We start from the raw sequence: 72,089 nt of genomic DNA, 5'->3' as shown, positions 1-72,089 counted from the left end.
GACATCAACAAAATGATTATGACATCATCTAATGATTATGACATCAACAAAATGATTATGTCATCATCCAATGATTATGACATCAAATGATTATGACATCATCTAATGATTATGACATCAACAAAATGATTATGACATCATCCAATGATTATGACATCAAATGATTATGACATCATCAAATGATTATGACATCAACAAAATGAATATGACATCATCCAATGATTTTGACATCAAATGATTATGACATCATCTAATGATTATGACATCATCAAATGATTATGACATCAACAAAATGATTATGACATCAAATGATTATGACATGATCTAATGATTATGACATCATGAAATGATTATGACATCAACAAAATGAATATGACATCATCCAATGATTATGACATCATCAAATGATTATGACATCAACAAAATGATTATGACATCATCCAATGATTATGACATCAACAAAATGATTATGACATCATCCAATGATTATGACATCAAATGATTATGACATCATCAAATGATTATGACAACAACAAAGTGATGATGATGACATCATCTAATGGTTATGACATCAACAAAATGATTATGGCATCATCCAATGATTATGACATCAACAAAATGATTATGGCATCATCAAATGATTATGACATCAACAAAATGATTATGACATCATCAAATGATTATGACATCATCCAATGAATATCACATCAAATGATTATGACATCATCAAAATTATTATGACATCATCCAATGATTATGACATCATCTAATGATTATGACATCATCAAATGATTATGACATCAACAAAATGATTATGGCATCATCAAATGATTATGACATCAACAAAATCATTATGACATCATCAAATGATTATGACATCAACAAAATGATTATGACATCATCTAATGATTATGACATCATCAAATGATTATGACATCAACAAAATGATTATGGCATCATCAAATGATTATGACATCAACAAAATCATTATGACATCATCAAATGATTATGACATCAACAAAATGATTATAACATCATCCAATGATTATGACATCAAATGATTATGACATCATCAAATCATTATGACATCAACAAAATGATTATGACATCATAAAATGATTATGACACCAACAAAACGATTATGACATCATCCAATGATTATGACATCATCAAATCATTATGACATCAACAAAATGATTATGACATCAACAAAATGATTATGACATCATCAAATGATTATGACATCAAATGATTATGACATCATCAAATGATTATGACATCAACAAAATGATGATGACATCATCTAATGATTATGACATCATCAAATGATTATGACATCAACAAAATGATTATGACATCATCTAATGATTATGACATCATCAAATGATTATGACATCAACAAAATGATTATGACATCATCTAATGATTATGACATCATCAAATCATTATGACATCAACAAAATGATTATTACATCAACAAAATGATTATGACATCATCAAATGATTATGACATCAACAAAATGATTATTACATCAACAAAATGATTATGACATCATCAAATGATTATGACATCAACAAAATGATTATGACATAATCAAATGATTATGACATCAACAAAATGTTTATGACATCATCCAATGATTATGACATCAAATGATTATGACATCATCAAATGATTATGACATCAACAAAATGATTATGACATCATCTAATGATTATGACATCATCAAATGATTATGACATCAACAAAATGATTATGACATAATCTAATGATTATGACATCATCAAATGATTATGACATCAACAAAATGATTATGACATCATCTAATGATTATGACATCATCAAATCATTATGACATCAACAAAATGATTATTACATCAACAAAATGATTATGACATCATCAAATGATTATGACATTAACAAAATGATTATGACATCATCCAATGGTTATGACATCAAATGATTATGACATCATCAAATGATTATGACATCAACAAAATGATGATGACATCATCCATTGATGATGACATCATCCAATGATTATGACATCAACAAAATGATTATGACATCATCTAATGATTATGACATCATCAAATGATTATGACATCAACAAAATGATTATGACATCATCAAATGATTATGACATCATCAAATGATTATGACATCAACAAAATGATTATGACATCATATAATGATTATGACATCATCAAATGATTATGACATCAACAAAATGATTATGACATCATCTAATGATTATGACATCATCAAATCATTATGACATCAACAAAATGATTATTACATCAACAAAATGATTATGACATCATCAAATGATTATGACATTAACAAAATGATTATGACATCATCAAATCATTATGACATCAACAAAATGATTATGACATCAACAAAATGATTATGACATCATAAAATGATTATGACATCAACAAAACGATTATGACATCATCCAATGATTATGACATCATCAAATCATTATGACATCAACAAAATGATTATGACATCAACAAAATGATTATGACATCATCAAATGATTATGACATCAAATGATTATGACATCATTAAATGATTATGACATCAACAAAATGATGATGACATCATCTAATGATTATGACATCATCAAATGATTATGACATCAACAAAATGATTATGACATCATCTAATGATTATGACATCATCAAATGATTATGACATCAACAAAATGATTATGACATCATCTAATGATTATGACATCATCAAATCATTATGACATCAACAAAATGATTATTACATCAACAAAATGATTATGACATCATCAAATGATTATGACATCAACAAAATGATTATTACATCAACAAAATGATTATGACATCATCAAATGATTATGACATCAACAAAATGATTATGACATAATCAAATGATTATGACATCAACAAAATGTTTATGACATCATCCAATGATTATGACATCAAATGATTATGACATCATCAAATGATTATGACATCAACAAAATGATTATGACATCATCTAATGATTATGACATCATCAAATGATTATGACATCAACAAAATGATTATGACATCATCTAATGATTATGACATCATCAAATGATTATGTCATCAACAAAATGATTATGACATCATCTAATGATTATGACATCATCAAATCATTATGACATCAACAAAATGATTATTACATCAACAAAATGATTATGACATCATCAAATGATTATGACATTAACAAAATGATTATGACATCATCCAATGGTTATGACATCAAATGATTATGACATCATCAAATGATTATGACATCAACAAAATGATGATGACATCATCCATTGATGATGACATCATCCAATGATTATGACATCAACAAAATGATTATGACATCATCTAATGATTATGACATCATCAAATGATTATGACATCAACAAAATGATTATGACATCATCAAATGATTATGACATCATCAAATGATTATGACATCAACAAAATGATTATGACATCATATAATGATTATGACATCATCAAATGATTATGACATCAACAAAATGATTATGACATCATCTAATGATTATGACATCATCAAATCATTATGACATCAACAAAATGATTATTACATCAACAAAATGATTATGACATCATCAAATGATTATGACATTAACAAAATGATTATGACATCATCCAATGGTTATGACATCAAATGATTATGACATCATCAAATGATTATGACATCAACAAAATGATGATGACATCATCCATTGATGATGACATCATCCAATGATTATGACATCAACAAAATGATTATGACATCATCTAATGATTATGACATCATCAAATGATTATGACATCAACAAAATGATTATGACATCATCTAATGATTATGACATCATCAAATGATTATGACATCATCCAATGATTATGACATCAGCAAAATGATTATGACATCATCTAATGATTATGACATCAACAAAATGATTATGACATCATCTAATGATTATGACATCATCAAATGATTATGACATCAACAAAATGATTATGACATCATCTAATGATTATGACATCATCAAATGATTATGACATCAACAAAATGATTATGACATCATCTAATGATTATGACATCATCAAATGATTATGACTTCAACAAAATGATTATGACATCATCTAATGATTATGACATCATCAAATGATTATGACATCAACAAAATGATTATGACATCATCCAATGATTATGACATCAAATGATTATGACATCATCAAATGATTATGACATCACAAAATGATTATGACATCATCTAATGATTATGACATCATCAAATGATTATGACATCAACAAAATGATTATGACATCATCTAATGATTATGACATCATCAAATGATTATGACATCAACAAAATGATTATGACATCATCAAATGATTATGACATCAACAAAATGTTTATGACATCATCCAATGATTATGACATAAAATGATTATGACATCATCAAATGATTATGACATCAACAAAATGATTATGACATCAACAAAATGATTATGGCATCATCAAATGATTATGACATCAACAAAATGATTATGACATCATCAAATGATTATGACATCATCAAATGATTATGACATCAACAAAATGATTATGACATCATCAAATGATTATGACATCAACAAAATGATTATGACATCATCAAATGATTATGACATCAACAAAATGTTTATGACATCATCCAATGATTATGACATCAAATGATTATGACATCATCAAATGATTATGACATCAACAAAATGATTATGACATCATCTAATGATTATGACATCATCAAATGATTATGACATCAACAAAATGATTATGACATCATCTAATGATTATGACATCATCAAATGATTATGACATCAACAAAATGATTATGACATCATCTAATGATTATGACATCATCAAATGATTATGACATCAACAAAATGATTATGACATCATCTAATGATTATAACATCATCAAATGATTATGACATCAACAAAATGATTATGACATCATCCAATGATTATGACATCAAATGATTATGACATCATCAAATGATTATGACATCAACAAAGTGATGATGATGACATCATCTAATGGTTATGACATCAACAAAATGATTATGACATCATCCAATGATTATGACATCAAATGATTATGACATCCTCAAATGATTATGACAACAACAAAGTGATGATGATGACATCATCTAATGGTTATGACATCAACAAAATGATTATGGCATCATCCAATGATTATGACATCAACAAAATGATTATGGCATCATCAAATGATTATGACATCAACAAAATGATTATGACATCATCAAATGATTATGACATCATCCAATGAATATCACATCAAATGATTATGACATCAACAAAATTATTATGACATCATCCAATGATTATGACATCATCTAATGATTATGACATCATCAAATGATTACGACATCAACAAAATGATTATGGCATCATCAAATGATTATGACATCAACAAAATCATTATGACATCATCAAATGATTATGACATCAACAAAATGATTATGACATCATCTAATGATTATGACATCATCAAATGATTATGACATCAACAAAATGATTATGACATCATCCAATGATTATGACATCAAATGATTATGACATCAACAAAATGATTATGACATCATCCAATGACTATGACATCATCCAATGATTATAACATCATCAAATCATTATGACATCAACAAAATGATTATGACATCAACAAAATGATTATGGCATCATCAAATGATTATGACATCAACAAAATGATTATGACATCATCCAATGATTATGACATCATCCAATGATTATGACATCATCAAATCATTATGACATCAACAAAATGATTATGACATCAACAAAATGATTATGACATCATCAAATGATTATGACATCAACAAAATGATTATGACATCATCCAATGATTATGACATCAAATGATTATGACATCATCAAATCATTATGACATCAACAAAATGATTATGACATCAACAAAATGATTATGACATCATCAAATGATTATGACATCAAATGATTATGACATCATCAAATGATTATGACATCAACAAAATGATTATGACATCATCCAATGATTATGACATCAAATGATTATGACATCATCAAATGATTATGCCATCAACAAAATGATTATGGCATCATCAAATGATTATGACATCAACAAAATGATTATGACATCATCCAATGATTATGACATCAACAAAATGATTATGACATCATCAAATGATTATGACATCAACAAAATGATTGCGACATCATCTAATGATTATGACATCATCTAATGATTATGACATCAACAAAATGATTATGTCATCATCCAATGATTATGACATCAAATGATTATGACATCATCAAAAGATTATGACATCAACAAAATGATTATGACATCATCAAATGATTATGACATCAAATGATTATGACATCATCAAATGATTATGACATCAACAAAATGAATATGACATCATCCAATGATTTTGACATCAAATGATTATGACATCATCTAATGATTATGACATCATCAAATGATTATGACATCAACAAAATGATTATGGCATCATCAAATGATTATGACATCAACAAAATGATTATGACATCATCAAATGATTATGACATCATCCAATGAATATCACATCAAATGATTATGACATCAACAAAATTATTATGACATCATCCAATGATTATGACATCATCTAATGATTATGACATCATCAAATGATTACGACATCAACAAAATGATTATGGCATCATCAAATGATTATGACATCAACAAAATCATTATGACATCATCAAATGATTATGACATCAACAAAATGATTATGACATCATCTAATGATTATGACATCATCAAATGATTATGACATCAACAAAATGATTATGACATCATCCAATGATTATGACATCAAATGATTATGACATCAACAAAATGATTATGACATCATCCAATGACTATGACATCATCCAATGATTATAACATCATCAAATCATTATGACATCAACAAAATGATTATGACATCAACAAAATGATTATGGCATCATCAAATGATTATGACATCAACAAAATGATTATGACATCATCCAATGATTATGACATCATCCAATGATTATGACATCATCAAATCATTATGACATCAACAAAATGATTATGACATCAACAAAATGATTATGACATCATCAAATGATTATGACATCAACAAAATGATTATGACATCATCCAATGATTATGACATCAAATGATTATGACATCATCAAATCATTATGACATCAACAAAATGATTATGACATCAACAAAATGATTATGACATCATCAAATGATTATGACATCAAATGATTATGACATCATCAAATGATTATGACATCAACAAAATGATTATGACATCATCCAATGATTATGACATCAAATGATTATGACATCATCAAATGATTATGCCATCAACAAAATGATTATGGCATCATCAAATGATTATGACATCAACAAAATGATTATGACATCATCCAATGATTATGACATCAACAAAATGATTATGACATCATCAAATGATTATGACATCAACAAAATGATTGCGACATCATCTAATGATTATGACATCATCTAATGATTATGACATCAACAAAATGATTATGTCATCATCCAATGATTATGACATCAAATGATTATGACATCATCAAAAGATTATGACATCAACAAAATGATTATGACATCATCAAATGATTATGACATCAAATGATTATGACATCATCAAATGATTATGACATCAACAAAATGAATATGACATCATCCAATGATTTTGACATCAAATGATTATGACATCATCTAATGATTATGACATCATCAAATGATTATGACATCAACAAAATGATTATGACATCAAATGATTATGACATGATCTAATGATTATGACATCATGAAATGATTATGACATCAAAAAAATGAATATGACATCATCCAATGATTATGACATCATCAAATGATTATGACATCAACAAAATGATTATGGCATCATCAAATAATTATGACATCAACAAAATGATTATGGCATCATCAAATGATTATGACTACAACAAAATGATTATGACATCATCAAATGATTATGACATCATCCAATGATTATCACATCAAATGATTATGACATCATCAAATGATTATGACATCAACAAAATTATTATGACATCATCCAATGATTATGACATCATCCAATGATTATGACATCATCAAATCATTATGACATCAACAAAATGATTGACATCATCAAATGATTATGACATCAACAAAATGATTATGACATCATCCAAGGATTATGACATCAAATGATTATGACATCATCAAATCATTATGACATCAACAAAATGATTATGACATCAACAAAATGATTATGGCATCATCAAATGATTATGACATCAACAAAATCATTATGACATCATAAAATCATTATGACATCAACAAAATGATTATGACATCATCCAATGATTATGACATCAAATGATTATGACATCATCAAATCATTATGACATCAACAAAATGATTATGACATCAACAAAATGATTATGACATCATAAAATGATTATGACATCAACAAAATGATTATGGCATCATCAAATGATTATGACATCAACAAAATGATTATGACATCATCCAATGATTATGACATCATCAAATCATTATGACATCAACAAAATGATTATGACAGCAACAAAATGATTATGACATCATCAAATGATTATGACATCAAATGATTTTGACATCATCAAATGATTATGACATCAACAAAATGATGATGACATAATCCAATGATTATGACATCATCCAATGATTATGACATCATCAAATCATTATGACATCAACAAAATGATTATGACATCATCTAATGATTATGACATCATCAAATGATTATGACATCAACAAAATGATTATGACATCATCCAATGATTATGACATCAAATGATTATGACATCATCAAATGATTATGACATCAATAAAATGATTATGACATCATCAAATGATTATGACATCAAAAAAATGATTATGACATCAACAAAATGATTATGACATCATCTAATGATTATGACATTATCAAATGATTATGACATCAACAAAATGATTATGACATCATCCGATGATTATGACATCAAATGATTATGACATCATCAAATGATTATGACATCAACAAAATGATTATGACATCATCTAATGATTATGACATCATCAAATGATTATGACATAAACAAAATGATTATGACATAATCTAATGATTATGACATCATCAAATGATTATGACATTAACAAAATGATTATGACATCATCCAATGATTATGACATCAAATGATTATGACATCATCAAATGATTATGACATCAACAAAATGATTATGACATCATCTAATGATTATGACATCATCAAATGATTATGACATCAACAAAATGATTATGACATCATCCAATGATTATGACATCAAATGATTATGACATCAACAAAATGATTATGACATCATCCAATGACTATGACATCATCCAATGATTATAACATCATCAAATCATTATGACATCAACAAAATGATTATGACATCAACAAAATGATTATGGCATCATCAAATGATTATGACATCAACAAAATGATTATGACATCATCCAATGATTATGACATCATCCAATGATTATGACATCATCAAATCATTATGACATCAACAAAATGATTATGACATCAACAAAATGATTATGACATCATCAAATGATTATGACATCAACAAAATGATTATGACATCATCCAATGATTATGACATCAAATGATTATGACATCATCAAATGATTATGACATCAACAAAATGATTATGACATCATCCAATGATTATGACATCATCCAATGATTATGACATCATCAAATCATTATGACATCAACAAAATGATTATGACATCAACAAAATGATTATGACATCATCAAATGATTATGACATCAAATGATTATGACATCATCAAATGATTATGACATCAACAAAATGATTATGACATCATCCAATGATTATGACATCAAATGATTATGACATCATCAAATGATTATGCCATCAACAAAATGATTATGGCATCATCAAATGATTATGACATCAACAAAATGATTATGACATCATCCAATGATTATGACATCAACAAAATGATTATGACATCATCAAATGATTATGACATCAACAAAATGATTACGACATCATCTAATGATTATGACATCATCTAATGATTATGACATCAACAAAATGATTATGTCATCATCCAATGATTATGACATCAAATGATTATGACATCATCAAAAGATTATGACATCAACAAAATGATTATGACATCATCAAATGATTATGACATCAAATGATTATGACATCATCAAATGATTATGACATCAACAAAATGAATATGGCATCATCCAATGATTTTGACATCAAATGATTATGACATCATCTAATGATTATGACATCATCAAATGATTATGACATCAACAAAATGATTATGACATCAAATGATTATGACATGATCTAATGATTATGACATCATGAAATGATTATGACATCAAAAAAATGAATATGACATCATCCAATGATTATGACATCATCAAATGATTATGACATCAACAAAATGATTATGACATCATCCAATGATTATGACATCAACAAAATGATTATGGCATCATCAAATAATTATGACATCAACAAAATGATTATGGCATCATCAAATGATTATGACATCAACAAAATGATTATGACATCATCAAATGATTATGACATCATCCAATGATTATCACATCAAATGATTATGACATCATCAAATGATTATGACATCAACAAAATTATTATGACATCATCCAATGATTATGACATCATCCAATGATTATGACATCATCAAATCATTATGACATCAACAAAATGATTGACATCATCAAATGATTATGACATCAACAAAATGATTATGACATCATCCAAGGATTATGACATCAAATGATTATGACATCATCAAATCATTATGACATCAACAAAATGATTATGACATCAACAAAATGATTATGGCATCATCAAATGATTATGACATCAACAAAATCATTATGACATCATAAAATCATTATGACATCAACAAAATGATTATGACATCATCCAATGATTATGACATCAAATGATTATGACATCATCAAATCATTATGACATCAACAAAATGATTATGACATCAACAAAATGATTATGACATCATAAAATGATTATGACATCAACAAAATGATTATGGCATCATCAAATGATTATGACATCAACAAAATGATTATGACATCATCCAATGATTATGACATCATCAAATCATTATGACATCAACAAAATGATTATGACAGCAACAAAATGATTATGACATCATCAAATGATTATGACATCAAATGATTTTGACATCATCAAATGATTATGACATCAACAAAATGATGATGACATAATCCAATGATTATGACATCATCCAATGATTATGACATCATCAAATCATTATGACATCAACAAAATGATTATGACATCATCTAATGATTATGACATCATCAAATGATTATGACATCAACAAAATGATTATGACATCATCCAATGATTATGACATCAAATGATTATGACATCATCAAATGATTATGACATCAATAAAATGATTATGACATCATCAAATGATTATGACATCAAAAAAATGATTATGACATCAACAAAATGATTATGACATCAACAAAATGATTATGACATCATCCGATGATTATGACATCAAATGATTATGACATCATCAAATGATTATGACATCAACAAAATGATTATGACATCATCTAATGATTATGACATCATCAAATGATTATGACATAAACAAAATGATTATGACATAATCTAATGATTATGACATCATCAAATGATTATGACATTAACAAAATGATTATGACATCATCCAATGATTATGACATCAAATGATTATGACATCATCAAATGATTATGACATCAACAAAATGATTATGACATCATCTAATGATTATGACATCATCAAATGATTATGACATCAACAAAATGATTATGACATCATCCAATGATTATGACATCAAATGATTATGACATCAACAAAATGATTATGACATCATCCAATGACTATGACATCATCCAATGATTATAACATCATCAAATCATTATGACATCAACAAAATGATTATGACATCAACAAAATGATTATGGCATCATCAAATGATTATGACATCAACAAAATGATTATGACATCATCCAATGATTATGACATCATCCAATGATTATGACATCATCAAATCATTATGACATCAACAAAATGATTATGACATCAACAAAATGATTATGACATCATCAAATGATTATGACATCAACAAAATGATTATGACATCATCCAATGATTATGACATCAAATGATTATGACATCATCAAATGATTATGACATCAACAAAATGATTATGACATCATCCAATGATTATGACATCATCCAATGATTATGGCATCATCAAATCATTATGACATCAACAAAATGATTATGACATCAACAAAATGATTATGACATCATCCAATGATTATGACATCAAATGATTATGACATCAACAAAATGATTATGACATCATCCAATGACTATGACATCATCCAATGATTATAACATCATCAAATCATTATGACATCAACAAAATGATTATGACATCAACAAAATGATTATGGCATCATCAAATGATTATGACATCAACAAAATGATTATGACATCATCCAATGATTATGACATCATCCAATGATTATGACATCATCAAATCATTATGACATCAACAAAATGATTATGACATCACCAAAATGATTATGACATCATCAAATGATTATGACATCAACAAAATGATTATGACATCATCCAATGATTATGACATCAAATGATTATGACATCATCAAATGATTATGACATCAACAAAATGATTATGACATCATCCAATGATTATGACATCATCCAATGATTATGGCATCATCAAATCATTATGACATCAACAAAATGATTATGACATCATCCAATGATTATGACATCCTCAAATGATTATGACATCATCCAATGATTATGACATCAAATGATTATGACATCATCAAATGATTATGACATCAACAAAATGATTATGACATCATCCAATGATTATGACATCAAATGATTATGACATCATCAAATGATTATGCCATCAACAAAATGATTATGACATCATCAAATGATTATGACATCAACAAAATGATTATGACATCATCCAATGATTATGACATCAACAAAATGATTATGACATCATCAAATGATTATGACATCAACAAAATGATTATGACATCATCTAATGATTATGACATCAACAAAATGATTATGTCATCATCCAATGATTATGACATCAAATGATTATGACATCATCTAATGATTATGACATCAACAAAATGATTATGACATCATCCAATGATTATGACATCAAATGATTATGACATCATCAAATGATTATGACATCAACAAAATGAATATGACATCATCCAATGATTTTGACATCAAATGATTATGACATCATCTAATGATTATGACATCATCAAATGATTATGACATCAACAAAATGATTATGACATCAAATGATTATGACATGATCTAATGATTATGACATCATGAAATGATTATGACATCAACAAAATGAATATGACATCATCCAATGATTATGACATCATCAAATGATTATGACATCAACAAAATGATTATGACATCATCCAATGATTATGACATCAACAAAATGATTATGACATCATCCAATGATTATGACATCAAATGATTATGACATCTTCAAATGATTATGACAACAACAAAGTGATGATGATGACATCATCTAATGGTTATGACATCAACAAAATGATTATGGCATCATCCAATGATTATGACATCAACAAAATGATTATGGCATCATCAAATGATTATGACATCAACAAAATGATTATGACATCATCAAATGATTATGACATCATCCAATGAATATCACATCAAATGATTATGACATCAACAAAATTATTATGACATCATCCAATGATTATGACATCATCTAATGATTATGACATCATCAAATGATTATGACATCAACAAAATGATTATGGCATCATCAAATGATTATGACATCAACAAAATCATTATGACATCATCAAATGATTATGACATCAACAAAATGATTATGACATCATCTAATGATTATGACATCATCAAATGATTATGACATCAACAAAATGATTATGGCATCATCAAATGATTATGACATCAACAAAATCATTATGACATCATCAAATGATTATGACATCAACAAAATGATTATAACATCATCCAATGATTATGACATCAAATGATTATGACATCATCAAATCATTATGACATCAACAAAATGATTATGACATCAACAAAATGATTATGACATCATAAAATGATTATGACACCAACAAAACGATTATGACATCATCCAATGATTATGACATCATCAAATCATTATGACATCAACAAAATGATTATGACATCAACAAAATGATTATGACATCATCAAATGATTATGACATCAAATGATTATGACATCATCAAATGATTATGACATCAACAAAATGATGATGACATCATCTAATGATTATGACATCATCAAATGATTATGACATCAACAAAATGATTATGACATCATCTAATGATTATGACATCATCAAATGATTATGACATCAACAAAATGATTATGACATCATCTAATGATTATGACATCATCAAATCATTATGACATCAACAAAATGATTATTACATCAACAAAATGATTATGACATCATCAAATGATTATGACATCAACAAAATGATTATTACATCAACAAAATGATTATGACATCATCAAATGATTATGACATCAACAAAATGATTATGACATAATCAAATGATTATGACATCAACAAAATGTTTATGACATCATCCAATGATTATGACATCAAATGATTATGACATCATCAAATGATTATGACATCAACAAAATGATTATGACATCATCTAATGATTATGACATCATCAAATGATTATGACATCAACAAAATGATTATGACATAATCTAATGATTATGACATCATCAAATGATTATGACATCAACAAAATGATTATGACATCATCTAATGATTATGACATCATCAAATCATTATGACATCAACAAAATGATTATTACATCAACAAAATGATTATGACATCATCAAATGATTATGACATTAACAAAATGATTATGACATCATCCAATGGTTATGACATCAAATGATTATGACATCATCAAATGATTATGACATCAACAAAATGATGATGACATCATCCATTGATGATGACATCATCCAATGATTATGACATCAACAAAATGATTATGACATCATCTAATGATTATGACATCATCAAATGATTATGACATCAACAAAATGATTATGACATCATCAAATGATTATGACATCATCAAATGATTATGACATCAACAAAATGATTATGACATCATATAATGATTATGACATCATCAAATGATTATGACATCAACAAAATGATTATGACATCATCTAATGATTATGACATCATCAAATCATTATGACATCAACAAAATGATTATTACATCAACAAAATGATTATGACATCATCAAATGATTATGACATTAACAAAATGATTATGACATCATCAAATCATTATGACATCAACAAAATGATTATGACATCAACAAAATGATTATGACATCATAAAATGATTATGACATCAACAAAACGATTATGACATCATCCAATGATTATGACATCATCAAATCATTATGACATCAACAAAATGATTATGACATCAACAAAATGATTATGACATCATCAAATGATTATGACATCAAATGATTATGACATCATTAAATGATTATGACATCAACAAAATGATGATGACATCATCTAATGATTATGACATCATCAAATGATTATGACATCAACAAAATGATTATGACATCATCTAATGATTATGACATCATCAAATGATTATGACATCAACAAAATGATTATGACATCATCTAATGATTATGACATCATCAAATCATTATGACATCAACAAAATGATTATGACATCATCAAATGATTATGACATCAACAAAATGATTATTACATCAACAAAATGATTATGACATCATCAAATGATTATGACATCAACAAAATGATTATGACATAATCAAATGATTATGACATCAACAAAATGTTTATGACATCATCCAATGATTATGACATCAAATGATTATGACATCATCAAATGATTATGACATCAACAAAATGATTATGACATCATCTAATGATTATGACATCATCAAATGATTATGACATCAACAAAATGATTATGACATCATCTAATGATTATGACATCATCAAATGATTATGTCATCAACAAAATGATTATGACATCATCTAATGATTATGACATCATCAAATCATTATGACATCAACAAAATGATTATTACATCAACAAAATGATTATGACATCATCAAATGATTATGACATTAACAAAATGATTATGACATCATCCAATGGTTATGACATCAAATGATTATGACATCATCAAATGATTATGACATCAACAAAATGATGATGACATCATCCATTGATGATGACATCATCCAATGATTATGACATCAACAAAATGATTATGACATCATCTAATGATTATGACATCATCAAATGATTATGACATCAACAAAATGATTATGACATCATCAAATGATTATGACATCATCAAATGATTATGACATCAACAAAATGATTATGACATCATATAATGATTATGACATCATCAAATGATTATGACATCAACAAAATGATTATGACATCATCTAATGATTATGACATCATCAAATCATTATGACATCAACAAAATGATTATTACATCAACAAAATGATTATGACATCATCAAATGATTATGACATTAACAAAATGATTATGACATCATCCAATGGTTATGACATCAAATGATTATGACATCATCAAATGATTATGACATCAACAAAATGATGATGACATCATCCATTGATGATGACATCATCCAATGATTATGACATCAACAAAATGATTATGACATCATCTAATGATTATGACATCATCAAATGATTATGACATCAACAAAATGATTATGACATCATCTAATGATTATGACATCATCAAATGATTATGACATCATCCAATGATTATGACATCAGCAAAATGATTATGACATCATCTAATGATTATGACATCAACAAAATGATTATGACATCATCTAATGATTATGACATCATCAAATGATTATGACATCAACAAAATGATTATGACATCATCTAATGATTATGACATCATCAAATGATTATGACATCAACAAAATGATTATGACATCATCTAATGATTATGACATCATCAAATGATTATGACTTCAACAAAATGATTATGACATCATCTAATGATTATGACATCATCAAATGATTATGACATCAACAAAATGATTATGACATCATCCAATGATTATGACATCAAATGATTATGACATCATCAAATGATTATGACATCACAAAATGATTATGACATCATCTAATGATTATGACATCATCAAATGATTATGACATCAACAAAATGATTATGACATCATCTAATGATTATGACATCATCAAATGATTATGACATCAACAAAATGATTATGACATCATCAAATGATTATGACATCAACAAAATGTTTATGACATCATCCAATGATTATGACATCAAATGATTATGACATCATCAAATGATTATGACATCAACAAAATGATTATGACATCAACAAAATGATTATGGCATCATCAAATGATTATGACATCAACAAAATGATTATGACATCAACAAAATGATTATGACATCATCAAATGATTATGACATCAACAAAATGATTATGACATCATCAAATGATTATGACATCAACAAAATGATTATGACATCATCAAATGATTATGACATCAACAAAATGTTTATGACATCATCCAATGATTATGACATCAAATGATTATGACATCATCAAATGATTATGACATCAACAAAATGATTATGACATCATCTAATGATTATGACATCATCAAATGATTATGACATCAACAAAATGATTATGACATCATCTAATGATTATGACATCATCAAATGATTATGACATCAACAAAATGATTATGACATCATCTAATGATTATGACATCATCAAATGATTATGACATCAACAAAATGATTATGACATCATCTAATGATTATAACATCATCAAATGATTATGACATCAACAAAATGATTATGACATCATCCAATGATTATGACATCAAATGATTATGACATCATCAAATGATTATGACATCAACAAAGTGATGATGATGACATCATCTAATGGTTATGACATCAACAAAATGATTATGACATCATCCAATGATTATGACATCAAATGATTATGACATCCTCAAATGATTATGACAACAACAAAGTGATGATGATGACATCATCTAATGGTTATGACATCAACAAAATGATTATGGCATCATCCAATGATTATGACATCAACAAAATGATTATGGCATCATCAAATGATTATGACATCAACAAAATGATTATGACATCATCAAATGATTATGACATCATCCAATGAATATCACATCAAATGATTATGACATCAACAAAATTATTATGACATCATCCAATGATTATGACATCATCTAATGATTATGACATCATCAAATGATTATGACATCAACAAAATGATTATGGCATCATCAAATGATTATGACATCAACAAAATCATTATGACATCATCAAATGATTATGACATCAACAAAATGATTATGACATCATCTAATGATTATGACATCATCAAATGATTATGACATCAACAAAATGATTATGGCATCATCAAATGATTATGACATCAACAAAATCATTATGACATCATCAAATGATTATGACATCAACAAAATGATTATAACATCATCCAATGATTATGACATCAAATGATTATGACATCATCAAATCATTATGACATCAACAAAATGATTATGACATCAACAAAATGATTATGACATCATAAAATGATTATGACACCAACAAAACGATTATGACATCATCCAATGATTATGACATCATCAAATCATTATGACATCAACAAAATGATTATGACATCAACAAAATGATTATGACATCATCAAATGATTATGACATCAAATGATTATGACATCATCAAATGATTATGACATCAACAAAATGATGATGACATCATCTAATGATTATGACATCATCAAATGATGATGACATCAACAAAATGATTATGACATCATCTAATGATTATGACATCATCAAATGATTATGACATCAACAAAATGATTATGACATCATCTAATGATTATGACATCATCAAATCATTATGACATCAACAAAATGATTATTACATCAACAAAATGATTATGACATCATCAAATGATTATGACATCAACAAAATGATTATTACATCAACAAAATGATTATGACATCATCAAATGATTATGACATCAACAAAATGATTATGACATAATCAAATGATTATGACATCAACAAAATGTTTATGACATCATCCAATGATTATGACATCAAATGATTATGACATCATCAAATGATTATGACATCAACAAAATGATTATGACATCATCTAATGATTATGACATCATCAAATGATTATGACATCAACAAAATGATTATGACATAATCTAATGATTATGACATCATCAAATGATTATGACATCAACAAAATGATTATGACATCATCTAATGATTATGACATCATCAAATCATTATGACATCAACAAAATGATTATTACATCAACAAAATGATTATGACATCATCAAATGATTATGACATTAACAAAATGATTATGACATCATCCAATGGTTATGACATCAAATGATTATGACATCATCAAATGATTATGACATCAACAAAATGATGATGACATCATCCATTGATGATGACATCATCCAATGATTATGACATCAACAAAATGATTATGACATCATCTAATGATTATGACATCATCAAATGATTATGACATCAACAAAATGATTATGACATCATCAAATGATTATGACATCATCAAATGATTATGACATCAACAAAATGATTATGACATCATATAATGATTATGACATCATCAAATGATTATGACATCAACAAAATGATTATGACATCATCTAATGATTATGACATCATCAAATCATTATGACATCAACAAAATGATTATTACATCAACAAAATGATTATGACATCATCAAATGATTATGACATTAACAAAATGATTATGACATCATCAAATCATTATGACATCAACAAAATGATTATGACATCAACAAAATGATTATGACATCATAAAATGATTATGACATCAACAAAACGATTATGACATCATCCAATGATTATGACATCATCAAATCATTATGACATCAACAAAATGATTATGACATCAACAAAATGATTATGACATCATCAAATGATTATGACATCAAATGATTATGACATCATCAAATGATTATGACATCAACAAAATGATGATGACATCATCTAATGATTATGACATCATCAAATGATTATGACATCAACAAAATGATTATGACATCATCTAATGATTATGACATCATCAAATGATTATGACATCAACAAAATGATTATGACATCATCTAATGATTATGACATCATCAAATCATTATGACATCAACAAAATGATTATTACATCAACAAAATGATTATGACATCATCAAATGATTATGACATCAACAAAATGATTATTACATCAACAAAATGATTATGACATCATCAAATGATTATGACATCAACAAAATGATTATGACATAATCAAATGATTATGACATCAACAAAATGTTTATGACATCATCCAATGATTATGACATCAAATGATTATGACATCATCAAATGATTATGACATCAACAAAATGATTATGACATCATCTAATGATTATGACATCATCAAATGATTATGACATCAACAAAATGATTATGACATCATCTAATGATTATGACATCATCAAATGATTATGTCATCAACAAAATGATTATGACATCATCTAATGATTATGACATCATCAAATCATTATGACATCAACAAAATGATTATTACATCAACAAAATGATTATGACATCATCAAATGATTATGACATTAACAAAATGATTATGACATCATCCAATGGTTATGACATCAAATGATTATGACATCATCAAATGATTATGACATCAACAAAATGATGATGACATCATCCATTGATGATGACATCATCCAATGATTATGACATCAACAAAATGATTATGACATCATCTAATGATTATGTCATCATCAAATGATTATGACATCAACAAAATGATTATGACATCATCAAATGATTATGACATCATCAAATGATTATGACATCAACAAAATGATTATGACATCATATAATGATTATGACATCATCAAATGATTATGACATCAACAAAATGATTATGACATCATCTAATGATTATGACATCATCAAATCATTATGACATCAACAAAATGATTATTACATCAACAAAATGATTATGACATCATCAAATGATTATGACATTAACAAAATGATTATGACATCATCCAATGGTTATGACATCAAATGATTATGACATCATCAAATGATTATGACATCAACAAAATGATGATGACATCATCCATTGATGATGACATCATCCAATGATTATGACATCAACAAAATGATTATGACATCATCTAATGATTATGACATCATCAAATGATTATGACATCAACAAAATGATTATGACATCATCTAATGATTATGACATCATCAAATGATTATGACATCATCCAATGATTATGACATCAGCAAAATGATTATGACATCATCTAATGATTATGACATCAACAAAATGATTATGACATCATCTAATGATTATGACATCATCAAATGATTATGACATCAACAAAATGATTATGACATCATCTAATGATTATGACATCATCAAATGATTATGACATCAACAAAATGATTATGACATCATCTAATGATTATGACATCATCAAATGATTATGACATCAACAAAATGATTATGACATCATCTAATGATTATGACATCATCAAATGATTATGACATCAACAAAATGATTATGACATCATCCAATGATTATGACATCAAATGATTATGACATCATCAAATGATTATGACATCACAAAATGATTATGACATCATCTAATGATTATGACATCATCAAATGATTATGACATCAACAAAATGATTATGACATCATCTAATGATTATGACATCATCAAATGATTATGACATCAACAAAATGATTATGACATCATCAAATGATTATGACATCAACAAAATGTTTATGACATCATCCAATGATTATGACATCAAATGATTATGACATCATCAAATGATTATGACATCAACAAAATGATTATGACATCAACAAAATGATTATGGCATCATCAAATGATTATGACATCAACAAAATGATTATGACATCATCCAATGATTATGACATCATCCAATGATTATGACATCATCAAATCATTATGACATCAACAAAATGATTATGACATCAACAAAATGATTATGACATCATCAAATGATTATGACATCAACAAAATGATTATGACATCATCCAATGATTATGACATCAAATGATTATGACATCATCAAATGATTATGACATCAACAAAATGATTATGACATCATCCAATGATTATGACATCATCCAATGATTATGACATCATCAAATCATTATGACATCAACAAAATGATTATGACATCAACAAAATGATTATGACATCATCAAATGATTATGACATCATCAAATGATTATGACATCATCCAATGATTATGACATCAAATGATTATGACATCATCAAATGATTATGACATCAACAAAATGATTATGACATCATCCAATGATTATGACATCAAATGATTATGACATCATCAAATGATTATGCCATCAACAAAATGATTATGGCATCATCAAATGATTATGACATCAACAAAATGATTATGACATCATCCAATGATTATGACATCAACAAAATGATTATGACATCATCAAATGATTATGACATCAACAAAATGATTATGACATCATCTAATGATTATGACATCAACAAAATGATTATGACATCATCCAATGATTATGACATCAACAAAATGATTATGACATCATCAAATGATTATGACATCAAATGATTATGACATCATCAAATGATTATGACATCAACAAAATGATGATGACATCATCCAATGATTATGACATCAAATGATTATGACATGATCAAATGATTATGACATCAATAAAATGATTATGACATCATCAAATGATTATGACATCAAAAAAATGATTATGACATCAACAAAATGATTATGACATCATCTAATGATTATGACATTGTCAAATGATTATGACATCAACAAAATGATTATGACATCATCCGATGATTATGACATCCAATGATTATGACATCATCAAATGATTATGACATCAACAAAATGATTATGACATCATCTAATGATTATGACATCATCAAATGATTATGACATAAACAAAATGATTATGACATCATCTAATGATTATGACATCATCAAATTATTATGACATCAACAAAATGATTATGACATCATCCAATGATTATGACATCAAATGATTATGACATCATCAAATGATTATGACATCAACAAAATGATTATGACATCATCTAATGATTATGACATCATCAAATGATTATGACATCAACAAAATGATTATGACATCATCCAATGATTATGACATCAAATGATTATGACATCAACAAAATGATTATGACATCATCCAATGATTATGACATAATCCAATGATTATAACATCATCAAATCATTATGACATCAACAAAATGATTATGACATCAACAAAATGATTATGGCATCATCAAATGATTATGACATCAACAAAATGATTATGACATCATCCAATGATTATGACATCATCCAATGATTATGACATCATCAAATCATTATGACATCAACAAAATGATTATGACATCATCAAATGATTATGACATCAACAAAATGATTATGACATCATCCAATGATTATGACATCATCAAATGATTATGACATCAACAAAATGATTATGACATCATCCAATGATTATGACATCATCAAATCATTATGACATCGACAAAATGATTATGACATCAACAAAATGATTATGACATCAACAAATGATTATGACATCATCAAATCATTATGACATCAACAAAATGATTATGACATCAACAAATGATTATGACATCAACAAAATCATTATGATATCATAAAATCATTATGACATCAACAAAATGATTATGACATCATCCAATGATTATGACATCAAATGATTATGACATCATCAAATCATTATGACATCAACAAAATGATTATGACATCAACAAAATGATTATGACATCATAAAATGATTATGACATCAACAAAATGATTATGGCATCATCAAATGATTATGACATCAACAAAATGATTATGACATCATCCAATGATTATGACATCATCAAATCATTATGACATCAACAAAATGATTATGACAGCAACAAAATGATTATGACATCATCAAATGATTATGACATCAAATGATTTTGACATCATCAAATGATTATGACATCAACAAAATGATGATGACATAATCCAATGATTATGACATCATCCAATGATTATGACATCATCAAATCATTATGACATCAACAAAATGATTATGACATCATCTAATGATTATGACATCATCAAATGATTATGACATCAACAAAATGATTATGACATCATCCAATGATTATGACATCAAATGATTATGACATCAATAAAATGATTATGACATCATCAAATGATTATGACATCAAAAAAATGATTATGACATCAACAAAATGATTATGACATCAACAAAATGATTATGACATCATCTAATGATTATGACATTATCAAATGATTATGACATCAACAAAATGATTATGACATCATCCGATGATTATGACATCAAATGATTATGACATCATCAAATGATTATGACATCAACAAAATGATTATGACATCATCTAATGATTATGACATCATCAAATGATTATGACATAAACAAAATGATTATGACATCATCAAATGATTATGACATCATCAAATGATTATGACATCAACAAAATGATTATGACATCATCCAATGATTATGACATCAAATGATTATGACATCATCAAATGATTATGACATCAACAAAATGATTATGACATCATCTAATGATTATGACATCATCAAATGATTATGACATCAACAAAATGATTATGACATCATCCAATGATTATGACATCAAATGATTATGACATCAACAAAATGATTATGACATCATCCAATGACTATGACATCATCCAATGATTATAACATCATCAAATCATTATGACATCAACAAAATGATTATGACATCAACAAAATGATTATGGCATCATCAAATGATTATGACATCAACAAAATGATTATGACATCATCCAATGATTATGACATCATCCAATGATTATGACATCATCAAATCATTATGACATCAACAAAATGATTATGACATCAACAAAATGATTATGACATCATCAAATGATTATGACATCAACAAAATGATTTTGACATCATCCAATGATTATGACATCAAATGATTATGACATCATCAAATGATTATGACATCAACAAAATGATTATGACATCATCCAATGATTATGACATCATCCAATGATTATGACATCATCAAATCATTATGACATCAACAAAATGATTATGACATCAACAAAATGATTATGACATCATCAAATGATTATGACATCAAATGATTATGACATCATCAAATGATTATGACATCAACAAAATGATTATGACATCATCCAATGATTATGACATCAAATGATTATGACATCATCAAATGATTATGCCATCAACAAAATGATTATGGCATCATCAAATGATTATGACATCAACAAAATGATTATGACATCATCCAATGATTATGACATCAACAAAATGATTATGACATCATCAAATGATTATGACATCAACAAAATGATTACGACATCATCTAATGATTATGACATCATCTAATGATTATGACATCAACAAAATGATTATGTCATCATCCAATGATTATGACATCAAATGATTATGACATCATCAAAAGATTATGACATCAACAAAATGATTATGACATCATCAAATGATTATGACATCAAATGATTATGACATCATCAAATGATTATGACATCAACAAAATGAATATGACATCATCCAATGATTTTGACATCAAATGATTATGACATCATCTAATGATTATGACATCATCAAATGATTATGACATCAACAAAATGATTATGACATCAAATGATTATGACATGATCTAATGATTATGACATCATGAAATGATTATGACATCAAAAAAATGAATATGACATCATCCAATGATTATGACATCATCAAATGATTATGACATCAACAAAATGATTATGACATCATCCAATGATTATGACATCAACAAAATGATTATGGCATCATCAAATAATTATGACATCAACAAAATGATTATGGCATCATCAAATGATTATGACATCAACAAAATGATTATGACATCATCAAATGATTATGACATCATCCAATGATTATCACATCAAATGATTATGACATCATCAAATGATTATGACATCAACAAAATTATTATGACATCATCCAATGATTATGACATCATCCAATGATTATGACATCATCAAATCATTATGACATCAACAAAATGATTGACATCATCAAATGATTATGACATCAACAAAATGATTATGACATCATCCAAGGATTATGACATCAAATGATTATGACATCATCAAATCATTATGACATCAACAAAATGATTATGACATCAACAAAATGATTATGGCATCATCAAATGATTATGACATCAACAAAATCATTATGACATCATAAAATCATTATGACATCAACAAAATGATTATGACATCATCCAATGATTATGACATCAAATGATTATGACATCATCAAATCATTATGACATCAACAAAATGATTATGACATCAACAAAATGATTATGACATCATAAAATGATTATGACATCAACAAAATGATTATGGCATCATCAAATGATTATGACATCAACAAAATGGTTATGACATCATCCAATGATTATGACATCATCAAATCATTATGACATCAACAAAATGATTATGACAGCAACAAAATGATTATGACATCATCAAATGATTATGACATCAAATGATTTTGACATCATCAAATGATTATGACATCAACAAAATGATGATGACATAATCCAATGATTATGACATCATCCAATGATTATGACATCATCAAATCATTATGACATCAACAAAATGATTATGACATCATCTAATGATTATGACATCATCAAATGATTATGACATCAACAAAATGATTATGACATCATCCAATGATTATGACATCAAATGATTATGACATCATCAAATGATTATGACATCAATAAAATGATTATGACATCATCAAATGATTATGACATCAAAAAAATGATTATGACATCAACAAAATGATTATGACATCATCTAATGATTATGACATTATCAAATGATTATGACATCAACAAAATGATTATGACATCATCCGATGATTATGACATCAAATGATTATGACATCATCAAATGATTATGACATCAACAAAATGATTATGACATCATCTAATGATTATGACATCATCAAATGATTATGACATAAACAAAATGATTATGACATAATCTAATGATTATGACATCATCAAATGATTATGACATTAACAAAATGATTATGACATCATCCAATGATTATGACATCAAATGATTATGACATCATCAAATGATTATGACATCAACAAAATGATTATGACATCATCTAATGATTATGACATCATCAAATGATTATGACATCAACAAAATGATTATGACATCATCCAATGATTATGACATCAAATGATTATGACATCAACAAAATGATTATGACATCATCCAATGACTATGACATCATCCAATGATTATAACATCATCAAATCATTATGACATCAACAAAATGATTATGACATCAACAAAATGATTATGGCATCATCAAATGATTATGACATCAACAAAATGATTATGACATCATCCAATGATTATGACATCATCCAATGATTATGACATCATCAAATCATTATGACATCAACAAAATGATTATGACATCAACAAAATGATTATGACATCATCAAATGATTATGACATCAACAAAATGATTATGACATCATCCAATGATTATGACATCAAATGATTATGACATCATCAAATGATTATGACATCAACAAAATGATTATGACATCATCCAATGATTATGGCATCATCAAATCATTATGACATCAACAAAATGATTATGACATCAACAAAATGATTATGACATCATCCAATGATTATGACATCAAATGATTATGACATCAACAAAATGATTATGACATCATCCAATGACTATGACATCATCCAATGATTATAACATCATCAAATCATTATGACATCAACAAAATGATTATGACATCAACAAAATGATTATGGCATCATCAAATGATTATGACATCAACAAAATGATTATGACATCATCCAATGATTATGACATCATCCAATGATTATGACATCATCAAATCATTATGACATCAACAAAATGATTATGACATCAACAAAATGATTATGACATCATCAAATGATTATGACATCAACAAAATGATTATGACATCATCCAATGATTATGACATCAAATGATTATGACATCATCAAATGATTATGACATCAACAAAATGATTATGACATCATCCAATGATTATGACATCATCCAATGATTATGGCATCATCAAATCATTATGACATCAACAAAATGATTATGACATCATCCAATGATTATGACATCATCAAATGATTATGACATCATCCAATGATTATGACATCAAATGATTATGACATCATCAAATGATTATGACATCAACAAAATGATTATGACATCATCCAATGATTATGACATCAAATGATTATGACATCATCAAATGATTATGCCATCAACAAAATGATTATGACATCATCAAATGATTATGACATCAACAAAATGATTATGACATCATCCAATGATTATGACATCAACAAAATGATTATGACATCATCCAATGATTATGACATCAACAAAATGATTATGACATCATCAAATGATTATGACATCAACAAAATGATTATGACATCATCTAATGATTATGACATCAACAAAATGATTATGTCATCATCCAATGATTATGACATCAAATGATTATGACATCATCTAATGATTATGACATCAACAAAATGATTATGACATCATCCAATGATTATGACATCAAATGATTATGACATCATCAAATGATTATGACATCAACAAAATGAATATGACATCATCCAATGATTTTGACATCAAATGATTATGACATCATCTAATGATTATGACATCATCAAATGATTATGACATCAACAAAATGATTATGACATCAAATGATTATGACATGATCTAATGACTATGACATCATGAAATGATTATGACATCAACAAAATGAATATGACATCATCCAATGATTATGACATCATCAAATGATTATGACATCAACAAAATGATTATGACATCATATAATGATTATGACATCATCAAATGATTATGACATCAACAAAATGATTATGACATCATCCAATGATTATGACATCATCCAATGATTATGACATCAAATGATTATGACATCATCAAATCATTATGACATCAACAAAATGATTATGACATCAACAAAATGATTATGACATCATAAAATGATTATGACATCAACAAAATGATTATGACATCAACAAAATGATTATGACATCATCAAATGATTATGACATCAACAAAATGATTATGACATCAAATGATTTTGACATCATCAAATGATTATGACATCAACAAAATGATGATGACATAATCCAATGATTATGACATCATCCAATGATTATGACATCATCAAATCATTATGACATCAACAAAATGATTATGACATCATCTAATGATTATGACATCATCAAATGATTATGACATCAACAAAATGATTATGACATCATCCAATGATTATGACATCAAATGATTATGACATCATCAAATGATTATGACATCAATAAAATGATTATGACATCATCAAATGATTATGACATTATCAAATGATTATGACATCAACAAAATGATTATGACATCATCCGATGATTATGACATCAAATGATTATGACATCATCAAATGATTATGACATCAACAAAATGGTTATGACATCATCTAATGATTATGACATCATCAAATGATTATGACATAAACAAAATGATTATGACATAATCTAATGATTATGACATCATCAAATGATTATGACATCAACAAAATGATTATGACATCATCTAATGATTATGACATCATCAAATCATTATGACATCAACAAAATGAATATGACATCAACAAAATGATTGACATCATCAAATGATTATGACATCAACAAAATGATTATGACATCATCCAATGATTATGACATCAAATGATTATGACATCATCAAATCAATATGACATCAACAAAATGATTATGACATAAAAAAAATGATTATGACATCATCTAATGATTATGACATCATCAAATGATTATGACATCAACAAAATGATTATGACATCATCCAATGATTATGACATCAAATGATTATGACATCATCAAATGATTATGACATCAACAAAATGATTATGACATCATCAAATGATTATGACATCAACAAAATGATTATGACATCATATAATGATTATGACATCATCAAATGAATATGACATCAACAAAATGATTATGACATCATCCAATGATTATGACATCATCCAATGATTATGACATCAAATGATTATGACATCATCAAATCATTATGACATCAACAAAATGATTATGACATCAACAAAATGATTATGACATCATAAAATGATTATGACATCAACAAAATGATTATGACATCATCAAATGATTATGACATCAACAAAATGATTATGACATCATCCAATGATTATGACATCAAATGATTATGACATCATTAAATGATTATGACATCAACAAAATGATTATGACATCATCTAATGATTATGACATCATCAAATGATTATGACATCAACAAAATGATTATGACATCATCCAATGATTATGACATCATCCAATGATTATGACATCATCAAATCATTATGACATCAACAAAATGATTATTACATCAACAAAATGATTATGACATAATCAAATGATTATGACATTAACAAAATGATTATAACATCATCCAATGATTATGACATCAAATGATTATGACATCATTAAATGATTATGACATCAACAAAATGATTATGACATCATCTAATGATTATGACATCATCAAATGATTATGACATCAACAAAATGATGATGACATCATCCAGTGATGATGACATCATCCAATGATTATGACATCATCAAATCATTATGACATCAACAAAATGATTATGACATCATCTAATGATTATGACATCATCAAATGATTATGACATCAACAAAATGATTATGACAACATCCCATGATTATGACATCAAATGACTATGACATCAACAAAATGATTATGACATCATCAAATGATTATGACATCAACAAAATGATTATGACATCATCAAATGATTATGACATCAACAAAATGAATATGACATCATCCAATGATTTTGACATCAAATGATTATGACATCATCTAATGATTATGACATCATCAAATGATTATGACATCAACAAAATGATTATGACATCAAATGATTATGACATGATCTAATGATTATGACATCATGAAATGATTATGACATCAACAAAAGGAATATGACATCATCCAATGATTATGACATCATCAAATGATTATGACATCAACAAAATGTTTATGACATCATCCAATGATTATGACATCAACAAAATGATTATGGCATCATCAAATAATTATGACATCAACAAAATGATTATGGCATCATCAAATGATTATGACATCAACAAAATGATTATGACATCATCAAATGATTATGACATCATCCAATGATTATCACATCAAATGATTATGACATCATCAAATGATTATGACATCAACAAAATTATTATGACATCATCCAATGATTATGACATCATCCAATGATTATGACATCATCAAATCATTATGACATCAACAAAATGAATATGACATCAACAAAATGATTGACATCATCAAATGATTATGACATCAACAAAATGATTATGACATCATCCAATGATTATGACATCAAATGATTATGACATCATCAAATCAATATGACATCAACAAAATGATTATGACATCAAAAAAAATGATTATGACATCATCTAATGATTATGACATCATCAAATGATTATGACATCAACAAAATGATTATGACATCATCCAATGATTATGACATCAAATGATTATGACATCTTCAAATGATTATGACATCAACAAAATGATTATGACATCATCAAATGATTATGACATCAACAAAATGATTATGACATCATATAATGATTATGACATCATCAAATGATTATGACATCAACAAAATGATTATGACATCATCCAATGATTATGACATCATCCAATGATTATGACATCAAATGATTATGACATCATCAAATCATTTTGACATCAACAAAATAATTATGACATCAACAAAATGATTATGACATCATAAAATGATTATGACATCATCAAATGATTATGACATCAAATGATTATGACATCATTAAATGATTATGACATCAACAAAATGATTATGACATCATCTAATGATTATGACATCATCAAATGATTATGACATCATCCAATGATTATGACATCAAATGATTATGACATCATCAAATCATTATGACATCAACAAAATGATTATTACATCATCAAAATGATTATAACATAATCAAATGATTATGACATTAACAAAATGATTATGACATCATCCAATGATTATGACATCAAATGATTATGACATCATCAAATGATTATGACATCAACAAAATGATAATGACATCATCCATTGATGATGACATCATCCAATGATTATGACATCATCAAATCATTATGACATCAACAAAATGATTATGACATCATCTAATGATTATGACATCATCAAATGATTATGACATCAACAAAATGATTATGACAACATCCCATGATTATGACATCAAATGATTATGACATCAACAAAATGATTATGACATCATCAAATGATTATGACATCAACAAAATGATTATGACATCATCCAATGATTATGACATCAAATGATTATGACATCATCAAATGATTATGACATCAACAAAATGAATATGACATCATCCAATGATTTTGACATCAAATGATTATGACATCATCTAATGATTATGACATCATCAAATGATTATGACATCAACAAAATGATTATGACATCAAATGATTATGACATGATCTAATGATTATGACATCATGAAATGATTATGACATCAACAAAATGAATATGACATCATCCAATGATTATGACATCAACAAAATGATTATGACATCAAATGATTATGACATGATCTAATGATTATGACATCAACGAAATGATTATGGCATCATCAAATAATTATGACATCAACAAAATGATTATGGCATCATCAAATGATTATGACATCAACAAAATGATTATGACATCATCAAATGATTATGACATCATCCAATGATTATCACATCAAATGATTATGACATCATCAAATGATTATGACATCAACAGAATTATTATGACATCATCCAATGATTATGACATCATCCAATGATTATGACATCATCAAATCATTATGACATCAACAAAATCAATATGACATCAACAAAATGATTGACATCATCAAATGATTATGACATCAACAAAATGATTATGACATCATCCAATGATTATGACATCAAATGATTATGACATCATCAAATCAATATGACATCAACAAAATGATTATGACATAAAAAAAAAATGATTATGACATCATCTAATGATTATGACATCATCAAATTATTATGACATCATAAAATGATTATGACATCAACAAAATGATTATGACATCAACAAAATGATTATGACATCATCAAATGATTATGACATCAACAAAATGATTATGACATCATCCAATGATTATGACATCAAATGATTATGACATCATTAAATGATTATGACATCAACAAAATGATTATGACATCATCTAATGATTATGACATCATCAAATGATTATGACTTCAACAAAATGATTATGACATCATCCAATGATTATGACATCATCCAATGATTATGACATCAAATGATTATGACATCAACAAAATGATTATGACATCAACAAAATGATTATGACATCATCAAATGATTATGACATCAACAAAATGATTATGACATCATCCAATGATTATGACATCAAATGATTATGACATCATTAAATGATTATGACATCAACAAAATGATTATGACATCATCTAATGATTATGACATCATCAAATGATTATGACTTCAACAAAATGATTATGACATCATCCAATGATTATGACATCATCCAATGATTATGACATCAAATGATTATGACATCATCAAATCATTATGACATCAACAAAATGATTATTACATCAACAAAATGATTATGACATAATCAAATGATTATGACATTAACAAAATGATTATGACATCATCCAATGATTATGACATCAAATGATTATGACATCATCAAATGATTATGACATCAACAAAATGATGATGACATCATCCATTGATGATGACATCATCCAATGATTATGACATCATCAAATCATTATGACATCAACAAATTGATTATGACAACATCCCATGATTATGACATCAAATGATTATGACATCAACAAAATGATTATGACATCATCAAATGATTATGACATCAACAAAATGATTATGACATCATACAATGGTTATGACATCAAATGATTATGACATCATCAAATGATTATGACATCAACAAAATGATTATGACATCATCTAATGATTATGACATCAACAAAATGATTATGACATCATCTAATGATTATGACATCAAATGATTATGACATCAACAAAATGATTATGACATCATCCAATGATTATGACATCAAATGATTATGACATCAACAAAATGATTATGACATCATCCAATGATTATGACATCAAATGATTATGACATCATCAAATGATTATGACATCAACAAAATGATTATGACATCATCAAATGATTATGACATCAACAAAATGATTATGACATCATCTAATGATTATGACATCATCAAATGATTATGACATCAACAAAATGATTATGACATCATCTAATGATTATGACATCATCAAATGATTATGACATCAACAAAATGATTATGACATCATCCAATGATTATGACATCATCCAATGATTATGACATCAAATGATTATGACATCATCAAATGATTATGACATCAACAAAATGATTATGACATAATCAAATGATTATGACATCAACAAAATGTTTATGACATCAAATGATTATGACATCATCAAATGATTATGACATCAACAAAATGATTATGACATCATCTAATGATTATGACATCATCAAATGATTATGACATTAACAAAATGATTATGACATCATCTAATGATTATGACATCATCAAATGATTATGACATCAACAAAATGATTATGACATCATCTAATGATTATGACATCATCAAATGATTATGACATCAACAAAATGATTATGACATCATCTAATGATTATGACATCATCAAATGATTATGACATCAACAAAATGATTATGACATCATCTAATGATTATGACATCATCAAATGATTATGACATCAACATAATGATTATGACATCATCTAATGATTATGACATCATCAAATGATTATGACATCAACAAAATGATTATGACATCATCCCATGATTATGACATCAAATGATTATGACATCATCAAATGATTATGACATCAACAAAATGATTATGACATCATCAAATGATTATGACATCAACAAAATGATTATGACATCATCTAATGATTATGACATCATCAAATGATTATGACATCAACAAAATGATTATGACATCATCAAATGATTATGACATCAACAAAATGTTTATGACATCATCCAATGATTATGACATCAAATGATTATGACATCAACAAAATGATTATGACATCATCTAATGATTATGACATCATCAAATGATTATGACATCAACAAAATGATTATGACATCATCTAATGATTATGACATCATCAAATGATTATGACATCAACAAAATGATTATGACATCATCAAATGATTATGACATCAACAAAATGATTATGACATCATCTAATGATTATGACATCATCAAATGATTATGACATCAACAAAATGATTATGACATCATCTAATGATTATGACATCATCAAATGATTATGACATCAACAAAATGATTATGACATCATCTAATGATTATGACATCATCAAATGATTATGACATCAACAAAATGATTATGACATCATCCAATGATTATGACATCAAATGATTATGACATCATCAAATGATTATGACATCAACAAAATGATTATGACATCATATAATGATTATGACATCAACAAAATGATTATGACATCATCTAATGATTATGACATCAAATGATTATGACATCAGCAAAATGATTATGACATCATCCAATGATTATGACATCAAATGATTATGACATCAACAAAATGATTATGACATCATCCAATGATTATGACATCAAATGATTATGACATCATCAAATGATTATGACATCAACAAAATGATTATGACATAATCAAATGATTATGACATCAACAAAATGTTTATGACATCATCCAATGATTATGACATCAAATGATTATGACATCATCAAATGATTATGACATCAACAAAATGATTATGACATCATCTAATGATTATGACATCATCAAATGATTATGACATCAACAAAATGATTATGACATCAACAAAATGATTATGACATCATCTAATGATTATGACATCATCAAATGATTATGACATCAACAAAATGATTATGACATCATCTAATGATTATGACATCATCAAATGATTATGACATCAACAAAATGATTATGACATCATCTAATGATTATGACATCATCAAATGATTATGACATCAACAAAATGATTATGACATCATCCAATGATTATGACATCATCCAATGATTATGACATCAAATGATTATGACATCATCAAATGATTATGACATCAACAAAATGATTATGACATCATCAAATGATTATGACATCAACAAAATGATTATGACATCATCTAATGATTATGACATCATCAAATGATTATGACATCAACAAAATGATTATGACATAATCAAATGATTATGACATCAACAAAATGTTTATGACATCATCCAATGATTATGACATCAAATGATTATGACATCATCAAATGATTATGACATCAACAAAATGATTATGACATCATCTAATGATTATGACATCATCAAATGATTATGACATCAACAAAATGATTATGACATCATCTAATGATTATGACATCATCAAATGATTATGACATCAACAAAATGATTATGACATCATCTAATGATTATGACATCATCAAATCATTATGACATCAACAAAATGATTATGAAATCATCCAATGGTTATGACATCAAATGATTATGACATAATCAAATGATTATGACATCAACAAAATGATGATGACATCATCCATTGATGATGACATCATCCAATGATTATGACATCATCAAATCATTATGACATCAACAAAATGATTATGACATCATCTAATGATTATGACATCATCTAATGATTATGACATCATCAAATGATTATGACATCAACAAAATGATTATTACATCAACAAAATGATTATGACATCATCAAATGATTATGACATTAACAAAATGATTATGACATCATCCAATGGTTATGACATCAAATGATTATGACATAATCAAATGATTATGACATCAACAAAATGATGATGACATCATCCATTGATGATGACATCATCCAATGATTATGACATCATCAAATCATTATGACATCAACAAAATGATTATGACATCATCTAATGATTATGACATCATCAAATGATTATGACATCAACAAAATGATTATGACAACATCCCATGATTGTGACATCAAATGATTATGACATCATCAAATGATTATGACATCAACGAAATGATTATGACATCATCAAATGATTATGACATCAACAAAATGATTATGACATCATCAAATGATTATGACATCAACAAAATGTTTATGACATCATCCAATGATTATGACATCAAATGATTATGACATCATCAAATGATTATGACATCAACAAAATGATTATGACATCATCTAATGATTATGACATCATCAAATGATTATGACATCAACAAAATGATTATGACATCATCTAATGATTATGACATCATCAAATGATTATGACATCAACAAAATGATTATGACATCATCTAATGATTATGACATCATCAAATGATTATGACATCAACAAAATGATTATGACATCATCTAATGATTATGACATCATCAAATGATTATGACATCAACAAAATGATTATGACATCATCCAATGATTATGACATCAAATGATTATGACATCATCAAATGATTATGACATCAACAAAGTGATGATGATGACATCATCTAATGGTTATGACATCAACAAAATGATTATGACATCATCCAATGATTATGACATCAAATGATTATGACATCATCAAATGATTATGACAACAACAAAGTGATGATGATGACATCATCTAATGGTTATGACATCAACAAAATGATTATGGCATCATCCAATGATTATGACATCAACAAAATGATTATGGCATCATCAAATGATTATGACATCAACAAAATGATTATGACATCATCAAATGATTATGACATCATCCAATGAATATCACATCAAATGATTATGACATCAACAAAATTATTATGACATCATCCAATGATTATGACATCATCAAATCATTATGACATCAACAAAATGATTATGACATCAACAAAATGATTGCCATCATCAAATGATTATGACATCAACAAAATGATTATGACATCATCCAAGGATTATGACATCAAATGATTATGACATCAACAAATCATTATGACATCAACAAAATGATTATGACATCAACAAAATGATTATGGCATCATCAAATGATTATGACATCAACAAAATCATTATGACATCATCAAATGATTATGACATCAACAAAATGATTATAACATCATCCAATGATTATGACATCAAATGATTATGACATCATCAAATCATTATGACATCAACAAAATGATTATGACATCAACAAAATGATTATGACATCATAAAATGATTATGACATCAACAAAATGATTATGGCATCATCAAATGATTATGACATCAACAAAACGATTATGACATCATCAAATCATTATGACATCATCAAATCATTATGACATCAACAAAATGATTATGACATCAACAAAATGATTATGACATCATCAAATGATTATGACATCAAATGATTATGACATCATCAAATGATTATGACATCAACAAAATGATGATGACATCATCTCATGATTATGACATCATCAAATGATTATGACATCAACAAAATGATTATGACATCATCTAATGATTATGACATCATCAAATGATTATGACATCAAGAAAATGATTATGGCATCATCCAATGATTATGACATCAACAAAATGATTATGACATCAACAAAATCATTATGACATCATCAAATGATTATGACATCAACAAAATGATTATAACATCATCCAATGATTATGACATCAAATGATTATGACATCATCAAATCATTATGACATCAACAAAATGATTATGACATCAACAAAATGATTATGACATCATAAAATGATTATGACATCAACAAAACGATTATGACATCACCCAATGATTATGACATCATCAAATCATTATGACATCAACAAAATGATTATGACATCAACAAAATGATTATGACATCATCAAATGATTATGACATCAAATGATTATGACATCATCAAATGATTATGACATCAACAAAATGATGATGACATCATCTAATGATTATGACATCATCAAATGATTATGACATCAACAAAATGATTATGACATCATCTAATGATTATGACATCATCAAATGATTATGACATCAACAAAATGATTATGACATCATCTAATGATTATGACATCATCAAATCATTATGACATCAACAAAATGATTATTACATCAACAAAATGATTATGACATCATCAAATGATTATGACATCAACAAAATGATTATTACATCAACAAAATGATTATGACATCATCAAATGATTATGACATCAACAAAATGATTATGACATAATAAAATGATTATGACATCAACAAAATGTTTATGACATCATCCAATGATTATGACATCAAATGATTATGACATCATCAAATGATTATGACATCAACAAAATGATTATGACATCATCTAATGATTATGACATCATCAAATGATTATGACATCAACAAAATGATTATGACATCATCTAATGATTATGACATCATCAAATGATTATGACATCAACAAAATGATTATGACATCATCTAATGATTATGACATCATCAAATCATTATGACATCAACAAAATGATTATTACATCAACAAAATGATTATGACATCATCAAATGATTATGACATTAACAAAATGATTATGACATCATCCAATGGTTATGACATCAAATGATTATGACATCATCAAATGATTATGACATCAACAAAATGATGATGACATCATCCATTGATGATGACATCATCCAATGATTATGACATCAACAAAATGATTATGACATCATCTAATGATTATGACATCATCAAATGATTATGACATCAACAAAATGATTATGACATCATCAAATGATTATGACATCATCAAATGATTATGACATCAACAAAATGATTATGACATCATATAATGATTATGACATCATCAAATGATTATGACATCAACAAAATGATTATGACATCATCTAATGATTATGACATCATCAAATCATTATGACATCAACAAAATGATTATTACATCAACAAAATGATTATGACATCATCAAATGATTATGACATTAACAAAATGATTATGACATCATCAAATCATTATGACATCAACAAAATGATTATGACATCAACAAAATGATTATGACATCATAAAATGATTATGACATCAACAAAACGATTATGACATCATCCAATGATTATGACATCATCAAATCATTATGACATCAACAAAATGATTATGACATCAACAAAATGATTATGACATCATCAAATGATTATGACATCAAATGATTATGACATCATCAAATGATTATGACATCAACAAAATGATGATGACATCATCTAATGATTATGACATCATCAAATGATTATGACATCAACAAAATGATTATGACATCATCTAATGATTATGACATCATCAAATGATTATGACATCAACAAAATGATTATGACATCATCTAATGATTATGACATCATCAAATCATTATGACATCAACAAAATGATTATTACATCAACAAAATGATTATGACATCATCAAATGATTATGACATCAACAAAATGATTATTACATCAACAAAATGATTATGACATCATCAAATGATTATGACATCAACAAAATGATTATGACATAATCAAATGATTATGACATCAACAAAATGTTTATGACATCATCCAATGATTATGACATCAAATGATTATGACATCATCAAATGATTATGACATCAACAAAATGATTATGACATCATCTAATGATTATGACATCATCAAATGATTATGACATCAACAAAATGATTATGACATCATCTAATGATTATGACATCATCAAATGATTATGACATCAACAAAATGATTATGACATCATCTAATGATTATGACATCATCAAATCATTATGACATCAACAAAATGATTATTACATCAACAAAATGATTATGACATCATCAAATGATTATGACATTAACAAAATGATTATGACATCATCCAATGGTTATGACATCAAATGATTATGACATCATCAAATGATTATGACATCAACAAAATGATGATGACATCATCCATTGATGATGACATCATCCAATGATTATGACATCAACAAAATGATTATGACATCATCTAATGATTATGACATCATCAAATGATTATGACATCAACAAAATGATTATGACATCATCAAATGATTATGACATCATCAAATGATTATGACATCAACAAAATGATTATGACATCATATAATGATTATGACATCATCAAATGATTATGACATCAACAAAATGATTATGACATCATCTAATGATTATGACATCATCAAATCATTATGACATCAACAAAATGATTATTACATCAACAAAATGATTATGACATCATCAAATGATTATGACATTAACAAAATGATTATGACATCATCCAATGGTTATGACATCAAATGATTATGACATCATCAAATGATTATGACATCAACAAAATGATGATGACATCATCCATTGATGATGACATCATCCAATGATTATGACATCAACAAAATGATTATGACATCATCTAATGATTATGACATCATCAAATGATTATGACATCAACAAAATGATTATGACATCATCTAATGATTATGACATCATCAAATGATTATGACATCATCCAATGATTATGACATCAGCAAAATGATTATGACATCATCTAATGATTATGACATCAACAAAATGATTATGACATCATCTAATGATTATGACATCATCAAATGATTATGACATCAACAAAATGATTATGACATCATCTAATGATTATGACATCATCAAATGATTATGACATCAACAAAATGATTATGACATCATCTAATGATTATGACATCATCAAATGATTATAACATCAACAAAATGATTATGACATCATCTAATGATTATGACATCATCAAATGATTATGACATCAACAAAATGATTATGACATCATCCAATGATTATGACATCAAATGATTATGACATCATCAAATGATTATGACATCACAAAATGATTATGACATCATCTAATGATTATGACATCATCAAATGATTATGACATCAACAAAATGATTATGACATCATCTAATGATTATGACATCATCAAATGATTATGACATCAACAAAATGATTATGACATCATCAAATGATTATGACATCAACAAAATGTTTATGACATCATCCAATGATTATGACATCAAATGATTATGACATCATCAAATGATTATGACATCAACAAAATGATTATGACATCAACAAAATGATTATGGCATCATCAAATGATTATGACATCAACAAAATGATTATGACATCATCCAATGATTATGACATCATCCAATGATTATGACATCATCAAATCATTATGACATCAACAAAATGATTATGACATCAACAAAATGATTATGACATCATCAAATGATTATGACATCAACAAAATGATTATGACATCATCCAATGATTATGACATCAAATGATTATGACATCATCAAATGATTATGACATCAACAAAATGATTATGACATCATCCAATGATTATGACATCATCCAATGATTATGACATCAACAAAATGATTATGACATCAACAAAATGATTATGACATCATCAAATGATTATGACATCATCAAATGATTATGACATCATCCAATGATTATGACATCAAATGATTATGACATCATCAAATGATTATGACATCAACAAAATGATTATGACATCATCCAATGATTATGACATCAAATGATTATGACATCATCAAATGATTATGCCATCAACAAAATGATTATGGCATCATCAAATGATTATGACATCAACAAAATGATTATGACATCATCCAATGATTATGACATCAACAAAATGATTATGACATCATCAAATGATTATGACATCAACAAAATGATTATGACATCATCTAATGATTATGACATCATCTAATGATTATGACATCAACAAAATGATTATGTCATCATCCAATGATTATGACATCAAATGATTATGACATCATCAAATCATTATGACATCAACAAAATGATTATGTCATCATCCAATGATTATGACATCAAATGATTATGACATCATCAAATCATTATGACATCAACAAAATGATTATGACATCATAAAATGATTATGACATCAACAAAATGATTATGGCATCATCAAATGATTATGACATCAATAAAATGATTATGACATCATCCAATGATTATGACATCATCAAATCATTATGACATCAACAAAATGATTATGACATCAACAAAATGATTATGACATCATCAAATGATTATGACATCAAATGATTATGACATCATCAAATGATTATGACATCAACAAAATGATGATGACATCATCCAATGATTATGACATCATCAAATCATTATGACATCAACAAAATGATTATGACATCATCTAATGATTATGACATCATCAAATGATTATGACATCAACAAAATGATTATGACATCATCCAATGATTATGACATCAAATGATTATGACATGATCAAATGATTATGACATCAATAAAATGATTATGACATCATCAAATGATTATGACATCAAAAAAATGATTATGACATCAACAAAATGATTATGACATCATCTAATGATTATGACATTATCAAATGATTATGACATCAACAAAATGATTATGACATCATCCGATGATTATGACATCCAATGATTATGACATCATCAAATGATTATGACATCAACAAAATGATTATGACATCATCTAATGATTATGACATCATCAAATGATTATGACATAAACAAAATGATTATGACATCATCTAATGATTATGACATCATCAAATGATTATGACATCAACAAAATGATTATGACATCATCCAATGATTATGACATCAAATGATTATGACATCATCAAATGATTATGACATCAACAAAATGATTATGACATCATCTAATGATTATGACATCATCAAATGATTATGACATCAACAAAATGATTATGACATCATCCAATGATTATGACATCAAATGATTATGACATCAACAAAATGATTATGACATCATCCAATGATTATGACATAATCCAATGATTATAACATCATCAAATCATTATGACATCAACAAAATGATTATGACATCAACAAAATGATTATGGCATCATCAAATGATTATGACATCAACAAAATGATTATGACATCATCCAATGATTATGACATCATCCAATGATTATGACATCATCAAATCATTATGACATCAACAAAATGATTATGACATCATCAAATGATTATGACATCAACAAAATGATTATGACATCATCCAATGATTATGACATCATCAAATGATTATGACATCAACAAAATGATTATGACATCATCCAATGATTATGACATCATCAAATCATTATGACATCGACAAAATGATTATGACATCAACAAAATGATTATGACATCAACAAATGATTATGACATCATCAAATCATTATGACATCAACAAAATGATTATGACATCAACAAAATGATTATGACATCATAAAATGATTATGACATCAACAAAATGATTATAGCATCATCAAATGATTATGACATCAACAAAATGATTATGACATCATCCAATGATTATGACATCATCAAATCATTATGACATCAACAAAATGATTATTACATCAACAAAATGATGATGACATCATCCAATGATTATGACATCATCCAATGATTATGACATCATCAAATCATTATGACATCAACAAAATGATTATGACATCATCTAATGATTATGACATCATCAAATGATTATGACATCAACAAAATGATTATGACAACATCCCATGATTATGACATCAAATGATTATGACATCATCAAATGATTATGACATCAACAAAATGATGATGACATCATCCAATGATTATGACATCATCCAATGATTATGACATCATCAAATCATTATGACATCAACAAAATGATTATGACATCATCTAATGATTATGACATCATCAAATGATTATGACATCAACAAAATGATTATGACAACATCCCATGATTATGACCTCAAATGATTATGACATCATCAAATGATTATGACATCAACAAAATGATTATGACATCATCTAATGATTATGACATCATCAAATCATTATGACATCAACAAAATGATTATTACATCAACAAAATGATTATGACATCATCAAATGATTATGACATTAACAAAATGATTATGACATCATCCAATGATTATGACATCAAATGATTATGACATCATCAAATGATTATGACATCAACAAAATGATGATGACATCATCCAATGATTATGACATCATCCAATGATTATGACATCATCAAATCATTATGACATCAACAAAATGATTATGACATCATCTAATGATTATGACATCAACAAAATGATTATGACATCATCCAATGATTATGACATCAACAAAATGATTATGACATCATCAAATGATTATGACATCAACAAAAAGATTATGACATCATCTAATGATTATGACATCATCTAATGATTATGACATCAACAAAATGATTATGTCATCATCCAATGATTATGACATCAAATGATTATGACATCATCAAATCATTATGACATCAACAAAATGATTATGTCATCATCCAATGATTATGACATCAAATGATTATGACATCATCAAATCATTATGACATCAACAAAATGATTATGACATCATAAAATGATTATGACATCAACAAAATGATTATGGCATCATCAAATGATTATGACATCAATAAAATGATTATGACATCATCCAATGATTATGACATCATCAAATCATTATGACATCAACAAAATGATTATGACATCAACAAAATGATTATGACATCATCAAATCATTATGACATCAACAAAATGATTATGACATCATCTAATGATTATGACATCATCAAATGATTATGACATCAACAAAATGATTATGACATCATCCAATGATTATGACATCAAATGATTATGACATGATCAAATGATTATGACATCAATAAAATGATTATGACATCATCAAATGATTATGACATCAAAAAAATGATTATGACATCAACAAAATGATTATGACATCATCTAATGATTATGACATTATCAAATGATTATGACATCAACAAAATGATTATGACATCATCCGATGATTATGACATCCAATGATTATGACATCATCAAATGATTATGACATCAACAAAATGATTATGACATCATCTAATGATTATGACATCATCAAATGATTATGACATAAACAAAATGATTATGACATCATCTAATGATTATGACATCATCAAATGATTATGACATCAACAAAATGATTATGACATCATCCAATGATTATGACATCAAATGATTATGACATCATCAAATGATTATGACATCAACAAAATGATTATGACATCATCTAATGATTATGACATCATCAAATGATTATGACATCAACAAAATGATTATGACATCATCCAATGATTATGACATCAAATGATTATGACATCAACAAAATGATTATGACATCATCCAATGATTATGACATAATCCAATGATTATAACATCATCAAATCATTATGACATCAACAAAATGATTATGACATCAACAAAATGATTATGGCATCATCAAATGATTATGACATCAACAAAATGATTATGACATCATCCAATGATTATGACATCATCCAATGATTATGACATCATCAAATCATTATGACATCAACAAAATGATTATGACATCATCAAATGATTATGACATCAACAAAATGATTATGACATCATCCAATGATTATGACATCATCAAATGATTATGACATCAACAAAATGATTATGACATCATCCAATGATTATGACATCATCAAATCATTATGACATCGACAAAATGATTATGACATCAACAAAATGATTATGACATCAACAAATGATTATGACATCATCAAATCATTATGACATCAACAAAATGATTATGACATCAACAAAATGATTATGACATCATAAAATGATTATGACATCAACAAAATGATTATAGCATCATCAAATGATTATGACATCAACAAAATGATTATGACATCATCCAATGATTATGACATCATCAAATCATTATGACATCAACAAAATGATTATTACATCAACAAAATGATTATGACATCGTCAAATGATTATGACATTAACAAAATGATGATGACATCATCCAATGATTATGACATCATCCAATGATTATGACATCATCAAATCATTATGACATCAACAAAATGATTATGACATCATCTAATGATTATGACATCATCAAATGATTATGACATCAACAAAATGATTATGACAACATCCCATGATTATGACATCAAATGATTATGACATCATCAAATGATTATGACATCAACAAAATGATGATGACATCATCCAATGATTATGACATCATCCAATGATTATGACATCATCAAATCATTATGACATCAACAAAATGATTATGACATCATCTAATGATTATGACATCATCAAATGATTATGACATCAACAAAATGATTATGACAACATCCCATGATTATGACCTCAAATGATTATGACATCATCAAATGATTATGACATCAACAAAATGATTATGACATCATCTAATGATTATGACATCATCAAATCATTATGACATCAACAAAATGATTATTACATCAACAAAATGATTATGACATCATCAAATGATTATGACATTAACAAAATGATTATGACATCATCCAATGATTATGACATCAAATGATTATGACATCATCAAATGATTATGACATCAACAAAATGATGATGACATCATCCAATGATTATGACATCATCCAATGATTATGACATCATCAAATCATTATGACATCAACAAAATGATTATGACATCATCTAATGATTATGACATCATCAAATGATTATGACATCAACAAAATGATTATGACAACATCCCATGATTATGACATCAAATGATTATGACATCATCAAATGATTATGACATCAACAAAATGATTATGACATCATCAAATGATTATGACATCAACAAAATGATTATGACATCATCAATTGATTATGACATCAACAAAATGTTTACGACATCATCCAATGATTATGACATCAAATGATTATGACATCATCAAATGATTATGACATCAACAAAATGATTATGACATCATCTAATGATTATGACATCATCAAATGATTATGACATCAACAAAATGATTATGACATCATCTAATGATTATGACATCATCAAATGATTATGACATCAACAAAATGATGATGACATCATCTAATGATTATGACATCAACAAAATGATTATGGCATCATCCAATGATTATGACATCAACAAAATGATTATGGCATCATCAAATGATTATGACATCAACAAAATGATTATGACATCATCAAATGATTATGACATCATCCAATGATTATCACATCAAATGATTATGACATCAACAAAATTATTATGACATCATCCAATGATTATGACATCATCAAATCATTATGACATCAACAAAATGATTATGACATCAACAAAATGATTGACATCATCAAATGATTATGACATCAACAAAATGATTATGACATCATCCAAGGATTATGACATCAAATGATTATGACATCATCAAATCATTATGACATCAACAAAATGATTATGACATCAACAAAATGATTATGGCATCATCAAATGATTATGACATCAACAAAATCATTATGACATCATAAAATCATTATGACATCAACAAAATGATTATGACATCATCCAATGATTATGACATCAAATGATTATGACATCATCAAATCATTATGACATCAACAAAATGATTATGACATCAACAAAATGATTATGACATCATAAAATGATTATGACATCAACAAAATGATTATGGCATCATCAAATGATTATGACATCAACAAAATGATTATGACATCATCCAATGATTATGACATCATCAAATCATTATGACATCAACAATATGATTATGACATCAACAAAATGATTATGACATCATCAAATGATTATGACATCAAATGATTTTGACATCATCAAATGATTATGACATCAACAAAATGATGATGACATAATCCAATGATTATGACATCATCCAATGATTATGACATCATCTAATGATTATGACATCATCAAATGATTATGACATCAACAAAATGATTATGACATCATCCAATGATTATGACATCAAATGATTATGACATCATCCAATGATTATGACATCAATAAAATGATTATGACATCATCAAATGATTATGACATCAACAAAATGATTATGACATCATCTAATGATTATGACATCATCAAATGATTATGACATCAACAAAATGATTATGACATCATCCAATGATTATGACATCAAATGATTATGACATCATCAAATGATTATGACATCAATAAAATGATTATGACATCATCAAATGATTATGACATCAAAAAAATGATTATGACATCAACAAAATGATTATGACATCATCCGATGATTATGACATCAAAAGATTATGACATTATCAAATGATTATGACATCAACAAAATGATTATGACATCATCTAATGATTATGACATCATCAAATGATTATGACATAAACAAAATGATTATGACATAATCTAATGATTTTGACATCATCAAATGATTATGACATCAACAAAATGATTATGACATCATCCAATGATTATGACATCAAATGATTATGACATCATCAAATGATTATGACATCAACAAAATGATTATGACATCATCTAATGATTATGACATCATCAAATGATTATGACATCAACAAAATGATTATGACATCATCCAATGATTATGACATCAAATGATTATGACATCAACAAAATGATTATGACATCATCCAATGACTATGACATCATCCAATGATTATAACATCATCAAATCATTATGACATCAACAAAATGATTATGACATCAACAAAATGATTATGGCATCATCAAATGATTATGACATCAACAGAATGATTATGACATCATCCAATGATTATGACATCATCCAATGATTATGACATCATCAAATCATTATGACATCAACAAAATGATTATGACATCAACAAAATGATTATGACATCATCAAATGATTATGACATCAACAAAATGATTATGACATCATCCAATGATTATGACATCAAATGATTATGACATCATCAAATGATTATGACATCAACAAAATGATTATGACATCATCCAATGATTATGACATCATCCAATGATTATGACATCATCAAATCATTATGACATCAACAAAATGATTATGACATCAACAAAATGATTATGACATCATCAAATGATTATGACATCATCAAATGATTATGACATCATCCAATGATTATGACATCAAATGATTATGACATCATCAAATGATTATGACATCAACAAAATGATTATGACATCATCCAATGATTATGACATCAAATGATTATGACATCATCAAATGATTATGCCATCAACAAAATGATTATGGCATCATCAAATGATTATGACATCAACAAAATGATTATGACATCATCCAATGATTATGACATCAACAAAATGATTATGACATCATCAAATGATTATGACATCAACAAAATGATTATGACATCATCTAATGATTATGACATCATCTAATGATTATGACATCAACAAAATGATTATGTCATCATCCAATGATTATGACATCAAATGATTATGACATCATCAAATCATTATGACATCAACAAAATGATTATGACATCAACAAAATGATTATGACATCATAAAATGATTATGACATCAACAAAATGATTATGGCATCATCAAATGATTATGACATCAATAAAATGATTATGACATCATCCAATGATTATGACATCATCAAATCATTATGACATCAACAAAATGATTATGACATCAACAAAATGATTATGACATCATCAAATGATTATGACATCAAATGATTATGACATCATCAAATGATTATGACATCAACAAAATGATCATGACATCATCCAATGATTATGACATCATCAAATCATTATGACATCAACAAAATGATTATGACATCATCTAATGATTATGACATCATCAAATGATTATGACATCAACAAAATGATTATGACATCATCCAATGATTATGACATCAAATGATTATGACATGATCAAATGATTATGACATCAATAAAATGATTATGACATCATCAAATGATTATGACATCAAAAAAATGATTATGACATCAACAAAATGATTATGACATCATCTAATGAATATGACATTATCAAATGATTATGACATCAACAAAATGATTATGACATCATCCGATGATTATGACATCCAATGATTATGACATCATCAAATGATTATGACATCAACAAAATGATTATGACATCATCTAATGATTATGACATCATCAAATGATTATGACATAAACAAAATGATTATGACATCATCTAATGATTATGACATCATCAAATGATTATGACATCAACAAAATGATTATGACATCATCCAATGATTATGACATCAAATGATTATGACATCATCAAATGATTATGACATCACCAAAATGATTATGACATCATCTAATGATTATGACATCATCAAATGATTATGACATCAACAAAATGATTATGACATCATCCAATGATTATGACATCAAATGATTATGACATCAACAAAATGATTATGACATCATCCAATGATTATGACATAATCCAATGATTATAACATCATCAAATCATTATGACATCAACAAAATGATTATGACATCAACAAAATGATTATGGCATCATCAAATGATTATGACATCAACAAAATGATTATGACATCATCCAATGATTATGACATCATCCAATGATTATGACATCATCAAATCATTATGACATCAACAAAATGATTATGACATCATCAAATGATTATGACATCAACAAAATGATTATGACATCATCCAATGATTATGACATCATCAAATGATTATGACATCAACAAAATGATTATGACATCATCCAATGATTATGACATCATCAAATCATTATGACATCGACAAAATGATTATGACATCAACAAAATGATTATGACATCAACAAATGATTATGACATCATCAAATCATTATGACATCAACAAAATGATTATGACATCAACAAAATGATTATGACATCATAAAATGATTATGACATCAACAAAATGATTATAGCATCATCAAATGATTATGACATCAACAAAATGATTATGACATCATCCAATGATTATGACATCATCAAATCATTATGACATCAACAAAATGATTATTACATCAACAAAATGATTATGACATCGTCAAATGATTATGACATTAACAAAATGATGATGACATCATCCAATGATTATGACATCATCCAATGATTATGACATCATCAAATCATTATGACATCAACAAAATGATTATGACATCATCTAATGATTATGACATCATGAAATGATTATGACATCAACAAAATGATTATGACAACATCCCATGATTATGACATCAAATGATTATGACATCATCAAATGATTATGACATCAACAAAATGATGATGACTTCATCCAATGATTATGACATCATCCAATGATTATGACATCATCAAATCATTATGACATCAACAAAATGATTATGACATCATCTAATGATTATGACATCATCAAATGATTATGACATCAACAAAATGATTATGACAACATCCCATGATTATGACATCAAATGATTATGACATCATCAAATGATTATGACATCAACAAAATGATTATGACATCATCTAATGATTATGACATCATCAAATCATTATGACATCAACAAAATGATTATTACATCAACAAAATGATTATGACATCATCAAATGATTATGACATTAACAAAATGATTATGACATCATCCAATGATTATGACATCAAATGATTATGACATCATCAAATGATTATGACATCAACAAAATGATGATGACATCATCCAATGATTATGACATCATCCAATGATTATGACATCATCAAATCATTATGACATCAACAAAATGATTATGACATCATCTAATGATTATGACATCATCAAATGATTATGACATCAACAAAATGATTATGACAACATCCCATGATTATGACATCAAATGATTATGACATCATCAAATGATTATGACATCAACAAAATGATTATGACATCATCAAATGATTATGACATCAACAAAATGATTATGACATCATCAATTGATTATGACATCAACAAAATGTTTATGACATCATCCAATGATTATGACATCAAATGATTATGACATCATCAAATGATTATGACATCAACAAAATGATTATGACATCATCTAATGATTATGACATCATCAAATGATTATGACATCAACAAAATGATTATGACATCATCAAATGATTATGACATCAACAAAATGATGATGACATCATCTAATGATTATGACATCAACAAAATGATTATGGCATCATCCAATGATTATGACATCAACAAAATGATTATGGCATCATCAAATGATTATGACATCAACAAAATGATTATGACATCATCAAATGATTATGACATCATCCAATGATTATCACATCAAATGATTATGACATCAACAAAATTATTATGACATCATCCAATGATTATGACATCATCAAATCATTATGACATCAACAAAATGATTATGACATCAACAAAATGATTGACATCATCAAATGATTATGACATCAACAAAATGATTATGACATCATCCAAGGATTATGACATCAAATGATTATGACATCATCAAATCATTATGACATCAACAAAATGATTATGACATCAACAAAATGATTATGGCATCATCAAATGATTATGACATCAACAAAATCATTATGACATCATAAAATCATTATGACATCAACAAAATGATTATGACATCATCCAATGATTATGACATCAAATGATTATGACATCATCAAATCATTATGACATCAACAAAATGATTATGACATCAACAAAATGATTATGACATCATAAAATGATTATGACATCAACAAAATGATTATGGCATCATCAAATGATTATGACATCAACAAAATGATTATGACATCATCCAATGATTATGACATCATCAAATCATTATGACATCAACAAAATGATTATGACATCAACAAAATGATTATGACATCATCAAATGATTATGACATCAAATGATTTTGACATCATCAAATGATTATGACATCAACAAAATGATGATGACATAATCCAATGATTATGACATCATCCAATGATTATGACATCATCTAATGATTATGACATCATCAAATGATTATGACATCAACAAAATGATTATGACATCATCCAATGATTATGACATCAAATGATTATGACATCATCAAATGATTATGACATCAATAAAATGATTATGACATCATCAAATGATTATGACATCAACAAAATGATTAAGACATCATCTAATGATTATGACATCATCAAATGATTATGACATCAACAAAATGATTATGACATCATCCAATGATTATGACATCAAATGATTATGACATCATCAAATGATTATGACATCAATAAAATGATTATGACATCATCAAATGATTATGACATCAAAAAAATGATTATGACATCAACAAAATGATTATGACATCATCCGATGATTATGACATCAAATGATTATGACATTATCAAATGATTTTGACATCAACAAAATGATTATGACATCATCTAATGATTATGACATCATCAAATGATTATGACATAAACAAAATGATTATGACATAATCTAATGATTATGACATCATCAAATGATTATGACATCAACAAAATGATTATGACATCATCCAATGATTATGACATCAAATGATTATGACAACATCAAATGATTATGACATCAACAAAATGATTATGACATCATCTAATGATTATGACATCATCAAATGATTATGACATCAACAAAATGATTATGACATCATCCAATGATTATGACATCAAATGATTATGACATCAACAAAATGATTATGACATCATCCAATGACTATGACATCATCCAATGATTATAACATCATCAAATCATTATGACATCAACAAAATGATTATGACATCAACAAAATGATTATGGCATCATCAAATGATTATGACATCAACAAAATGATTATGACATCATCCAATGATTATGACATCATCCAATGATTATGACATCATCAAATCATTATGACATCAACAAAATGATTATGCAATCAACAAAATGATTATGACATCATCAAATGATTATGACATCAACAAAATGATTATGACATAATCCAATGATTATGACATCAAATGATTATGACATCATTAAATGATTATGACATCAACAAAATGATTATGACATCATCCAATGATTATGACATCATCCAATGATTATGACATCATCAAATCATTATGACATCAACAAAATGATTATGACATCAACAAAATGATTATGACATCATCAAATGATTATGACATCATCAAATGATTATGACATCATCCAATGATTATGACATCAAATGATTATGACATCATCAAATGATTATGACATCAACAAAATGATTATGACATCATCCAATGATTATGACATCAAATGATTATGACATCATCAAATGATTATGCCATCAACAAAATGATTATGGCATCATCAAATGATTATGACATCAACAAAATGATTATGACATCATCCAATGATTATGACATCAACAAAATGATTATGACATCATCAAATGATTATGACATCAACAAAATGATTATGACATCATCTAATGATTATGACATCATCTAATGATTATGACATCAACAAAATGATTATGTCATCATCCAATGATTATGACATCAAATGATTATGACATCATCAAATCATTATGACATCAACAAAATGATTATGACATCAACAAAATGATTATGACATCATAAAATGATTATGACATCAACAAAATGATTATGGCATCATCAAATGATTATGACATCAATAAAATGATTATGACATCATCCAATGATTATGATATCATCAAATCATTATGACATCAACAAAATGATTATGACATCAACAAAATGATTATGACATCATCAAATGATTATGACATCAAATGATTATGACATCATCAAATGATTATGACATCAACAAAATGATGATGACATCATCCAATGATTATGACATCATCAAATCATTATGACATCAACAAAATGATTATGACATCATCTAATGATTATGACATCATCAAATGATTATGACATCAACAAAATGATTATGACATCATCCAATGATTATGACATCAAATGATTATGACATGATCAAATGATTATGACATCAATAAAATGATTATGACATCATCAAATGATTATGACATCAAAAAAATGATTATGACATCAACAAAATGATTATGACATCATCTAATGATTATGACATTATCAAATGATTATGACATCAACAAAATGATTATGACATCATCCGATTATTATGACATCCAATGATTATGACATCATCAAATGATTATGACATCAACAAAATGATTATGACATCATCTAATGATTATGACATCATCAAATGATTATGACATAAACAAAATGATTATGACATCATCTAATGATTATGACATCATCAAATGATTATGACATCAACAAAATGATTATGACATCATCCAATGATTATGACATCAAATGATTATGACATCATCAAATGATTATGACATCACCAAAATGATTATGACATCATCTAATGATTATGACATCATCAAATGATTATGACATCAACAAAATGATTATGACATCATCCAATGATTATGACATCAAATGATTATGACATCACCAAAATGATTATGACATCATCTAATGATTATGACATCATCAAATGATTATGACATCAACAAAATGATTATGACATCATCCAATGATTATGACATCAAATGATTATGACATCATCAAATGATTATGACATCACCAAAATGATTATGACATCATCTAATGATTATGACATCATCAAATGATTATGACATCAACAAAATGATTATGACATCATCCAATGATTATGACATCAAATCATTATGACATCAACAAAATGATTATGACATCAACAAAATGATTATGGCATCATCAAATGATTATGACATCAACAAAATGATTATGACATCATCCAATGATTATGACATCATCCAATGATTATGACATCATCAAATCATTATGACATCAACAAAATGATTATGACATCATCAAATGATTATGACATCAACAAAATGATTATGACATCATCCAATGATTATGACATCATCAAATGATTATGACATCAACAAAATGATTATGACATCATCCAATGATTATGACATCATCAAATCATTATGACATCGACAAAATGATTATGACATCAACAAAATGATTATGACATCAACAAATGATTATGACATCATCAAATCATTATGACATCAACAAAATGATTATGACATCAACAAAATGATTATGACATCATAAAATGATTATGACATCAACAAAATGATTATAGCATCATCAAATGATTATGACATCAACAAAATGATTATGACATCATCCAATGATTATGACATCATCAAATCATTATGACATCAACAAAATGATTATTACATCAACAAAATGATTATGACATCGTCAAATGATTATGACATTAACAAAATGATGATGACATCATCCAATGATTATGACATCATCCAATGATTATGACATCATCAAATCATTATGACATCAACAAAATGATTATGACATCATCTAATGATTATGACATCATCAAATGATTATGACATCAACAAAATGATTATGACAACATCCCATGATTATGACATCAAATGATTATGACATCATCAAATGATTATGACATCAACAAAATGATTATGACATCATCTAATGATTATGACATCATCAAATCATTATGACATCAACAAAATGATTATTACATCAACAAAATGATTATGACATCATCAAATGATTATGACATTAACAAAATGATTATGACATCATCCAATGATTATGACATCAAATGATTATGACATCATCAAATGATTATGACATCAATAAAATGATGATGACATCATCCAATGATTATGACATCATCCAATGATTATGACATCATCAAATCATTATGACATCAACAAAATGATTATGACATCATCTAATGATTATGACATCATCAAATGATTATGACATCAACAAAATGATTATGACGTCATCAAATGATTATGACATCAACAAAATGATTATGACATCATCAATTGATTATGACATCAACAAAATGTTTATGACATCATCCAATGATTATGACATCAAATGATTATGACATCATCAAATGATTATGACATCAACAAAATGATTATGACATCATCTAATGATTATGACATCATCAAATGATTATGACATCAACAAAATGATTATGACATCATCTAATGATTATGACATCATCAAATGATTATGACATCAACAAAATGATGATGACATCATCTAATGATTATGACATCAACAAAATGATTATGGCATCATCCAATGATTATGACATCAACAAAATGATTATGGCATCATCAAATGATTATGACATCAACAAAATGATTATGACATCATCAAATGATTATGACATCATCCAATGATTATCACATCAAATGATTATGACATCAACAAAATTATTATGACATCAACAAAATGATTGACATCATCAAATGATTATGACATCAACAAAATGATTATGACATCATCCAAGGATTATGACATCAAATGATTATGACATCATCAAATCATTATGACATCAACAAAATGATTATGACATCAACAAAATGATTATGGCATCATCAAATGATTATGACATCAACAAAATCTTTATGACATCATAAAATCATTATGACATCAACAAAATGATTATGACATCATCCAATGATTATGACATCAAATGATTATGACATCATCAAATCATTATGACATCAACAAAATGATTATGACATCAACAAAATGATTATGACATCATAAAATGATTATGACATCAACAAAATGATTATGGCATCATCAAATGATTATGACATCAACAAAATGATTATGACATCATCCAATGATTATGACATCATCAAATCATTATGACATCAACAAAATGATTATGACATCAACAAAATGATTATGACATCATCAAATGATTATGACATCAAATGATTTTGACATCATCAAATGATTATGACATCAACAAAATGATGATGACATAATCCAATGATTATGACATCATTCAATGATTATGACATCATCTAATGATTATGACATCATCAAATGATTATGACATCAACAAAATGATTATGACATCATCCAATGATTATGACATCAAATGATTATGACATCATCAAATGATTATGACATCAACAAAATGATTATGACATCATCTAATGATTATGACATCATCAAATGATTATGACATCAACAAAATGATTATGACATCATCTAATGATTATGACATCATCAAATGATTATGACATCAACAAAATGATGATGACATAATCTAATGATTATGACATCAACAAAATGATTATGGCATCATCCAATGATTATGACATCAACAAAATGATTATGGCATCATCAAATGATTATGACATCAACAAAATGATTATGACATCATCAAATGATTATGACATCATCCAATGATTATCACATCAAATGATTATGACATCAACAAAATTATTATGACATCATCCAATGATTATGACATCATCAAATCATTATGACATCAACAAAATGATTATGACATCAACAAAATGATTGACATCATCAAATGATTATGACATCAACAAAATGATTATGACATCATCCAAGGATTATGACATCAAATGATTATGACATCATCAAATCATTATGACATCAACAAAATGATTATGACATCAACAAAATGATTATGGCATCATCAAATGATTATGACATCAACAAAATCATTATGACATCATAAAATCATTATGACATCAACAAAATGATTATGACATCATCCAATGATTATGACATCAAATGATTATGACATCATCAAATCATTATGACATCAACAAAATGATTATGACATCAACAAAATGATTATGACATCATAAAATGATTATGACATCAACAAAATGATTATGGCATCATCAAATGATTATGACATCAACAAAATGATTATGACATCATCCAATGATTATGACATCATCAAATCATTATGACATCAACAAAATGATTATGACATCAACAAAAAGATTATGACATCATCAAATGATTATGACATCAAATGATTTTGACATCATCAAATGATTATGACATCAACAAAATGATGATGACATAATCCAATGATTATGACATCATCCAATGATTATGACATCATCTAATGATTATGACATCAACAAAATGATTATGACATCATCCAATGATTATGACATCAAATGATTATGACATCATCAAATGATTATGACATCAATAAAATGATTATGACATCATCAAATGATTATGACATCAACAAAATGATTATGACATCATCTAATGATTATGACATCATCAAATGATTATGACATCAACAAAATGATTATGACATCATCCAATGATTATGACATCAAATGATTATGACATCATCAAATGATTATGACATCAATAAAATGATTATGACATCATCAAATGATTATGACATCAAAAAAATGATTATGACATCAACAAAATGATTATGACATCATCCGATGATTATGACATGAAATGATTATGACATTATCAAATGATTATGACATCAACAAAATGATTATGACATCATCTAATGATTATGACATCATCAAATGATTATGACATAAACAAAATGATTATGACATAATCTAATGATTATGACATCATCAAATGATTATGACATCAACAAAATGATTATGACATCATCCAATGATTATGACATCAAATGATTATGACATCATCAAATGATTATGACATCAACAAAATGATTATGACATCATCTAATGATTATGACATCATCAAATGATTATGACATCAACAAAATGATTATGACATCATCCAATGATTATGACATCAAATGATTATGACATCAACAAAATGATTATGACATCATCCAATGACTATGACATCATCCAATGATTATAACATCATCAAATCATTATGACATCAACAAAATGATTATGACATCAACAAAATGATTATGGCATCATCAAATGATTATGACATCAACAAAATGATTATGACATCATCCAATGATTATGACATCATCCAATGATTATGACATCATCAAATCATTATGACATCAACAAAATGATTATGACATCAACAAAATGATTATGACATCATCAAATGATTATGACATCAACAAAATGATTATGACATCATCCAATGATTATGACATCAAATGATTATGACATCATCAAATGATTATGACATCAACAAAATGATTATGACATCATCCAATGATTATGACATCATCCAATGATTATGACATCATCAAATCATTATGACATCAACAAAATGATTATGACATCAACAAAATGATTATGACATCATCAAATGATTATGACATCATCAAATGATTATGACATCATCCAATGATTATGACATCAAATGATTATGACATCATCAAATGATTATGACATCAACAAAATGATTATGACATCATCCAATGATTATGACATCAAATGATTATGACATCATCAAATGATTATGCCATCAACAAAATGATTATGGCATCATCAAATGATTATGACATCAACAAAATGATTATGACATCATCCAATGATTATGACATCAACAAAATGATTATGACATCATCAAATGATTATGACATCATCTAATGATTATGACATCATCTAATGATTATGACATCATCTAATGATTATGACATCAACAAAATGATTATGTCATCATCCAATGATTATGACATCAAATGATTATGACATCATCAAATCATTATGACATCAACAAAATGATTATGACATCAACAAAATGATTATGACATCATAAAATGATTATGACATCAACAAAATGATTATGGCATCATCAAATGATTATGACATCAATAAAATGATTATGACATCATCCAATGATTATGACATCATCAAATCATTATGACATCAACAAAATGATTATGACATCAACAAAATGATTATGACATCATCAAATGATTATGACATCAAATGATTATGACATCATCAAATGATTATGACATCAACAAAATGATGATGACATCATCCAATGATTATGACATCATCAAATCATTATGACATCAACAAAATGATTATGACATCATCTAATGATTATGACATCATCAAATGATTATGACATCAACAAAATGATTATGACATCATCCAATGATTATGACATCAAATGATTATGACATGATCAAATGATTATGACATCAACAAAATGATTATGACATCATCAAATGATTATGACATCAAAAAAATGATTATGACATCAACAAAATGATTATGACATCATCTAAAGATTATGACATTATCAAATGATTATGACATCAACAAAATGATTATGACATCATCCGATGATTATGACATCCAATGATTATGACATCATCAAATGATTATGACATAAACAAAATGATTATGACATCATCTAATGATTATGACATCATCAAATGATTATGACATCAACAAAATGATTATGACATCATCCAATGATTATGACATCAAATGATTATGACATCATCAAATGATTATGACATCACCAAAATGATTATGACATCATCTAATGATTATGACATCATCAAATGATTATGACATCAACAAAATGATTATGACATCATCCAATGATTATGACATCAAATGATTATGACATCAACAAAATGATTATGACATCATCCAATGATTATGACATAATCCAATGATTATAACATCATCAAATCATTATGACATCAACAAAATGATTATGACATCAACAAAATGATTATGGCATCATCAAATGATTATGACATCAACAAAATGATTATGACATCATCCAATGATTATGACATCATCCAATGATTATGACATCATCAAATCATTATGACATCAACAAAATGATTATGACATCATCAAATGATTATGACATCAACAAAATGATTATGACATCATCCAATGATTATGACATCATCAAATGATTATGACATCAACAAAATGATTATGACATCATCCAATGATTATGACATCATCAAATCATTATGACATCAACAAAATGATTATTACATCAACAAAATGATTATGACATCGTCAAATGATTATGACATTAACAAAATGATGATGACATCATCCAATGATTATGACATCATCCAATGATTATGACATCATCAAATCATTATGACATCAACAAAATGATTATGACATCATCTAATGATTATGACATCATCAAATGATTATGACATCAACAAAATGATTATGACAACATCCCATGATTATGACATCAAATGATTATGACATCATCAAATGATTATGACATCAACAAAATGATTATGACATCATCTAATGATTATGACATCATCAAATCATTATGACATCAACAAAATGATTATTACATCAACAAAATGATTATGACATCATCAAATGATTATGACATTAACAAAATGATTATGACATCATCCAATGATTATGACATCAAATGATTATGACATCATCAAATGATTATGACATCAACAAAATGATGATGACATCATCCAATGATTATGACATCATCCAATGATTATGACATCATCAAATCATTATGACATCAACAAAATGATTATGACATCATCTAATGATTATGACATCATCAAATGATTATGACATCAACAAAATGATTATGACAACATCCCATGATTATGACATCAAATGATTATGACATCATCAAATGATTATGACATCAACAAAATGATTATGACATCATCAAATGATTATGACATCAACAAAATGATTATGACATCATCAATTGATTATGACATCAACAAAATGTTTATGACATCATCCAATGATTATGACATCAAATGATTATGACATCATCAAATGATTATGACATCAACAAAATGATTATGACATCATCTAATGATTATGACATCATCAAATGATTATGACATCAACAAAATGATTATGACATCATCTAATGATTATGACATCATCAAATGATTATGACATCAACAAAATGATGATGACATCATCTAATGATTATGACATCAACAAAATGATTATGGCATCATCCAATGATTATGACATCAACAAAATGATTATGGCATCATCAAATGATTATGACATCAACAAAATGATTATGACATCATCAAATGATTATGACATCATCCAATGATTATCACATCAAATGATTATGACATCAACAAAATTATTATGACATCATCCAATGATTATGACATCAAATGATTATGACATCATCAAATCATTATGACATCAACAAAATGATTATGACATCAACAAAATGATTGACATCATCAAATGATTATGACATCAACAAAATGATTATGACATCATCCAAGGATTATGACATCAAATGATTATGACATCATCAAATCATTATGACTAGTGTTGAGCATTCCGATACCGCAAGTATCGGGTATCGGCCGATATCAGCGGTATCGGAATTCCGATACTTAATTCCGATACTTTTTTCATATCGGATTCCGGGATCGGAATCGGAATAGGAAGTTCCCATCATGCTATGAGCCTGCTTGCTTTGATTAAGCCAATGGGAATCCTCCGAAGTGTGGGCACATCCTGTTAGGCATGTAGGCATGTTAACTATTGGCATGGCTGTGATTGGCTGCCGAAATGATGTCATGATGCACTATAAAAGCCACCGCAGCCGCCATTTCTGGTCACTCTGCTGTGAATTCAGTTAGGGACAGGCTGCTGTAGAAGACTGTGAGGGACAGTTAGAAATAGCGATTCTAAAAACAATATTGTGCTTTATCCAGGCTACATAAACCACCACTGTAGCTTGCTTTTCCCTAGCAGCGCTGTTTTCACAGCTGTCTGCAAGGGCTGTGTGAGTGCAGCTCACGCTGTGGAGTGGGTCCTGCAGCCACGTCAGGCTGTAGGCCACCCAGTGTGATCACTGCTGCCTCATACATCTTTTATTTTTTGAGCTGCATTTTTTAAATAATTTCAATCTAGTGTGCTTCCATCCGTATCCATATACGTTGGTTGCAAACACTAGTAGTAGACAGCGGAGCCTTTCTGCAGCCTTTCAGTGCTAGTGTCCACTTTGCTGCACTGTTCACGGCTGTCTGAGAGGTCTCTGACTGTGTGTGAGTGCAGCTCACGCTGAGTAGTGTGTCCTGCAGCTACGTCTGGCTGTAGGACGCTCAGCGTGCGTCACTGCCTCACACATATTTTTATTTGAGTGCAGCTCATTTTTTCTTCTATTAGTGTGCATCCATCCGTCTCCATCTACGGTGGTTGCAAACACTATATAGGAGTACACAGCGGAGCCTTTCTGCAGCCTGTCAGTGCCAGTGCCCACTTAGCTGCACTGTTGACGGCTGTCTGAGAGGTCTCTGACTGTGTGTGAGTGCAGCTCACGCTGAGTAGAGTGTCCTGCAGCTACGTCTGGTTGTAGGACGCTCAACGTGCGTCACTGCCTCACACATATTTGTCTCTGAGTGCAGCTCATTTTTTCTTCTCCTATTAGTGTGCATCCATCCGTATCCATCAACATTGGTTGGTTGCAAACACTATATAGGAGTAGATAGAGGAGCCTTTTTTTCTGGCTTGTGCCCTGCCGGCGCAGCCAGATTAGTATTACCCAATTTTTTTGGAGCCTCATCTTTTGCATTGTAGGTTACCTGCCTGCATTGTAATAGCTCCAAAAAGTTGGTGATACTATCAGTTTCAATTCTTTGTTCTCATACTTTGAGTTTGTTTCAAACAAAGAAACCACATAAAAAGTTCACCAAACACTACATTTTGAACTTGTGTAGGCCACATCAGCTCCTATTAAAGTCTAGTCCACACACACACACTTCATAAAATTAGTGTTTCTTGTACCTGTAACCAGCTGTTCAGGAATAAGCACACTAAGGCCCCCCTTTGTCCTTTTTTGCCTATCTTAAGCAGTCTTGCAAGATGAAGAAGGCAGGGAGTAAGGCGCGGGGGCGTGGGCGTGGGCGTGGAGTTTCAGCAGGGAGAGGACGTGGGGATTCTGCAGGGAGAGGACGTGGGGATTCTACAGGTAGAGGACGTGGGGATTCTGGGCCTGCTGCGGGCACCAGTGGATCAGCATCCCCCAGTTTTAGCAGGCAACAGTCCTTTATGCGCAGCTTTGTAGGACCTCAACGTACCCCACTGCTGCGGGAGGAACAAATTGAAGCCGTTGTCGGATGGATGGCAGCTAACGCATCGACTTCAATTACTTCCGCATCCTCTCAGGGTCAGAGCACCGAAGAGCAACCATCTGTCTCTTCACCACCTGCCAAAGTGCCCAGGCAGTCAGAGAGACATGGACAGGAGCCATCACAATCTCTACTTCTGTTCTCGGAATCTGTTGGCTTGGAAAGAGGGGGCCAGCCAAGCAGCATTCCTGAATGTGAAGAAGAGGGAGTATGCAGTGATGCGCAACTTCTTTGTCCCTCTGAATCTGAAGAGGCGAGTGGGCCAGTGCCTATGGTCAGCACACCTCAGTACGCATCAGATGATGACGAGACTCAGTTGCCACTTTCTGGTGCGTACGGTGCTGGCGAGACAACCCCGGAGAAGCAGCTGTTTGAAGAGGGGAGGGAAGATGATGAGGTCCTTGACCCATCATGGCGTGAGCAACAGGAAGGTGGTGGGAGCAGCTCGGAGGAAGAGATTCCCCTACCGGCCAAAACAGGAGGCAGAGGGAGGGGGAAGACTTGGTTGCCTGTACCCTCCACTTCGGCACCCGTTAGGAGCATTCCTCCTTCCAAAGGCAAACCGGGCGCTCACAAGAGTTGCAGTGCGTGGTCCTTTTTTGACACAGTTGCAGATGACATTTGCTTTGTCAAATGCAAGCTGTGTCATCAGAGAGTCAAAAGAGGGAGAAATGTCAGCAACCTCAATACCACAAATATGTGGAAACATGTGCGCACCAAGCACGAGTTGGAGTTGCAGAGACACCCTCAAGACGTAGGCCAACGTACAGCACCACCTACCACCTCTTCAGTTCGTGTTGGGCCCTCTTCCTCCAGCTCACACACTGCTGGTTCGGCTTCCTCACAGGATCGCCAAGGAAGAACCTCTGCCACTGTTGTCCGGAGACCCTGTCAGATTCCACCCATAACAGCACGTTCCCATCCATCACAGCCATCGGTAGCACAGGCATGGGATAAAAGGCGCCCTTACTCGGCAAACCATCCCAGAGCACAGTCTCTGAATGCTGGCATTGCCAAACTTCTGGCAGTTGAAATGCTGTCATTCAGGCTGGTGGACACTGACACCTTCCGGGACTTAATGGCATTGGCAGTCCCCCAATACAACGTGCCCAGCCGCTTTTATTTCAGCAGGCGAGCCGTCCCTGCCCTGCAGAAACATGTTGAGGGCAAAATAAAACATGCGCTACTAAACGCCGTTAGTAGCAAGGTCCACCTGACCACCGATGCGTGGACCAGTAACCATGGACAGGGACGATACCTTTCCCTCACTGCCCACTGGGTCAATGTTGTGGAGCCGGGTACGGATCTGGAGAGTGGCGCTGTACGTGTTCTTCCAACGCCACGGATTGCAGGACTCCAGTCTGTACACATAGACTCCTCCTCCTACTCAAGTTCCTCAGAAACAGCAGAGCAGGAGCCTGTTACGACCGATATGAGCACAGCCGTGGCCAAACGTCAACAGGCTGTACTCAAATTAATTTCTTTGGGGAATCGAAGCCACACAGCGCAGGAGCTCTGGAATGCTATCAAGCTGGAGAGCGATGTGTGGTTTGGGCCAGCGAATCTCCAGCCGGGCTTGGTAGTGTGTGACAATGGCCGAAATCTGGTGGCAGCTCTTGGCCTAGGCAACCTCACACACATCCCATGTCTGGCACATGTTCTTAACTTGGTCGTGCAGAGCTTTCTGAGGGACTATCCGGATCTTGATGCACTGTTGCACAAGGTCCGCATAGAGTGCGCTCACTTGCGACGTTCCAGCACGGCAAGATCGCGCCTCGCTGCTCTGCAGCGACGATTTGGCCTTCCAGAACATCGCATCATATGTGACCTACCCACCCGGTGGAATTCAACGTTACATATGTTGGAGCGGTTGTGTGAGCAGCAGGCAGCAGTCATGGAGTACCAGCTGCATCAGGCGCAAACAAGTCGCACTGTGCGCCGTTCACACTTCAGCACCATTGAGTGGGCCTCTATGAAGGACATCTGCCTCGTTTTGCGTGCCTTCGATGAATCCACGCGGATGGCGAGTGCAGATGATGCACTAGTCAGCATGACTGTCCCCCTTATCTGCCTGCTTCAACAAACACTGCAAGCACTAAGGGATGAGGTTTCAGAAGAGGTGGAGGATGAGGAGTCCCAAATGCCATCTGCTTCTGGACAGTCTGCGCTACGTGTTTCCTCACAAAGGCCTAGGCAGGGGACACTTTGTGAGGAGGATGAGGAGGAGTCGATGGAGGAGGAAGACATCTCTCCAGAGGAGGGAGGTACACAAACCTCTACTCAGTATGTACAGCGAGGGTGGGGTGATGCAGAGCAGGTCGAGGTCACGCCTCAAACAGGGGACAGCGGTTCTTTGGCAGTTGGGAGTCTGCAGCACATGGTTGATTTCATGCTGCAGTGCCTGAGAAACGACCGCCGCATCGCCCACATTCTCGTCTCGGCTGATTATTGGGTGTACACCCTCCTAGATCCTCGCTACCGGGACAGCGTACAAAGGCTCATACCAACGTTGAACCGGGAGCGTAAAATGCGGGAGTACGAAGAGTCACTGGTGCAGTCCATAATGTTTTCCATTCCACCCGACAGCATTGTTGCAAGTGCTTTACAAAGCAGCTCTGTGCGTCGAGGCAGTGGAGGAAACTCTGCACAAAGAGGGAGCAGAGGCAGTGCCGCAGCACAAGGCAAGACCACTATGGCCCAAATGTGGCAAAGTTTTGTGTGTCCACCACAATTGTCTACACCATCAGCGACGCCTCGAGTCAGCAGGAGGCAACGCTTCCGTCAGATGGTGTCAGACTACATGTCTTGCCCTGTCGCTGTACTCCCAGATGGCTCTTCCCCCTTCAAGTTTTGGGTCTCTAAGCTGGATACATGGCCAGAGCTTAGCCAGTATGCATTGGAGGTGCTGGCTTGCCCTGCTGCCAGTGTATTATCGGAACGTGTCTTTAGTGCCGCAGGTGGTGTACTAACAGACCGTCGCACGCGACTATCTTCCGATAATGTTGACCGGCTGACTTTTCTGAAAATGAACAAGGCCTGGATCTCCAAAGACTTTGCCATTCCTCTTACAGACTAAATTAGTGGTTGGCAACTGTATCCAGGTCTGCTGGTGTGTTCATTTTTCTACCACCTGAACTATAATCCCTGTGCTTCAACACAGCCAGTTGTCGCTCAGATGTGTCGTCTGCACAGAGAAACACACTAGCTCCTGTGTTACTGGGGTTCAGTAATGCCAGCTGATCCCCTGCTGTGTGGACGGCAGAGTCACCAGCTCCATCAACATTCAAACCACTACTGATTTTTAACCGTGCCCAACTTAGGTCTCTGGCTCCACTGTCTCTACTATTTCCCCTGACCTCCAACCCCGCCATCTACATCTCTGAAGTGGCGTCAGCACAATCTACACTTGTTCCTGTGTTCCTGTGGCTCAGTCCCATCAGTTTATCCCCTGATGTGTGTCCGGCAAGGTCTCCTGCTCTGTCCACATTCCCATAACCAGTAGTGGGAATGAGGACAGAGCTGGCGAACTTGCCGGACAAACATCAGGGGATCAACTGATGGGACTGAGCACCAGTAACACAGGAACAAGTGTAGATTGTGCTGACGCCACTTCAGAGATGTAGCTGGCGGGGTTGGAGGCCAGGGTAAATAGTAGAGACAGTGGAGCCAGAGGCCTAAGTGGAGCATGGTTAGAATCAGTAGTAGTCCACAACCTCCATAAAAACCGCTGCCCATTGGCCTCTGCATGCGGCATGCGTAATCCTGGGCACCAACAGCGTCAGTTGGTGTTCAGAAGTGTCGTCTCCACAGAGCCAAACACATTCGTTCAAGTGTTAGTGGGGTTCAGCACTGCCAGCTGTTCCCCTGCTGTGGAGATGGCAAGTCTCCTGCTGCATTCACCTGCCAAAATCCAGTAGGCCCCAGCCTGCTCCTCGCCTAATCCTGGGCTCCAACAGCGTCAGTTGGTGTTCAGAAGTGTCGTCTCCACAGAGCCAAACACATTCGTTCAAGTGTTAGTGGGGTTCAGCACTGCCAGCTGTTCCCCTGCTGTGGAGATGGCAAGTCTCCTGCTGCCTTCACCTGCCAAAATCCAGTAGGCCCCAGCCTGCTCCTCGCCTAATCCTGGGCTCCAACAGCGTCAGTTGGTGTTCAGAAGTGTCGTCTCCACAGAGCCAAACACGTTCGTTCAAGTGTTAGTGGGGTTCAGCACTGCCAGCTGTTCCCCTGCTGTGGAGATGGCAAGTCTCCTGCTGCATTCACCTGCCAAAATCCAGTAGGCCCCAGCCTGCTCCTCGCCTAATCCTGGGCTCCAACAGCGTCAGTTGGTGTTCAGAAGTGTCGTCTCCACAGAACCAAACACGTTCGTTCAAGTGTTAGTGGGGTTCAGCACTGCCAGCTGTTCCCCTGCTGTGGAGATGGCAAGTCTCCTGCTGCCTTCACCTGCCAAAATCCAGTAGGCCCCAGCCTGCTCCTCGCCTAATCCTGGGCTCCAACAGCGTCAGTTGGTGTTCAGAAGTGTCGTCTCCACAGAACCAAACACGTTCGTTCAAGTGTTAGTGGGGTTCAGCACTGCCAGCTGTTCCCCTGCTGTGGAGATGGCAAGTCTCCTGCTGCCTTCACCTGCCAAAATCCAGTAGGCCCCAGCCTGCTCCTCGCCTAA

This window comes from Dendrobates tinctorius, unplaced genomic scaffold (assembly GCF_039654945.1).
Source record: "Dendrobates tinctorius isolate UK_male_01 unplaced genomic scaffold, ASM3965494v1 ptg000019l, whole genome shotgun sequence".
Classification (NCBI taxonomy): domain Eukaryota; kingdom Metazoa; phylum Chordata; class Amphibia; order Anura; family Dendrobatidae; genus Dendrobates; species Dendrobates tinctorius.
This window is presented reverse-complemented; position numbering follows the sequence as displayed.